This window comes from Prunus avium, chromosome 3 (genome assembly GCF_965620075.1).
Source record: "Prunus avium chromosome 3, drPruAviu1.hap1.1, whole genome shotgun sequence".
Classification (NCBI taxonomy): Eukaryota; Viridiplantae; Streptophyta; class Magnoliopsida; order Rosales; family Rosaceae; genus Prunus; species Prunus avium.
The window spans coordinates 36,480,804-36,532,695 of NC_142286.1; the positions used below are offsets into that span (position 1 = coordinate 36,480,804).

Genomic DNA, 51,892 nt, shown 5'->3' on the forward strand with positions numbered 1-51,892 from the left:
CGTTTTTGGGTTGGCTGTGGACTTGAAGAATTAACAAGTCTTTGGATTACAATTTGTACAAGATAATAAGAGAACAAACTGGGGACTGTAATGTACACGTCGTCTTATTTTCAAGCATGCACCCATCCAAAACGTGCCTAGTTAGTATTCTTGAGGCATGATCTTGTCCAAATTAATCTGTTTGCGAAGTACCAATTAAGCACTTGTATACGACTAAGAAACAGAAAAGCATTTGCATACGGATCCACAAGAGGATGGTATTCCCATATATATACTTGGAAATAAATGCACTCATTCAGACTTTTATTTTTATTGACCTAAAATCGTAAGATATGGTTGATAAGAATAAGTTATCCTACGAAATTGCACATAATGATTGATAATTTGAACTCCAAACTAGTGCACTGCAAAATATAATTAATCATATATTTATTCAAAGGAAAAAAATCAAAATTCTAGTTTAATTAAAATATATATTAATTTTTTTTTAAAGCTGGAATCTAACAACCCAAAGAAAATTTAAGTTCAATTCATATTCAACTATATAACAAATGCTGATTTTGTTCAAATTGATCTATTTGCCAGAAGCAATTAAATCCTTAGCAGCCATCCGCCCCACTGGGGGTGTAAGGCACTTGGCTAACAGAAGAGGAGGGAAGTGCTTCTCTGACTTGGGATGAGGTGTTGGTGTTAGCTTGGAGTAATTCAATGGGGGAGAATTTTGAGTTGATATCTCCAGCCCAATATCGGTTGGCATATATGTTGAATGAGGTTCCAGAAGAGCCACAGTTGATGGTGATGTCTTCTATAGGAGTGTAGATAGGTGCAGAGAGTAGGGTGGCGATTTGCAGAAACAGGGGAAGGAGGTAAAGAGGCAGAGGAGGGAGAAGGAGTTTCTTCATGGTTATTGTTTTGGAATGCTGCTAATTGGGTTCTTGATAATAGCAAGAGATGAGAAAGATCAGATACTAATTGGGTTCTTCATGCATATAAATAAAATTAATCCCATGTGAATAGTAATTGCCCTCGGTTGCTATGGCAATGGGTGGAAAAGCAACAAAAAGATTGCTAGGGCAAATACTATCACTTATCTTTTGTCATTGCAAATGGGTGAAAGTGCTCTAAATGAGACGATCAACGTGTGTTTGGATTCTTACGCGCTCTCGAATCTAGAAAAGCTTTTTGTGTCAATTGACTCTCAGCTCTCTATCGATGAAGACCACAAATCATCCACATCCACATGACAAACATCCAGTGGAGAAGTTGACGGGTGTGGTAGACTGACTATATAGAATAAGTATAGAGATTAACTAGAGATGTGAAAGGAAAATAAAATAGGACCACAAACACTACAATCGATTGAAATAAAATTGATGGGGCAGAGGAATATCTTGGCGAGATATTATTGTGGAACTTGGTTGTGTGTGGGAATTGGTTTCAAACTAACATAACAAATAAAAATCCCCAACAATATTGGGTTTCGATAGGGTAATTACCTTTGCTTTGCATGTAATTTGGCAAGTGTTAAAAACATCTGAGGTTTAGGGATGCCAATAATTTTCCTAGTAACAATTTTGTTTTCAGTAATTTTTCTTGATTTTCCAAGGTTTTTCATTTCCTCTGAACTGAAAAGGATAAAATGTTGTTGATATAAACGCCCTTCTTATTTCATTTGAATTGAACCTTATTTTCTTAATTAAACTGGGCTTGAGATCTTGGAGTTGGAGGGTGAATCTTCTTCTCCTTGCGGTTCTTGTAAGGCAGCCGTCGTGAGAAGATAGAGACTTGAGTTAGTTACTTGACAGCAGAATGGCTGTCTCGTTTAATATTTTCCATGATTTCAGCGAAATGGCACAGAAGGATTTTAGTTTTAAGACTCGTCCAAACAAGCTGCGACACCCCTCGCATTTGCATGCTTGCTTGCTTCTTCATGTTTGAATTTTTAATGATTTCACGTGCAGGATGTAGCTAGGAAAAAAAGTTAAAGAAAGACAAAAAACAAACAGCAAGAACCCTCTCACTAGCTAGGGTGGACATTCCCGAAAAATCCTAGTACTAGGAGCATTTGGCATGAAAATTCTCTTATGTGATGAATATTTCTAGGAGCATGTTACCAGGTGATCTTTCTTCACCCTATAGCAAATGTTTAGAGTGGATACTGTTGGAAAATTGGCTCGCATAAAGGATACAAAGTTTCGGACTAGCGACCGGTCGCCTGCTATTTGCGACCGGTCGTTTCGAAGCAGAGTCGAAGTCTGGAGCGAAACCTTCTTGCGACCGGTCGCAAGCTACCAGCGACCGGTCGCCCAGCACGTGCTGTTTCTGATTCCTCGAGTTTTGGACTCCATTTTTCAAGGGCTATCGCCTCCTACCTACTTGCAAGGACTCTAGGGGTCACTTCTAAGTCAGAAGAACGTTGGCAATCAGTTGGGAGGTTGGAGGTAGCATTGAAGGACATTGGAAGACTTGTTTTCAAGGTGTAGCCACCCTATGGTTCTATATAGGGTGGCTACACAAGTAACCATCAATACATAGCTTGTGGCTGGCCTAACCTGTGGTCTATGTCAGGTACTCAAGGGCAGAACGTAGGAGACAAAGCAAAGGTCTTCTCTCAAGTCTAGAGGCTCATGTATTAAAAGGAAAGAGTGTGCAAGTCTGATATGTGATGTGAGTTAGAGAGAGTTGGAAGAAAAGTAGCTGGGAACTAGTGAGTCAAGAAGAGGAGAGAATTCTCAAGTGTATCAAGGTGTTGAGCAAGGGTGAGAGAGAAACAGATTGAGAGGGTAGTGTTCTAAGGGGGTTTCCATTTGTAAACCAAAGTTGTAACCTATCTTCACTAGTGAAATTTCTCAAGGAGATCACCAAAGAGGATGTAGGCAAATTGCTGAACCTCTATAAACACTTGTGTCTTTTGTGCTTGATTATTTTGTGTGTGTGTGTGTGTAAGATTCATCCATCATTGAGTCTTGTCCAAAGTCCATCAACAACAAGGTCTAAAGGGGAGTGAGTTGTTTCTAATTTAACAACAGATACAACTCACTCCTGATTAGTTCTTTCCACGAGATTTTGGATGTAATATATTCAACTATCCATGACATGTTCCTATTTGCATTGTTCTTGTGTAAGGAATGTAACTTAACTCGAGTATTATCTCAAAAGGTAACGGTGCAATTTAAGGAGAACTACCCCTTATCCTTTTATGCACAACTTATTCTCCAACATAGGACAATTGTTTTTGATTCACAATTCCTAATTAACAAAGTTGCAATTTATTAAAATTTTACAATACGAAATCTTCTAGAATGATCATGGGACAAACAACTACAATAAACGTAACCCGAGCAAACGACTCATTGCCCCTAATTTTTCATTCAATTAATTTGTTGGTACTCAGATACAACTGATATGAAACATGATGCAACATATTTACCATCAGGGACTAACCTGGGCTATAGCCCAAGTGAGTTTATATTTTGCTAATAGAATCTCCAATACTCCTCACTCTGAAAAAAGATAAGTCAAACCAATCAGTCAGCAAAGAATACGAATAGAATTTGAATGAACAAAAACCTAAAATGCAGCCCCTTTGCAACACTTCAACAGCATAGAATATTTTCCAGTTACCCAAAAAGAGATGCATATTTTTGTGAGAAATTGCGTGGTTTGTAAAAGAAATTTGTTTTTGTTTTCTTTTCTGAAAAGCACAACTTGACCAAAACGTCCAATGATTTTAATCAGCTAAGCTAGTCTTCTAACTGTCGTTACATTATTGTTTGCATGCACAACTTGGCTTGCTTTTGGGTATACTGATCCTATACTACAAAAACATATCACATCCTTTTCTTTCCTCTTTTAATCTTAGCCGTCTGATTTTGTTAAAATAAATTCAATGGCTGACAATATAATTTCTTTTTCATCATGTATGGGGTTAATGTTAATGCAAAGCCAAAGAAAATGAGTTTAAACTCACAAATAATAACACAAGTCCTCACAATTTGCCTTTGCCAGCAGCAGCAGCTCCACCTCCACGTCGTTCATAGAAGAACATTTAAAATTCACCAACTTTGGATCTCCTATTTTGCTATTCCCCCAAGTCGTTCATTGCCTTCAAATTCATTGCAGCAGAGTAAAATGTAAGGAATGAAGGAACAAGAAGAACCAACATGTTAAATTTTCATCTGGAAGGTATACGGAATCAGGGCACAATGCAGTCCTGATGGTAGTAATGGCAACAGGGTAAGCTCCTGATCTTATCCTCCGACGCAATGCTGTCTTTACAAACAGCACAGACCACTTCTTCATTCTTCAACTTCTCCTTTGTGAACTTAACAAAGGGAAGATCCTCGACAACACTTGAAGCCGCCGGAGGATACTACCTTTCATGGCATTACGCATCCTCCACGAATTGCCCGAAAATCATGTTGATGTACTCTGCAGTCTCTAAGTCAACATCTCCGGAAATTGTTGACTGTCAATAGAATTTCCCACTCCAGGCTTCTTGTTTAATTAATGCTTTAACAAGATTTGGCATCTCTGGTGCAATGCATGTATGCATTTACTTTATTCTGGGTGGTGCATTTTTTATTAGGACTCACTCACACACCTAATAAATTTTCATAATTACTGCCATTCTTAGTGATAACTATGAATTTCAATATATATATATATATATATATATATATATATATATAAATTCCCATTACTTTCTCATGTTTAAATTAAAGACTTGCATGTAAAAAATTTAGCATTCTGTCACTCCAAGTAATTTATTTGGATTCAATATTATTGGCTTCAAATACAAATACATGGGAACTTCAAAAATGTTGTCCATTATCTCCCATTTGGATCATTAATCTCAGAAAAGATCGTCTCAGATATACATTGGATGGATTCATCTGTAGCGCAACCTGGCTCAGCACTTCTAATTTCCGCGGCGGAACTGTCATTGACGAAGGCACCCTCATTGTTCCTTTCAATGCAGTTGCGGTGGAGCTGCAATGCAAGCTCAAGCGCCCTCACAACATCATTCATTGACGGCCGTTCGATCCCACTATCATTCATGCAACTCATTGCAATCTCAACGAACTGATTCAGACATTGAATTTCAATCTTACCTGATCGGTTCATAATTGTATATCATTTTGTACCCTTCTATCTTATGATTTGGTTATGATATTGAGTTAAACTTGTGCTTTTAATTCATTTTCTGTTTTGATAAAGTCCATAATTTCATACACTTGCATGCCTTCTTTACTTAGTGATTTTGCTTAGTTTCTCTTTATTTTGAGTCACTTACATTTGTTTGTGTGTTTTGTAGGTTAAGATAGCAGGAGATAACATTTGATGCAATCCATGCATGTTAAGGGCTGATTGGCATATGAGGAATATGAGCTTAAAGACAAACACATTTTGGCTACAACCCCTTTCCAGCCCAATTTCGTAGGTCAACTTCTTGGCCTTGGATCAGCATGTTATGGGGCTCGAATGAGGTGAAGATCTTCATGAAACTTGTTCCAATGGGTGTCTACTACAACATATCCAAATTTCAGCCCAATTGGACATTTGTGGAGTGCTCAGCCCGTCCAACACCCAACCTTGCTCAGCAAGATTTCCAGCTGCCAGCTTTTGCCATGTGCCTCTTTTTAGCCATATGCCTCACCCCAGCTGCAACTGATTTTGTACCCAACATAATGAGTGAAGTTGGGAGGCTTTCCAGCTATGATTTCTGAAGGAGCAAGTTGGCACATGATGGAGTTATTAAAGAGAAAGCATGTGCATGCATGCAAAGAAGAGAAAGGAGAGAGATGAAGAATAAGGAATGATGAGAGGCATTTTTGCTCAGCCTTTGAACATGGGAATTGAATTGGCAGATCACTTTGGAGCTGGAGATCAGCTTTTGAGCTACTAAAGAGAAGCATGTGCATGCATGTGAAGCAAAAGAAAGAAATGAAATGAAATGAAGTCAATTCCAGTCCCTGTTTCGGCAGCCAACTTGCAGAGGCCAAAACGCATACGTCTACTGCTCCGATGGGAATACTCTCTTCATAGAAGTTGTTCCAATGGGTGTCTAGTATAACATATCCAAATGTCAGCCACATTGGATAAATGTGGAAACCTCTGGCCTTCCTACACCAAGACTGGTTCAGAAAACTCGTTTTTTCAGCAACCAAAAGGCAACCACATGGGTTGGCAGCAAAAGGCACCACATGGGTTGGCAGCAAATCTGATCACCTTTGAACCCATGTGAAGAAAGCTTGTGCAGCAGCAAATGATGAAGGATGGTGTGGGAATCCATCATGATGTTCCTCCCTCTTAGCCCTATAAATAGAGAAGCCTTCAAGCTTCAAAACACACCCCAAGGGGGGGAGCTCTCAAACACTTCTCTAGAGCTCCCTTCCCTTCTCTCCCTCAAAATTCTCTTAGTTTCCTTTCTAGTTTTCAATTGTTGTAATGAAGTTCTGAAATTCTGATTTAGTTTTTCTTAATTTCATTTTACTTTTCATTGTAATGTACATTCTTTCTTAAGTATTCAAGTTTAATTAGTTTCCAAGTTTCAATTATGGTTTTTGTTCTTATTCATTATGCTTATAAGTTAATAGGCTAGTTTGGATGATTGATCACCATTTAGGCTTGCATGTTAGCTATCTTGGTTTGAATTAAGAGTAGACACCATGCTTTAATTCGAATTGAACTATGAATAGGAAGAGTATGTATGGACATTCGACAACAGGGATTAGATACATACTTGGTTGTTTAAATTGTTCTTCTATGCTTAATGGGTTCCTAATGCTTAGTTTTAGGTTAGACAACAAATGATCAAATTAGGGAATTAGGAACACAAGGTTAGAACCAGACACCATGGCCTAATCATACTTTAGCTAGAATCAATCCGTTAATCTAATTGAACTTGGGAACTTATTTGCTTGAGTTATTTCCTTTTTTCTTGTTTTATTTATTTTCTTTTTTCATTTCTATTTTGTGTAGGGGAAACAAATTGGATCATTCAATCACCAATCCTCGTGGGATCGACCTCGCACTTACATATGCTATACTACCAAACGGCTCGTGCACTTGCGAGTATCACAAGTTGAGGATGCAGCTGAATCCATTTTGGTGCAGCTGAATCGAAGCAACATTACCCCGTATGCTTGGATCAATAATTTGATCAAGTTCCCCGTCGCGATGACAATTCCTGGCCCACTCAGCCAAGTTCATTTGCTTAAGCTCCACCGTATGCATCACAGCCGGCCTTGCACACAGTACCTCACACAATACTACACCAAACGAATACACGTCCGACTTCTCAGTTAGCCGTTGACGTCGGTAGTATTCCGGGTCCAAATATCCGAAACTACCTTTCACCATTGTACTGATGTGAGTCTTGGACGTGCTGGTAGTGCCCATTTTTGACAATCCAAAGTCCGATACTTTGGCCACCCATTTCTCATCCAATAAAATGTTTGTGCTCTTCACGTCACGGTGGATGATGGTGCCCTTGGCCCCGGTATGAAGGTAGCTTAACCCTCGTGCCGCGCCAATACAAATTTGAAGTCGTTGCTCCCAAGAAAGAGGAGGGTTATCATTGTGGTAGAGATGGTCGGCGAGGGTCCCACGTGCCATGTAATCGTACACCAAGATCATCTCATTGTCGTCTGTACAATATCCAATGAGAGACACTAAATGGCGGTGGCGTAGCTGGGAGAGCAGCTCGATTTCCGTCTTGAACTCATTGGCACCCTGTGATGACTCGGGTTTCAGCCGTTTGATAGCTACAAGGGTAGCCCCACCATCGTCGATATTGCCTTTGTACACGTTCCCAAACCCGCCAACTCCAATGATGAAACTATCATTAAAGTTTTGGGTGGCGGCTTTGATCTCAGCCAGTGGAAAGTAACGACATAAATAAGGGGGTAAAGATGACCCGCGACTCTCTGTTGACTTGGTCGGCCCGTGGATGGAGACGAAGGACTTGGCTTTCAGTCGTCGCCTGAAAATCAGGAATCCAAAAAGAACAGAGAGCACAAGTAGGCCGGAAGCTACACCGGCAGCAATGGCAAGTATACGATTGGACTTGGTGTTGTGTTTTACTGAACTTGAAGGAGTCAATTCGGCCGGAGTGTATGGAGGTGGGTCGGGGTTTGGTCCGGCGAGATATCCAGTTGTATCACTGAGCTTGAAGAGTTCAAGGCCGTTCAAGAGTACATCATTGTATTTAGTCATCCAATCACTTGGGTCTGGTTGCAGTGCAAGAAAGAGCTTAACTTTCTTCTGATCAGAGATTCGAGGCATGAACACGACGTAGTCCTTGTAGATTGGGCTCCCGTTTCCACCACTCCACACGATTATGTCGGCTTCTGGCTCAGCAAGTTGGTTGTCCACATGGATTAGAAACGATCGGTCCCCCTTTTTCATAATTTCAGGCTCAAACTCACAGAAATGTAGCCTTAGCAGGTAAAGAAACTCCGGATCTACGGGAAATTCCCAGGTCAGTTTGTAGCTCTTGTTTCTGGTGTGGTTGTTGCCCATGGAACGGCCCGTTTGGTAAACTAGTTGTGGAGCAGAGTACTCTGGTATTTTCGCAAAGTTGAGTTGAATGCTAACGTTTTGTGGAAGAACAGTCCACCTGGAACTCAAATCATCTAAGTACTTTTGCTCCTCTACAGAACTGTCCCAATTGCGGTACATCCCAGTGTCTTGACCGAAAGAGAGTGCACTTCCACCGATGTTTATTCGGTACATCATCTCCATCGCCGTGATGTTTTCGATGCGATAATTGACTTCGTTGCCTACATAATCAACTCCATGGCTTTCGGATGCAGTGTAGTAAAGATTGGTGGGCATGGACACAATCTCAATCCCATTGATAAAGGCATAAGCATCTGGGATTTCTCTGTTCGGAGTGAACGTGATGGTCAAGTTCTGTCCTTCATCAATGTTCAAACAGAACTCTCTTCTTAGCGTCTCGGCCGCAAAAGCATCAGCGGTGACTGAAGCATTGAAATCATGAAGAAGGGTAAAGAAATCCGCTTGGACAGAGAAGAGGGCTTTGGATCGGTCGAAGCCAGGACCATATGAAACTGGGTGGAAGTAGAAGCGAATAAACTTTTGCCCGGTGGAGAGGGAAACTTTGTAAGTAAATTGGGCAAGAGAAAGCCGAGCTGTGGTGTAAGGCACTTGGCTAACAGAGGAGGAGGGAGGTGCTTTTCTGACTTGGGATGAGAGGTCGGTGTTAGCTTGGTTTAATTCAGAGGGGGAGAATTTTGAGTTGATATCTCCAGTCCAATTCCGGTTGTCATCCATGTTCAATAAGGTTCCGGAATAGCCACAGTTGATAGTGATGTCTTCGACCGGAGTGTAGTAGATAGGTGCAGAGAGTAGGGTGGCGATTTGCAGAAAATGGGGAAGGAGGTAAAGAGGCAGAGGAGGGAGAAGGAGTTTCTTCATGGTTATTGTTTTTGGAAAGGTGTTTGCTGCTAATTGGGTTCTTGATAATAGCAAGAGCAGTAAAAGATCAAAGGGTAATTAAGATGATGATTGAGAGGATGGTTATTGGTTTGTAAAGGTGTTTACTACTTTCTTCTTTTGAAAAGTTCTTTTACCTTTTTTTTTATAAAAAAAATATTTAAATTATGTCGTCAACAACATAGAATAATTCAGGCATAAGCTTTCTATTGTTTTTTGTCCAAAAAAAAAAAGCTTTCTATTGTTTCAGTGCTACCATATCTTCGTCATGTGTTGATGCGTCTGGTAAAACGACAGAGCAAGTCTTCTAGTTGTCGTTACATTATTATTTGCATGCACAAATTGAGCACAAATGCTTTCAAAGACTTGCTTTTGGGTATACTGATTATCTGTCTTGTTAAAGTAAATTCAATGGCTGACAACAACAAAAATATAGAAAATGACACCCATTGAAAGGAAGAGGTTAGGAGTTCGATCCTTGCTCTCGTACGGAGTCACCACTTTGGCCAACACTTTATCCCTTACGGGCCGACCCGGTGTGAGTGAGAATTAGTCTGGGCTGTGGTTAAGGCTTAAAGGTGCCACCCATAGTTGGGACCTATCCAGAACCACCTCATGATTCAGACAAAAAAAGAAAGAAAGGAATCTCCTGTCTAAAATATTGGGCTCCCTTTCGTTATGCATGGGGTTAAATGTTAATGCAAAGCCCAAGAGATGAAACTCGCAAATAATAACACAATTGCCAACGGCAGCAGCTCCACCCCTACGTCCACCGACAACAACGCAGGGAATTACACTTTGATTTGTTTTATCAATTCTTTCGTAATTTGCTTCATTATCGTTAATTTATTTATTAATAATTTTTTTTTTTTATAAGTATTTTGATGTAGAGTAATGATGAGTCTAAGAACACCATGCATTGATGGGTGGTGGGGGCCATATTGACTATCATGAGGTCTTTTCTTGTAGCTGGCATATTCTCAATTCATTCTTTCATGAATTGCTGAAAACGAAAAAATGTTTATTAAAATTCAAGATCTAATAAATCAAATAATTCAAATAACGGGTTTTTGACTCCCGAACTCCCGAATATCCAACCCATCACATCTTCTTCTTCTTTAAGATCCCAAAAATATATATCGTAGTTGAACATCAGTAGACACCCTCGGTGCACACCAAGGAGTACAAGTCCGATCTTCCCAAAGACTCTGGATCCAATTCAATGCAACGACATTCATAATGTTGTTCAATCTTCTTGTTGCTGTTGATCATCATGAATGGATCTAACCCAATAAGAAAGTTGCGTGCTAAAATGTTAGCACCAACCCAGAACCATCACTGGAAGCAATTGGAAAAAACCAAAACTCTTCTGGAGATGATACAATTACCTCCATTCACCAGTATCCGAAGCTCTGCAATGTCGTACCACGATTTGTAATGAGGAAAAACTAATCTCACAACCTACTCACCATTAACATGAATATTCCGCTGCTTGCTGCTGGGATTGGGGAGATTCCTACTATTACTACTACTAACACTCCATTAAAATCCAGGTGGGGGAGGAAGAGCAATCCATTGCCTGGTGTATTTATTGCAGATGTAGTAATCACGTTGATGAAAACTCACATACACAAACTCTAACATCGAAAAAGTAAAGTTTAAGGAATGACGGAACAGGACGAACCAACACATTTTATTTTCATCTGGAAGGTGTACGGAATCAGGAAGGCATCAGTTCTTACCAAAAGACAAGTTAAACTTAAAAGAAGACCAAACTATTCGGGCAATCCTAAATCCAAGAAACAAAAAAAAACCCAATATTTACAAGTTTATATCTCTTTTTATTAAATATTTTGGTGCAAAGTTCTAGACTCTAAACATACTTCTTCAAACTTCTAAGACCTCAAGTCTCAATCTCTCGAGTAAACATTTTGCTGCATAAACACTACTAAGACCTCAAGTAACACCAACAACAAGCAATTTATTACACTTAGAAACTCCACCAAATTAACCAAAGCTATAAAATGTTCAAAACCAATACAAGCTTCATTTCATCATTGGATATGAGACTGCACGAAAAACACCTATTTACAATTTTTACACTTAGCAAACCAAGAGTATATATAGCTATATAAACATCTCACACAAATTGCTCAAACCTGACCTCTGAATCCCCTGGCTCGCCACGGGTAGCCCTTTCACACTTGCTCCTTTCATAATCAGGATCATCCGTCGGCAGCTCATACCGGCAAACCGGGCATGTATTTCGAATGCCCAACCAGGGCACAATGCAGTCCTGATGGTAGTAATGGCAACAGGGTAAGCTCCTGACCTTATCCTCCGACGCAATGCTGTCTTTACAAACAGCACAGACCACTTCTTCATTCTTCAACTTCTCCTTTGTGAACTTAACAAAGGGAAGATCCTCGACAACACTTGAAGCCGCCGGAGGGCTACCTTTCATGGCATTCGCATTCTCCACGAATTGCCCAAAAATCGTGTTGATGTACTCTGCAGTCTCTAAGTCAACATCATCATCATCGGCATACCTCCGGAAATTGTTGACTGTCAATAGAATTTCCCACTCCAGGCTTCGTGTGGCTCCTTCCGGAACCTCTTCTTCTTCAGTCGAAAACCCAGAGGCCACTGAGAGCTCTTCAACTCCGCCATCGATCCGATTAGACTCAGAATTTTCAAACATGTTCCTCTGCTCCACCAAGAAAAGGTTGTCCCAGATTGATTGGATACCCGAATCGGTGATCCTATTACTTTCGATATCATCGATGGTACCGGAATCCGAATCAGATTCCGATTCCAACCCAACAATCCGAAGGCCACTAACGCGCGAATCATCCCCTGGTGGAATATTAAACTCGCCCAATTCAGAGACAGAGCCCTGAGAATTTGACTCTAGACCAAACCCTAACCCCAAATTTGACGATATTTCATCTCCACCATCAACACCCCCAATTTCCGATTCAAGCGAAAGCGGGTCCGAACCAGGAACGGTAACGCAGTCGGTATTGGGCCGCTCCGAGGTGCGACGGTCGAAGAGATCGGTGACGAAGCAGCTGACGTCATGGTCCGAATCGGAGGCGGCGTCGGAGAAACAGTCGCAATCGGAGCTTCGGGAATCGGGAGGATCGGCGAAGGGGTTGCAATTGTGGTTGGTGCACCAGTGGGCGAGGGGATCAAGAGTTAGGGTTTGTGGGTCTGGTTCGTTTGGTTGTGGTTCGCGGGGTAGGTGAGTGGTGGCGGAAAGCTCAGACATAGTCTTCAAAATTAATAATGGAAGAAATTGGAGAAATTTTTGTTTGTTGGTGGTGCTTCGGTTTATATAGTGTGGGTTTTCTTCCCTCGTTTTTTATTTTATTTTATTTCACTTTGTCTTGGCCTGCTCTGTGAAGGAATAAAAGTTTAATCAGGAAAAATGAAGGTTACCAAATTTTGCATTCCTCTCATGATAACATGCTATTATTAATGCGTGCATTATTGGAAAAATATACGAAAAACATGTTGCAGGTGTCTTCTTCGAATTATTACACATAATCTGCACCCTCCTTGGTGGTTACATTCTGTACACCCTCCTTGGTGGTTACATTCTGTACTGGATATCACAAGTTTATTGCAAAATTTTAATGTTAATTTCATTCGACATATCTTCCATGAAAGTAATATGACGGTTTCCTCATCTTTATGTTTGGTTTAATCATGTTCCTCATTTTGTAGCTCTTCGGATATTGTATGATAATCGATCTCTTTGAATTCCTAGAGGATCCCTCTTTGAAATTCATTTTGTGTTCCAAAAATAAAGAGGTTATCGTGATAGATTATCTCAAGGAAACTTCAAACTAGTACAATATTATCTTGATAAACTACGGGCGTCCGCGGTCTCCCCATGCTTCTCTTTCAGCTCAAAGAATACGTCCTTGATTGCCTCAAATACCTCTTCAGGAGACCTTTCAGCATCAATCTAGGCCAAAATCAGAGAAGAAGAAGAAAATAAGCTACTTATGGGAAAATCCAATTTTTAGGTCAAATTAGCCAAGCTAAACAACATTTAGTCATCTAATTGTGAAACACTCTTCATGTATATATTTGTCGGTTTTAATAAACTATAGCGTAAAAGGCATGAACAAAGACTAATATTATTTACTGGAAAAAGGGAAAGTAACCATTTCCCATGAAATGTTACAATCAGAAGCTTTGTGGAGAAGATCGTTACCTTTCGAACCTTGCCCTTGGCGCTGTAATAATTGATTACAGGAAGAGTGCATTCAAAGTAGACTTTAAGACGCTTCTGTTCTGTATTGTGTTAATATTATCATCAACTCTTCCCTTTGAATCCACAGACAATATGCATGAAAAAGAGTTACAGAAGTTAGACACATTGAAAAATTTGTAAGTTAAAGAAGAAGAAAAAGGGCAATTTGCTCACCTGGTTTCTATTTAAAAGACGTCTTTTCATCTCCTCTTCTGAGCAGTCAAGAAACAATACAAAATATGGCTCAATTTTCATCTGTAGCACAAGTTTTGATTGTGCACATGGAACAGATAGAACAATGAGATATGAATATGTTAAAATCAGTGAAAGAAAAACTTATGCTATTCGCAAATAGTTTTTACATTAAGCAATGTAATCAAACTATCAAAGAATTTGATAGCTTAAACAAACAAAACAGAAAACTGCAAACCTACAATGCTTTCAGCGGCAGCACGATTTTCTTCATTCCGTGGGAAGCCATCGATGACAAATTTCTTGTTTTGGCTCCTCTGCATTGCCTGTTGCAGAAGCTTGACAACCAGATCGGAAGGAACAAGCCTTCCTTCTTTCTTACAGTCCTCAATCATTTTACTATAAAGAAATTTGTAACAATAAAAGATGTGTACAACAAGATGCATAATAGAAGTTTCATCCAAAACATATGTTTCCTAGATTTCCATCATATGCCAAAATTATAATATTTACGTCTGAGTATTAGGAAGCTGAAAGCAAAATTATTGGTTTAGTATTGCACAAACGAAAGAAAGAAACTTTTGAATTGAATACCCGTATTCAGATCCAGTCTCAACTTCTGCTTCAAGAAGATCACCAACACTCAGATGACAAAACCCAAAGTATGGAGCAATTTTGGCGCATTGTGTACTCTTTCCGCTACCTGGACCACCTGCAAAGCATAGTTTAGGAGTAACTACATCAGCAGGCACAACAATTAGAAGGTTAGCAAGTCATCTTAGATTACATGGGCAGGATTCTTTGTAAACATTCTAACACATCTAACGTCATCATTTCGTTTTGGATACAAAAATGAGGTGAAGGTGCTCAAGCTCAAGAGAAGACTTCCAATCCATAAACTTGTATAAATTTGAGTGCAGAACTTGGACACTGCCACAGCAGCTGAGCACCTCCCACTGTTATTATAAGAATTTCTTAGTTCCTTTGGTCCAAAAACTTCTTACACACCCACTCTGATCACCTAAGCTAATTGTTTAACAGGGAGACAAATTACCATGAATGTTGGTACAATTTCATGGAGAGCCACAAACCAAAGTTCAAATGAAATTTGTTACATGTCACTTGGATATTTTACTGTCAAGACTCGAGATCAGTCCTCGATCCCTCCACGACAAATACAAAGGTGCTAAAACATAGAGAATATTGAGAGTAGAGAGTGGAAAGTGTAGAGAGAATGAGAGTTGTAGAATATTTTCTGATTTTTCACTTATGTTTCATTCCTTACAATCAACACATATATATACAAGTTCCTAAGACATTAGTCAAGCCCCCCAAGTTAGGCAACCAAACTAATTAGGCAACCAAACTAGTTAGGCAACCAACCTAGTCAAGCCCCCCAAATATTGTAGGTGCCAAACATAGTAGGTGCCAAACATTAATTGACTACATAATTAACACATTAATTGACTACATAATTAATACATTAATTGACTAAACATTGTAGGCTACCAACCATTGTAGGTGCCAAACTAATCCTCATTAATTGACTATTGCTAACACTCCCCCTCAAGTTGGTGCATAGATATCATCAATGACCAACTTGCCAAAAGAGAGACTGTCGTTATTAATATTTCCGCATCAAGCTTCTTCTTAATAGAATGTCGATCCACTTCAACATGCCCCCTCACGTGGGACCACTACATGGTGGGCCACACGTGGAGCAAAGGCCACATCGAAGTTAATCATTTCGGTCTGTCGGTGGCAACACCAAATCCAAGTGCAGCCGGTTGGTCGGTAGATCACATAAACCATGCGAACAAGGCAAAGGCAAAGCAAAGAACATAGAAACCCTGTGAACACGGTAAGAACACAGAAACCCTGTGAACACGGCAAAGGTAAGGTAAAGGACACAGAAACCCTGTGAACACGGCAATGATAAGGTAAAGGACACAGAAACCCTGTGAACACGGCAAAGGTAAGGTAAAGGACACAGAAACCCTGTGAACACGGCAAGGACACAGAAACCCTGTGAACACGGCAAAGGTAAGGTAAAGAACACAGAAACCCTGTGAACACGGTAAGGACACAACCAAACCCTAAAATAGGGAAAGGCACGTCAAGGTAAAACCAAACCCTAAAAAGAAAGGGCAAGGCAAGGTAAGACAAATAAAGGCCAAGCAAAGGCAAAGGCAACCAAACCCTAAAAAATAGGATAAGGCAAGGTAAGGCAAAGCATGGTAAAGTGTGGCAAGGTAAAGCCAAACCCTAAAAAATAGGATAAGGCAAGGGTACGGAAAGTCAAGAGCAAAGGCAGGGTCAACGAGCATGACCACATCGGAAACACACCGGTAAAGGCAAGAACACGGTAGAAGCAACAACAACACTGTCCTCAACAAGAGACAACAACACTGGTACCAGCAAGAGCAATATAAGGCACTGGCACCAGCAAGACAAGGCAGGGCAGACAACTGTGGCAGTAGCAACAGCAGAGGCAACTTCTCTTCACTCCCCCTCTCCCCCTGAAGAGAAGGGGTCGATGGAGCCATATGATCAGTGGCACTGGCACAAGTGAGAGAAATCTAAGACACTGGCACCAGCAAGAGCAATATAACTATCCCCAGCAACATTGTCCCCAACAAGAGTCATAACAGGTAGGAGCAACAACACTGTTAACAACAAAGGGACACAAAAGGCAGGAGCTGGCACCAGCAAAGGATATAGTAAGCAGCAACAACAATACTAGCAGCGTCACAAATACTTCCATTATTGCAGACACAACTTCTCTTCACTCCTCCTCTCCCCCTGAAGAGAAGGGGTTGTCAGAACCATAAAAGCAGTGGCACTTGAGAAACAGAAGCTGACTGAAGCTCAGATGTAGAAGAATCAGTCATGGCAGATAGGTAACTGAATTGCAGGCAGCGGAATAGATGAGCAGCAGTGTCACTCCCCCTCAAATCCGACGACGTATGAGAGTCGAGATTTGGAGAAAGCAACACCGGTAATGACAATAAAGTTGCAGCACCCAAATAAAGTTGCATCTATCTCCCCCTCAAATCTGACACTGGTAGAGGGTCGAGATTTGGAAGAAGAGAAAATGAAATAATAGTAAAGAGACTCAAACATGCCAGTCTCGTGGTAGAAACAAATGCAAGGAAAGGTGGAATGGAGATGGGCATCCGACAACTGGAGAAAAGGAATAAAAGATGGAAAAGAGTCAAAACATTAGGCACAAATGTGGTGTGCATGAGAACGAAGAGATGAGGAGAAAACACCTTCACTTGGGTAACACAGAGAAAAGTGTAAGTCAACAAGGGAGAAGAAATATACCAGACAAAAATGGGATGGAAATAGAGTGGAAGAAATAATTTAAGGAAATAAAAGGGAATAAAGTAAGAAGTATGTGATAGGTGGTGAGAAAAGAAACCATAAATAAGAAAACACAAGATGTTGGCGTGAGAGAGAGAAATAGTCAAATTGGAAAGGAAAAAGAGGTAGACAAGGTAGAAATAAGACAAGAAAATAAAACACTCTTGGGCCAACAAGTTGGCAAAAGCAAATAAAATCAATAAAGAAAAGAAGAGCAAATTGGAAGAAGAAAGGATAAGAACGGGAGCTAAACAAAGAGAGGGGTTGGAAAGAGAGATAGTTGAAAGGAGAGCTCGTTAGAGAGCAAAGAGAGAAACAGATAGGTTGCTCAAAAAAGGAGAAGGAGAAAGGCAGCTCAAGAGAGCAGCAAAGAAGACAGAGACCAGCAGAAAAGTCAAAGAAAAACATAAGGGAGCTCGTTAGAGCTTGAGAGATGATGCAAACACTAGAGTGGCTGTGCAAAGGGAACATCGTCAGTAGTGTAGCTCGGTATGACAGAGACAAGGCCGAGTAGGAAAAGGCTCAGCGAGCGGTGACGAGGCTCGCGGAGGAAAGGAAATGGCTCGGTGAGCGATGACGAGGCTCACGGAGGAAAGAGATCATGGTGATCAAGGAACGTACTGCCCATAGGAAACAAATTAGGCCATCGTGGCCAAGGGACTTATTGCCCATACAGATAAAAGAGAGGAAATTTAATAGAAACAAGAGAATTTACAGCAACATGAAAAAATGCCAACGACTCTCAATTTGATAGAGGATCTTAAGGATTAGCCATTAGGCTCTGATACCATGCTAAAACATAGAGAATATTGAGAGTAGAGAGTGGAAAGTGTAGAGAGAATGAGAGTTGTAGAATATTTTCTGATTTTTCACTTATGTTTCATTCCTTACAATCAACACATATATATACAAGTTCCTAAGACATTAGTCAAGCCCCCCAAGTTAGGCAACCAAACTAATTAGGCAACCAAACTAGTTAGGCAACCAACCTAGTCAAGCCCCCCAAATATTGTAGGTGCCAAACATAGTAGGTGCCGAACATTAATTGACTACATAATTAACACATTAATTGACTACATAATTAACACATTAATTGACTAAACATTGTAGGCTACCAACCATTGTAGGTGCCAAACTAATCCTCATTAATTGACTATTGCTAACAAAAGGTGGACAGGAAGGAAAAAACAAAATTGAAAGAGTTCATGATCAAATTCAAATTGCACCAACAAAAGTTTCACACCAGCAAAATGTAGAAGTTGCAAAAATATTGTAAACTGCTTAATTACCTGAAACATAGATAACTGTGTACCCTTTAGGGTTATGTTCACTTACATCCTGCCAATCAAAGATAAATTTCATTCAGAAAACAGGATGAATACAAATTTTCCCAGAAAAGTATGAGTGAAAATTAATAATGCACTGAATAATAGATAATAATATCTAAGAATCAAACCAAGGAAAAAAACAAGAGTTGACAGTTTGACACCAACCTTGTTTGGAGTCACAGTTGCCTCTTGTGCTGCACCATCTTTTGCCATGGTCTCCATGAAATCCTATTCATCATGGGCTTCTTTAGATACAACAAGCCATAATTTTAAGACCCTTCACCAGGTAGGTAAAGGCTTCATCTTTACTTCCTCCACAAAATTATTTTCTTTTATATGAACAAGCAAACTTTTTAACCTTAACTTCAAGTTTTAAATAAATAAATAAATAATCCTAAAGAGAATAGCTTTATACGCAGATGAGATGAGAGAAGAGAAATAAAAAAATAAATGAAAAAGAAGTTTAAAAAAAAATAATAATCACCTGACAGGGATTATACTGGGGGGGAAGACAGAAGAGTGCAATGTTTGCTCACAGATTCATAGCTCCTTTCTGTGTGTAAACGGTGGCATGGGTCAGCTACACCGACTAGAGACTTCGAGACAGTTTGCAAACGCTGCGTTTTAAACAAGCAAATGAAAAAGAAGGTCGAAGTTTTAATTTTTGTGAATTAATATACAAATGTAAATAAAAAGAACAATTCAATAAATAAAGAAAAATGCTTTCATGTATATGAACTTTACCCGCCAAAATTTTGATACACATGAAGTTCTCTTTTATTTTAGGGGAAATATGGTTGGGGTTCTCCTTAAAGCATTTTTTTTATTAAGGTTAGGGGATTCTAAATGCATTACAAGAATTTGATCAGTATACATAAAGATGAGGGAAAAGTCACTTTTGATCCTTATAGGTTGTCCCTTTTTTTTTAATTTGATCCTTGTAATTTAAATTTTGTCAATTTAACCATGTACACATCCAAATTTCCATCCAATTTCATATAAAATTCTGTCCAAAATACCCCTCCACATGAGAGACGTGTTTATTATATCAAGAAATTGGACGGATATTTGGACATGTCTTTAAATTGTAATAAAATAAACTACGTGGGTTAAATTATCAGAATTTAAAGTACAGGGATGAAAGTCGAAATTTCGTCAAACTAGAACTAAAAAGTGACTTTTTGCCTAAAGATAAATGAGAAATTGGAAGTAGTTACTGAATTTGTGTGTGTATTATTAGCAAAGGTAGTTGTAAGAACCTAATTGTCTTTGGACACTTGACCCAAAAATTGTCTCTAACAAAGAGTCTGTAACTCAATTCATTAAGAGCAGTTATCTTCCCCAAAGGTTATGTGTACATGTGTTCAAATATCCCCTCCCCAACATTTTTTTTGTTCATGAAATTGTCTTTGAAGCTGGGTATCCAGAGACAATTCAAGGGTGTCCAGAGAATCACCCTACACCATAAACTTTTAGAAAGATTCGACCCAATAATAAGTTGTTGGTATTAAAGCCCAAGTATTAGCCCATGAACTCAAAAAGGAAAGTTTCGACTAGAAAAACTCAAAAAGGAAAGTCTGCAAATGAAACAAGGAAAAACAGTCTGTTATTGGAAAAGGCCAAAAAATAAAAATTATGCTTGTTCTTGTTGTAGCTTAGCTACATTCAACAACGATCTCATTCCTGAATCCTTAAGCTCCAAAATTTTGCTACCAAAATCCACAATTTCACTACGAATTTCACAAATTCTTCTACTTTAGGGTTTGAATTGGGCGCGAAGCGAATGCGAGCAAAAGGGGTCGAAGCTAGCTGGTAGCGTAGAGACAAACAATGAAGGCAGGAAGCGCCGCGAAGCTTATCGTGGACGCCCTGCTCCAGCGGTTCCTTCCACTCGCACGGCGTCGTATTGAGACTGCTCAAGCTCAGGTCCGTTGTGTGATTCAAATCCATTTGAATTCCTGCAATTTTCACCTATTTGGTTGTATTTGGATTTTCAGTTCTCTGTCTGTGTATCTATGTAGCTCTACCTCTGGCTTTCCTTAGTGGAGAAATGAACAATCTAATTTCATCGTTGATAAAGATCTTTGTTCTACTTGTTTTGATACTTCTTCATCTTTAGTTCCATTGTTTCCAGCATGCCTTGTTATAGTTCTTAGTTGGCACAAGGAACTTGGTAGAGTTACTTAGAGTGGTCATTGATTCTTTGTAATCTTCGTATGACCGCAGCAAGATATGATTTCATAACATTAGTCGAGGAAAGAGTAATAGCCATAATGAAAAAGTTGAAAATAGTTGTAAGTGGTCGTCCTAGACTCCTAATTCCTTTTGAGGTCCCCTTATTTGTGTAGAACTGGTACCAACATTGTCATTGTTACTGTGCATAGTCGATATATTTCATCCAATGAGTCAATGCCTTTTGCCGTTAGTGAATGTATTGCTATGGTGGGTTTGGAATTAATCTAACATGTGATGTTTGTCTTCATTTTGTTATGTGGGAAACTTGCAGGATGGGCAATATCTCCGACCTTCTGACCCTGCTTATGAGCAAGTACTGGATTCCTTGGCTATGGTAGCTCGGCATACGCCCATACCTCTTTTAGAAGCTCTTCTAAGATGGAGAGAAAGGTGGGTTTCTCCCTTTTCCACAGATATGTTTTTCTGCGTTCCTCCTAGTTATTTTAGACCTGATGCCTTCCAGGTTTATTGTAACCTCTTTTTTATAATGACTTTGGTATAGCTATAATATGTCAACTCATTGTGTTGATCTGAGTTATTATTTGTTTTCTGTCTTACCATATGATTTTGTAACATGGGAATCTTTTTGTTGCAGTGAATCCCCGAAAGGTGCAAATGATGCATCTACATTCCAAAGAAAGGTTTGTCAAAAGCTTGTTTCTTTGACCGGATGCGTTTGTTCTTTATTGTATATGGTGGAAGTCAAAAAAGTTCGACCTATAACATCAATGCAGTTCATAGCTCTTTATTGCATAGTACAGCAACTAAGAATATCAAATTTTATGAGATTTTCATTTTTTCAATGTATGTCAATTAATACTTATATTATATAGTTGTATCTGTGATTGGGGAGTCTGCTTCATTAATTATAACTTCCATACTATGTCTGCTGATGCTCAGCTTGCGGTGGAGTGCATTTTTTGTTCAGCATGTATTCGCTTTGTTGAGTGCTGTCCACAAGAAGGACTTACAGGTTAGTTCATTGCATCAGTATTTGATTTTACCTTGAGGCTTGTGAAGTTGTGCTATTCAGCGAAATAAAACAAGCTTTGTTCTTACTGCAGAGAAACTTTGGTCTGGGCTTGAAAATTTTGTGTTTGACTGGCTGATTAATGCTGACAGGTAAAGCTATAGTTGGTTGTAGGAACTTCTTGGATATATGTTGTGTGATTGTCTGATTGGTTAAACTCAGAGCTTCGTACACCAACATTGCTAGTTTTTCCATATGGAGTCAACTAAGTTCTACCTCTTTGATGTTAATCTTGAGCAACTACTGTCCTATATCCTTCATCGCATTGATGCTTTCTCATTTATCTTCCTTGTATCTGTCATACTTTTCCATGAATCTGCTATATGCATGGAGTATTTTTTGTTTACCTTTTCTCTTTTAATCAGGAAAGAAAAAAAGACGTGGGTCTTGCTGAAGTTTGCATTTTGTCTCGCTATTCACTTCTGTGTTTGTTCTGATACTTTGTTACACATATTGATAATAAAATTTAAGTACCAGGATGTTGTTTGGATCTAAGAATTTATACTTTCATGCCTGGGTGTAAAAGAAAACAAAGAGGAATGATTAACTGGGTAATACTGGTTGTTCTGTGTATTAGTTGGAAGAGTTTTAGCATAACATTGAATCAAGAATAATGCCTTAGGGACGATAGGATTGTAGAACACTGCTAGAGCTATTTACTAGTGATCTAAGTCTGAAAGCTGAACTTCCCCATCAACAGCCCTATTCCCTGCGGTTGTATGCAATGTAGAAGAGCCAGAGATGCAAGGACTAGAACACATATCTCAAAACTTGATAAAACACATTAAAAGCTTTCTTTTTTCATTTGCTCATATAATTCATCTTGATTGCAACTCACTATACTCTCATTGCAGGGTTGTTAGCCAGGTTGAATATCCCTCATTGGTTGATCTGCGAGGACTCCTTCTGGACTTAGTCGCTCAGCTCTTAGGGGCCTTATCTCGCATCAGGTGACTGAATATCAAGTTATCATATTTGGAATTGATGGAAATTGCTATCATTATCCTCAAACTCCCTTGCGCCCTCAAACCCCCCCTTCTCTCCTGCAAGAAGAAGAAAAGAATTGCAAAACATTAAAAACTATTTGGTCATTATCAAAGTGGATTTGAAATCTATTATTTGTTGATTTTATATCTTTTAATAATTTGTGATATGTGTGATTTAGGCTTTGTAGTTGATAATAACACTAGGTTTTGATAGTTGGTTTTCATCTTTGTCATCTATCATTGGTGAAGTTGGGTGTAAGTTAACTCATTGATGCATGTCATTTTAAAGAATCTGGCATCATTATTACATTTACCTGTCGAATATGATTAACTGTCCAAGTTTAGTTAATGTATTATATACGGTGTGCAGGTTTAGTTCTGTCACTGAGCGCTTTTTCATGGAGCTCAGTATTCGTCGAATCGACACTAGTGTTGCCAGAAGTGAAACCCTTAGTATCATTAATGGAATGCGCTACTTGAAACTTGGGGTATGTGGAAAATAACATTCATATAGGAAAATTGACATTTGGACAACTCTATAACTATTAAGTAATTGTCAGGTAAAAACTGAGGGTGGACTGAATGCATCTGCTTCCTTTGTGGCAAAAGCAAACCCCCTCAATCGTGCACCACATAAACGCAAAAGTGAGCTTCATCATGCACTATGCAATATGCTTTCAAATATCCTAGCACCTTTGGCAGATGGTGGAAAAAGCCAGTGGCCACCTGCAGGTGTAGAGCCTGCACTTACACTCTGGTATGAAGCTGTTGGGCGGATAAAAGGACAACTCATGCATTGGATGGAAAAACAGAGCAAACATATTTCTGTGAGTTGACCCCAACTCTTTTATGTCTTGGTTTTTCCGATATCTAAATTGTGCAAAATAATATTCATAATACTTTGACATAACATTCAGAAAGTTCCCCCTTTGTACTTTTCTGTTGCCTCCAATTTAATTATGGTATACAATTCAAAAGAGGGGGAAAAAGAATTTGATACCTTTTACAGAGATAAATAGTTTGTTTACCTGTACAAATCCTCATGGTGGTCCTGGAATTGTCTTGTTTATCGTGTGAATTTTCTCATTTTCAAATTGCTCTTGCCACTAACCGGGCAGTTGGTGCGTGATAAATTCATGTGTCACAGTTACAGAGGCATCTTTTGGTATTTGGATTTTCGCTCTGATTATATGTTAGAATTACAAGTATTTCTCCGAAAAGGGTTCTTTTCATGTTGTGTGGTTGTAATGTTTCTCTTGAATTTGGATTTTAAATGTTTGCTTTTGGATGGTATGGTTGGTGTTTGGTGTTTTTATTTCCTTTTACATTGTCAGGTCAACTGTTATTCTTTTTCCCCCTTTGTCATTATTGTTAAATATGAGTTCTCTATCAAGCTAGTGCTGTTTATTACATCCCTCCCTTGCATATTTGTATTTTTCATTTTAATTTCATGTAGACAATGTCTGTGTCAGGTTGGTTACCCTTTGGTAACTCTTCTTCTCTGTCTTGGCGATGGTACAACTTTTGTCAACTACTTGAGCTCTCACATGGATCAACTCTACAAGCTTCTTAGAGTAAGTCCAAGAAACAAATTTGTGTAGGGCACAATAAAGCAGGCATTTGGTTAATTTGTTGTTGTGTACCAGGTCCAGTCATGTTGTTTAATCATGTTTTTTTTTTTTTTTTTTGGGGCGGGGAGCCTATGTCTTCCATTTCAGATGTAAGTTGTATGACATTATGTGGTTTATTCATTTAGGATAAGACCCATCGTTTCATGGCCTTGGACTGTCTTCACCGAGTTTTGAGGTTTTACTTGAGCGTCCACACTGAAAAACAGCCACCTAATCGTACATGGGACTACTTAGACAGTGTAACCTCACAACTCTTGACAGTTCTAAAGAAAGGGATGCTTACTCAGGACGTCCAACATGATAAACTTGTGGAGTTCTGTGTGACTATAGCGGAACATAACCTTGATTTTGCCATGAACCATATGATACTGGAATTGCTGAAGCAAGATAGTCCTAGTGAGGCAAAGGTTATTGGTCTCCGTTCTTTGCTTGCCATTGTCATGTCACCTTCAAGTCAGCATGTCGGCTTGGACATATTTACAGGTTCAGTCATATGCCAGAAATATATTATTATAATTGTATTGAAGCTGAAGTTTTCAACTGATCTTCATTTGAGTCTTCTTGCATCAACAGGTCATGATATTGGCCACTATATTCCAAAAGTGAAGGCTGCAATTGAGTCAATTTTGAGGTCTTGTCATAGAACCTATAGTCAGGCTCTTCTAACATCTTCGAGGACCACCATAGGTACTTTCTTTACTAATATATGTCAAGTATTCTTCTATATAGTTTAGTAGGTTTTCTTTTCATTTTCCATTTATATGCTAATTAATTATCAACATTTTCAGTTTTAGTTTGCTATTTATAATCTACACTGTGATGGGAATGTACCTTTTGAAGATGCAAAAGGTTGCATATGTAGTGATTGGTCAACAAATCTGTCTTGATCTCCTAATTAACTCTCTCCCTACACTGCAGCCTACACCATTGAACTTTTATCTCCTTTACTAAGACAACCAGTATTTATTGCAGCTATGGAATATTGAAGTTTTACAGTGTCTGTGTGTAACTTAACTTTATGCTTATGTTGCTGCAATGACAACACTCAATAAATCTTATGCTTTCCAGATTCTGTAACCAAGGAAAAGTCTCAAGGATATCTCTTCCGGTCTGTGCTGAAATGCATACCATATCTAATAGAAGAAGTTGGACGAAGTGATAAAATCACTGAAATAATACCTCAACATGGGATAAGCATTGATCCTGGTGTTCGTGAGGAAGCAGTGCAGGTACTGAACCGGATTGTGAGATACCTTCCCCACCGTCGCTTTGCAGTGATGAGAGGGATGGCCAACTTCATCCTACGACTTCCTGATGAGTTCCCTCTTCTCATTCAAACATCATTAGGCCGTCTGTTGGAACTCATGCGTTTTTGGAGAGCTTGTCTAATTGATGATAGGCTGGAATGTGATGCTCAAGATGTAAAACGTGTGGAGCGAAATGAAGGATTTAAGAAACCTTCTTTCCATATAGCAGGAGACTTGATTGAGTTTCGTGCGTCAGAGATAGATGCAGTCGGTCTTATCTTCCTTAGTTCTGTTGATAGCCAGATTAGACATACTGCACTAGAGTTATTGCGGTGTGTACGTGCTTTAAGGAATGATATACGGCAACCTGATCATAGTCTGAAATATGAACCTGAACCAATATTTATAATCGATGTCTTGGAAGAACATGGGGTGTGTTATCTTCCTATCTTTAACTGTTCCGTATTCCATTCCCCCTATCCTGCTTTTCATTTGAGTTTCAATGTTGCAAATGTGCATATTATTTTGTTTCATTCATGAATCTTTTTCTAATGTTTCAGGATGACATCGTCCAGAGCTGCTATTGGGATTCTGGGCGTCCATTTGATTTGAGACGAGAATCTGATGCAATCCCTCCTGACGTGACACTTCAATCTATAATATTTGAGAGCCCTGATAAGAACAGGTGGGCTCGTTGTCTTAGTGAGCTTGTCAAATACGCTGCTGAACTTTGCCCAAGATCTGTCCATGAAGCAAAGTAAGTATATTTTTGTTTACGTGTAGTTATGTTTACACAAGTTTCTTTTGATTTCCAAAAAAGATGTATGTTCCTTTCTAGCATTGATGTGCTCTTCTCTCAGTACTGAGTTTGAACTTGTGGTATTTAAGAGTGGCTCAACTTTTTTTTTTTTTTTAATAGAAACATTGTATTGATAATCAAGAGGAAAAATCCTCGAACAAACAACAAAACCTATAATAAAGAGTGTCTGATCTACTAAGACTGAAAGTAATTCTGTACTTAAAAAACACAAAAAACACAAGAGTGGCTCAACTAAAAAGGGAATTACTGCCTGTATGTAGAGTTTGAGCAAAAATAAACTTCTTTGGTTGCACATACACGTTAAATGTTTTTGTTAGGTTACTATCATCTGGTGATAACGAGAAGCAAACTAGTAGCATGTAAGCTGATTTCTTGTTGAACAATATATTATGTAGTAAAGCATGATTTGGTTGTATTTGTGCTGGGAACATGATTTTGCTTGTATGGCTATATTGCTCTTATCTTTTACATGCTTTATAAGGATAAATATTTCCAGTTCAACCCAAATTTCAAGATTGGAATCCCATGATCTTATCGCAACACCATCTTTATTTGCAGGGCAGAGGTTATGCAACGTCTGGCTCATATCACACCTGTTGAGTTGGGTGGGAAGGCTCATCAATCACAAGATGCAGACAACAAACTGGATCAGTGGCTTATGTATGCGATGTTCGTGTGTTCATGTCCGCCAAATAATAGAGAAGCTGGTAGTATAGTTGCAACCAAAGATCTTTACCATCTAATTTTTCCATCTCTAAAATCTGGATCTGAGGCACATATAGTAAGTACTGTCAGAGGTTTGTTTAATTTCAGTGTAACGTTTCTTTATTTTCTTTTTCTTGTTTCTGTGAATACGATAAATTTGTCATGGGGTGTCAGAATGCGGGGTCAGTTCTAAATCCAATACCTAGGATGCTATTATGTCACTACTAGTTTGAGGTCTGTTGCATCTGTAAGGGTTTGCTCTAATTAGAAACTTAGAATCTTTTTCTTTAATAACTATTCCGTGCATCTTGATTCTTTTCAACTGGTTAGACTAAATTTCGTCTCTAAATTTAGCATGCAGCCACAATGACTCTTGGCCACTCGCATCTGGAAGCATGTGAAATCATGTTTACAGAGCTTGCATCTTTCATTGATGAGGTTTCTTCAGAGACAGAGGGAAAACCAAAGTGGAAGGTGCTGTATGGTTAAACTCCTCAAATTTCTTTTATTTGATGGCTGACATTTGAAGACACCGAGCATTATGGCATTATCTATGTTCTGAATATGTTTAGTACTAGAGAGTGCGTCGATTTGCAGTGCTTTAACTTAAGGGAGGAAAATTCATGTTGCCAACCTCAAAGCATATAATTTGTTACTTGATTTTGAACTCTAGCGTGCCAATCATACGCATGGTCTGTTCCTGTTTTGGTAAATTAGACATGCATTGTTGGAACACATAGTTATATCCATTCATAAAAATTTATGTAATGTCCGTTTGACCGGTCAAATCAAAATATGTAGTATTGCATTTTCTCCTTACAAAGTCGTTATACTTTGGTCAGCAATTAATGACAAAGGAAAAAGTAATAGTAATTACAATAACAACAGTAGAACATTGTATCCCTTTCCAATTGATTTCTCGTATGTACAGCTTTCAGTCAAGTAGTTTTTATGTCGGCAGAAACTTTTGTTAACCTGATTCTTTGAAAACTTAACTAACTATATGAATATCCCTTTTTTTGCTTCATCAGTTACTTAAGGTGCTTCATTAGTTAGATATTGGTTCTCAATGAATATGACTAAACATAATATTCAAATCACATGAATACAGAGTCAAAAATCTCGCCGTGAGGAGCTTCGTATCCATATTGCAAATATATTTCGTACTGTTGCTGAAAATGTATGGCCTGGCATGCTGGCCCGTAAACCAGTTTTCCGTCTCCACTATCTGAAGTTCATTGATGAGACAACCAGACAGATCTTAACAGCACCTGCTGAAAACTTCCAAGATATGCAGCCTCTCCGCTTTGCACTTGCTTCTGTTCTAAGATCACTAGCCCCGGAATTTGTTGAGTCAAAATCGGAGAAATTTGATATTAGAACTAGAAAGCGACTGTTTGATCTGCTTCTCTCCTGGTGTGATGACACAGGCAGTACATGGGGTCAAGAAGGTGTTAGTGATTACCGACGTGAAGTAGAACGTTATAAGTCTTCTCAGAATGCACGGTCAAAAGATTCTGTGGACAAAATATCATTTGATAAAGAACTTAGCGAACAGGTTGAGGCAATCCAGTGGGCCTCCATGAATGCTATGGCTTCACTCTTATACGGGCCTTGCTTTGATGATAATGCGAGGAAGATGAGTGGTCGGGTTATATCTTGGATCAACAGTTTGTTCATTGAGCCAGCGCCTAGGGCTCCATTTGGGTACTCTCCAGCGGACCCAAGAACTCCCTCTTATTCAAAGTACACAGGAGAAGGTGGTCGTGGGACTGCTGGTCGTGATAGGCATAGGGGTGGTCATCATCGTGTTTCTTTAGCAAAACTGGCTTTGAAGAATCTATTACAAACAAATTTGGACCTGTTTCCTGCTTGTATTGATCAGGTACTCATGTTTCCTTTGCTCTATTCAATTATCGTTTTCTTTCCAAGTAAGAAAATCCAGTTATGGAGTGCACCGCTGAAGGCTGATTAGCCTGTGCTAGACAGAGTCTGTTGGCCTATAGCTCCTTTTATCCTTCCCACTTAAGAATTTTATAATTTGATTCACTTTTTTTGTACTACACAAGATAATTGATGAATTGTTAATTCATTAGTAAATATATCGTATTTTCAGATGATACCTTGACAATCAACAAGGTAATTCTGACTTCCTAAAAAGTAAACTGGTGATTCAAGAACTGAGAATCCACTGAATGCTTTGCAAGTCAGTTGGTTTCAATAAAATGTCAAATTTCAGCTTTCTTCTTTTTTGCTGAAAAAGTTCACATACACGCTCTCTGGTCTTCACTTGCATGTTCACTGCTTTTTAAATTGATAGCTCATAAGGATTTCATTCTTATAAATACATAAAAAATTGATACTTTGTTGCAGTGCTATTACTCGGATGCTGCTATAGCTGATGGTTACTTCAGTGTGCTAGCTGAGGTCTACATGCGCCAAGAGATACCAAAATGTGAAATCCAGAGACTTTTGAGCCTGATTCTCTACAAGGTGGTAGATCCATCAAGACAAATCCGTGATGATGCTCTTCAGATGCTTGAGACACTTTCTGTTCGCGAGTGGGCTGAGGATGGCATTGAGAGCTCAGGGAATTATCGGGCTGCTGTTGTGGGTAACCTTCCTGATTCTTACCAACAATTCCAATACAAGCTCTCGTGCAAGCTTGCCAAAGACCATCCTGAGTTGAGTCAGCTCCTGTGTGAGGAGATTATGCAGAGGCAACTTGATGCGGTTGATATCATTGCACAGCATCAGGTCTTAACATGCATGGCTCCTTGGATTGAGAACCTAAATTTCTGGAAACTTAAGGACTCAGGTTGGAGTGAAAGATTACTAAAAAGCCTTTACTATGTGACGTGGCGGCATGGTGACCACTTCCCTGATGAAATTGAGAAACTTTGGAGCACAATTGCTAGCAAACCCAGGAACATTAGTCCTGTTTTAGATTTCTTGATCACGAAAGGGATAGAGGACTGTGATTCAAATGCATCTGCAGAAATAAGTGGTGCATTTGCTACATATTTCTCTGTTGCAAAGCGAGTAAGTTTATACTTAGCACGGGTATGTCCTCAGCGCACAATTGACCACCTGGTTTACCAGTTAGCTCAGCGGATGCTGGAGGATAGCATGGATCCAATTGTGCCAACTGCAAATAAGGTTGATGCTAATGGAAATTTTGTGCTAGAATTCTCTCAAGGGCCTGCAGTGCCCCAAATTGCATCACTTGTGGACATCCAGCCACACATGTCACCATTACTTGTCCGGGGTTCCTTTGATGGTCCATTAAGAAATGCAAGTGGGAGCCTCAGCTGGCGAACAGCAGGTGTGACAGGCCGAAGTGTCTCAGGCCCAATAGGCCCAATGCCTCCTGAGTTGAACATTGTTCCTGGAAACACAGGCCGATCAGGTCAGCTCCTTCCAGCACTGGTAAATATGTCGGGGCCTTTAATGGGGGTCAGAAGTTCAACAGGAAGCTTGCGGAGTCGCCATGTTTCCCGGGACAGTGGAGACTACCTTATTGATACTCCAAACTCGGGTGAAGATGGGTTACACTCTGGGGTTTCCATGCATGGGATTAGTGCTAAAGAACTTCAATCAGCCTTGCAGGGTCATCAGCAACATTCGCTGACTCATGCAGATATAGCATTGATTCTACTTGCAGAAATTGCATACGAAAATGATGAAGATTTTCGCGAGCACTTGCCTCTTCTATTTCATGTTACATTTGTTTCGATGGATAGTTCGGAAGACATTGTGCTGGAACACTGCCAGCATCTGCTCGTTAATCTACTATACTCTCTTGCAGGACGGCACTTGGAACTGTATGAGGTTGAAAATAGTGATGGAGAGAACAAGCAGCAGGTTGTCAGCCTGATCAAGTATGTCCAGTCAAAGCGAGGAAGTATGATGTGGGAAAATGAGGACCCCACGGTTGTGAGATCTGAGCTTCCAAGTGCAGCATTGTTGTCTGCACTAGTTCAGAGCATGGTGGATGCTATCTTCTTCCAAGGAGATCTTCGTGAGACTTGGGGAGCAGAGGCACTCAAATGGGCAATGGAGTGCACATCGAGACACCTAGCCTGCCGCTCACATCAGATTTACCGTGCATTGCGGCCTAGTGTCACAAGCGATACATGTGTGCTGCTTCTCCGGTGCCTTCATAGATGCCTAGGAAATCCAGTACCTCCAGTTTTAGGATTCATTATGGAAATTTTGCTGACATTGCAAGTGATGGTGGAGAACATGGAACCAGAAAAAGTGATACTGTACCCACAACTCTTTTGGGGGTGTGTAGCTATGATGCACACAGATTTTGTTCATGTCTACTGTCAAGTACTTGAACTCTTCTCACGTGTGATTGACCGGTTATCATTCCGGGACAGAACAACAGAAAATGTGCTTCTTTCAAGCATGCCTCGGGATGAGTTTGATGCTAATAATGACATTGGGGACTTCCAACGAATGGAAACCAGGAGTGGCTATGAACAGCCTCCATCTGGAGGAAATCTGCCAACATTTGAAGGGGTGCAGCCTCTTGTTCTTAAAGGACTCATGTCAACCGTTAGTCATGGTGTTTCTATTGAAGTTCTCTCGCGGATCACAGTGCACTCATGTGACTCTATATTTGGAGATGCAGAGACAAGACTCTTGATGCACATCACAGGCTTACTTCCCTGGCTCTGCTTGCAGCTTAGCAAGGATCCGGTGATGGGGCCTGCTTCTCCACTCCAACAGCAGTTCCAGAAAGCTTGCTCTGTTGCGGCCAACATCTCAATTTGGTGTAGAGCAAAGTCATTAGATGAATTGGCTACTGTATTTATGATTTACTCTCGTGGTGATATCAAGAGTATCAACAACCTCCTTGCTTGTGTCTCACCACTCTTATGCAATGAGTGGTTCCCAAAGCACTCAGCTTTGGCTTTTGGGCACTTATTACGACTACTGGAGAAAGGGCCAGTTGGGTATCAGCGTGTGATACTGCTCATGCTTAAGGCATTGCTCCAGCACACTCCCATGGATGCTGCCCAAAGTCCACACATGTATGCGATTGTGTCCCAGTTGGTAGAGAGCACTTTGTGCTGGGAGGCACTGAGTGTGTTAGAAGCTCTTCTGCAGAGCTGTAGCTCAGTGCCAGGTTCTCACCCTCATGAACCTGGTTCGTTTGAGAACGGGATAGGCGGTGGTGATGAGAAGATGCTAGCTCCTCAGACCTCATTTAAGGCTCGCAGTGGGCCGCTACAGTATGGTATGGCATCCCCATTTGCAGCAGGTTCAACACCTGCACACGGGAGCTCAACTGAATCTGGAACTTCACCTAGAGAAGTGGCTTTGCAAAACACACGGCTTATCCTTGGGCGGGTTCTTCACAGCTGTGCACTAGGGAAGAGAAGGGATTACAAAAGGCTGGTGCCTTTCGTGACCAGTATTGGGAACCCATAACCTATACACACATGCAGGCTGTATCTTTTCTTTCTAAGATATTTAATGTATATTAGTGGATGGATGATGATGCGCATAGAAGAAAGTTTTACTGGATTTGTATATAGTAGTGCTTTGTGAAGCAATTGGTGGTGTAATATACTTTGTACAGTCAAAGCATTTAGGGGTCTTTCTATGAAGAATAATCTTAAATCCATATTTTTGCCAATCTTATAATTGTTTGCTGCTCTCGATTTCAAATCCCTTGAATTTAATGTTGGCCACCTGTTGTCAAATTCCCAATGTAACCAGTTCTAAGAGTTTAACTGACTGAATCAGTTGCAATCTGTCAGTGTAATATTGTCTTAGCAAGTGTGTCAAATGTCAGTCATATTCATTGGTGATAAAGTGTCCACAAGCAAGTGAACACCTTCTAGCTTCCTATTTTTCATCATAAACAAACAAGCAAACAAATAACCAAATTAGACAATAGAGGGGGGAAACGAATTGTGCAAAGAAAATTGCATGACAAATTTATAATACATATTTGTATTTCTCAAAGCTCACTTCATTCTGGTACAAAAAAAGAGTTCAATGTGAAGAACAATGTAATACAACAACACACGTGCGGAGGGCAATGAATTCCATTGCCCACTTCTTGCACTAAGCAAACTAACATTTCATACATTGTGCAGAGTGTTCCTTTATTTTTTATTGAACGCTCTCAGAAAACCCTGGTTTTCTAATACAGTTTGGATCCAGCCAGTTGATCTTCACTAAAAACATGAGCACCTTCCAGCATGTCCTCACATCGGATATCATTCACGCCGTGATGAATTCTTGAACAAGGCATAGGCATCACTATATATGGCCACCGCGTTTGAGAACACAGCAAGTACAATCATAAAAACACTCAAGATCTTGTCCTTCTTAGTTGCTATGTTGTGTCGATCCCTGAAATACCAAGGAAAAATAGATGAATAGTAATTCCAAGTATATTCACAAAACTGACCTAGCTATGGGAAGAACCCAGTAAATAATATCCCTATCCTTTCATGTTTATGAGATAAAAAGGCAGCATACGCATAAAATCTGTGAGATCTGATGACCTTAAGTCCTAGGCTATTCTCTGCAATCTACTATTCTCCAAATTGGAAAAAGAAAACAATTGGTTATCAAAGTAAATAAAAACCTGAACTAATAGATAGTTCTTGTGATCAAGTCAAAAACTCACTTGAGGGTAATTGCAGCAGGAAAAATGAACCCAAGGCAAACTGCAGCAGTTGCTCCAGTGAACTGGAAAGCATCCCAGATGCTGGGGATAAAGTTTGCACCCAAGAAGATAACACTTATGAGCCCAATGGTGACCAGTGCAAATCTCATATTATCCAGAACCAACGGCCTTGCAGAGGGAAAGAGAAGGCCATCTAAGTTGAGCCGCAATGGGAAGAAGACAATGGGAAACACAAGCATAAGGTGAGCAGCATAGCTGACACGAACAGCATCATTGAGCACGGAACTGTAAGGTATGCCAAGGTTGGTGTCAAAGTTGGCAAGCACATCGTCAAGAGTTCCGTCCCCAAATAGGAGGAACCCAAAAAGGCTTGTCATTATGTAAACAGATGAGCATAAAGCAAGTGAGGTTTGCACAACCCCTCTTATCTGCGTCGAGTCTTCAAGTTCGTTGTGGATACTGTGGACTGCAGATGAATTGATCAGGAAGATTATTACTCAACACATAAGTGTTTGCAATTAAAAGGTGAAAAACATTTCAAACATGAGATCTCCCACATTCAACCAACAGTCCCATTTCTATAGTTTCAAGTGTGTACATTATGCCAAAATGTTAATTTTAAATCACTTTTAAGTATCACTGGGTGATGGTATGGAAAAGTACAAGGCCAGGATGATAAAAGGATCAAGATGTGTCAAAATACCAAATTTTGTATGACTAAAGATGCCACGGTTTTAATTTTAAACAAAAAATAGAGAACATATTTTAACATGATTTAGTTAAAAAAATTAAGTAAACATTGTCAATAATAAGAACACAGGAATTGGGTGGATAAAGGGTGCGTAAACCCATTCAATTCAATTCTGACATCGAAATCTGACATGCTACTGCTCAAAGTTTGCTTCAAATTTATGTTTTGCTAAATAGTGATTCATTTAACAGGGGAAAAGGGAAGAAAGGAACTGAAGCGCAAACATACAAATCCACCTAAAATTTCTCATTCTTATATTGCAGAAACATGGACCAAGTTCTAGGCTAATGAACTCTATGTAAGTGAACAAACAAACAGTTTCCATACCATTGTAGTGACAAATGTATGCAGTGACAAGAACAGGGACTACAGTGAAGAGTTTGAAGAATGATGAAACGTCGGTAACATCAGGTAACAATCTGGGCATCGCAATGCTTCCATTGAACAACTTAACGACCGTAATTCCAACAGTAATAACAAGAAATACAACTGCTAGTGCAACTGATAAGGCAGACGTGAAGCTCAATGAATCTGCAACCATAATAGGCCTATTAAGATCACCGAAACATTATATTCCAAATGGAAAAAGAAAGAATAAGGTCTTAACAAATAATAGGCTCAAATTCAATAAAGCTAGAAAATTTAATAATAAATCACCACTCCACCAACAACTTGAGTCAAAAGCTACACAATGATTCTTGACCAAATCACTGTATGCAAGTGAAAGTGATAGAGTGAAAACTGAATAGGGGAAGGGCACATGTTTAAAGCAAGAGGGTTCTCATATAAATATGCTAAACATATGTTACCTTAACCAAATCACTCTATGTAAGTGAAAGTGATAGCAATTCACCAAACAATGCCTTCAAACATAAAAAATAAATAAAGACTAACCGATTCGCTTAAAGCATGACAATGGAGCAAATATGCCAAGCGTTGTGACAAGAAGAATAATGGCACGCCCAGTCCACCAGTGTTCTCCAAACCATCCTTCAAGTACACCAGCATGGTGAACACCACTTGAAGATGTTCCAGAAAGCACATCACCTTCATTTAAGTAATACAAAGATTGTTACACAAATTCAGACCTTTCCCTATGACAAGCATGGGCAGATTTCTAGGCCAACAAAAATCTGAACCAGAGATATCAAAATGACAAAATTGTAACAGAGTAAATACAGTACAATATTATAGAGTGAAAGACATACCAATAATAATAATGTAGACAATGAGCACGCCAAGGTTGTTGACCAGAACAGATATCTGCAACAAAATTTTCCCATATTTTCCAAAGGCCTCCCCCATAAGACCTCCATAAGAAGCAGACTTCCCAGCTCGGCTGAACCTAAGTATCAGTTCAATTGAAGCTTCGGTCAAGAAGGCCATAAAGATGATCATGGAAATTCCAAGGACAAGGCCCAACACTTTCATGGTTGCAGGCAAAGCCATGATCCCAGCACCAACAATTGTGGTTGATAAATTGAACACTGCTCCAGTAAAGGAAGCTCCATTAAACTCATCAAACACAACATCCTCTTGCCCTTTGGGCAACAAGGGGGCATTCTCATCAATAACTCCTTTGTTCTTTCGTGACTTCCTTTCCTTCTTTGGTGCAAGATTTCCAATCGTCATCTTGTGATATCTTAAAAATCTTCAAAACAAAGGTTTAAAGCTAATGGAAAATCTATAAAGCAGCTCAACCACCTACAAATATTTGCTTCAATAAAAATTTTGTCCAACGGTCAAATTATATACTCTCTTTTTTTTTTCAGATTGAGGATAAGGGGAAGAGCAAACACAAGCTAGATGAAGAGGATTTCAGACACAATGACCCAAACAGCCAAAAATTCACAAATATTGAATTCTTGCCGAGAATACAAAGGTTGGTCCTTTGCAAATGCTACCAAATTGACTGTGAAATGAATATGCACAATTCGTTTTGGGGCAGATATTTTGAAAATCCAAAGGAAAATAAAATCCCAGGAGCAAAAGTATCCAAATTTACCTTTAGCAAAAACAAACAAAGTATCAGAATTGAAGTGAATTGAAAACACAAGTAATTCTTCAATATATCACAGTTGAAGGTGGATCTTTACAATCATTAGCTGGGCTTTCAATATCAACAAGGGGAGGAAACCCAAACCCAATTTCCCAGATAGCAAACTTGAGAAAACCCAGTTCTCCCCCTTCAAAGAAAAGCACCCAAGACCAAACCAATCAAACCCCAGAATTCAAGGTCAATGATTCAGCAGACCCAAAGCAAGAAACGTGACTGAATTCTTCAGTTAAAGTTTTGATTTTTATAGCCAAAAAAAAATTCAAGGAAAGAGAGACACACGCAAATAAAGCTTGATATTGAATAACAATAATGGAGGTGGAGACAAAGACTGGAATTTAATAATGTTAAGTTTTTTTTCTTTTTCTTTTGGTGTCTGTGGAATTATTGTGGATTGGTGAAATGAAATTGACAATGAAAACCCTAATCCACAAAATTCCACAAACTGTAAAATTTGTCGCTTTTGGTGTGAAAGTTACGGACTTTATAAGAGTAGAAGGAAAGACGTCCGCAGATGTCTACGTCAAAAGAGGAAGCTTCGCAATTGGATAATAATATGCAAACCGTAAATCGGCTATTAATTAACAATTTACTGCCATTGCTCTGTTCATCGGCTTTCTAATATTTTTTTTCCCATATAAGTTTTTCCAGGCATACTCTTTCAAGTAACAAATCTATTTTTCTTTATAAAAAATATATATTTAAAAATACAACAATAATTTTATTATGACGGGTTAAACTTTGATGAGTGAGAAAATTAGATGGAAAAGTTGAAGAAAATGAACAAAAATAGAAGCCTGAAAATGATTTGATGAGTGAGAAAATTAGATGGATAAGATGAACAAAAATAGAAGCCAATAAATGATTTGGGAGTAATTAATTTTCCGGAAATGTCATGTGGGAAAAAATAAATATCTTAGAAGGTTCAGATATTTGAAACAAAAAAAACAAAAAGGTTCACCTCATATTATTAGGGTTGGTTACACCATTTTGGGGATTTCCAAAGTAAGAATTTGTGTTTTCTTATTGGTATGTTTTTATGGTTTTAGTGTAATGGTTCTACTACCTAACCTAGGATATTAACATATAGGCGTAGGAGAAATTTACTATTATGCTAATAGTGTTTTCTTTGTAAATATTGGAGCAAGTGTGAGCCACAAATTATAAAATGTTAGAGTTTATGTCATCCAAGGTGTAAAGATGAAATTGATTAAGCTTTGCATGATTCTAATCTAATCTATAGAAACCTTAAGCCACTTCCAACAAAATATGACATCAAAATTATGCGCTTATATAAAAGGAGTTACACAAGTATGTGAGATAAATTATTCGATGTTATGGTAACACATTATGCTATACTGATAAAGCATTTTAGAAGTGTAAAATTAAACTCGAAACTTATTGTAATTTAAGTAAATCTGTAAGATCACATAACTATCGTCATATCAAATAATTTCGTGTGATGCAAGTGATTAATATGAATCATTATTGTCATTAAGAAGTAGTCATGAGATCATTATTTTCTTTTAGTCAAGTCAATGGTTCATTTCATCACTAAAATTAAAAACCACACATCATCAATTACAAAGATCAGGGAACCTAGAAATTGTCAGGCAGTGTTCCCAACAAGAAGTGTCATTTCAATTTTGGAAATCTCATGTATGCGGCCTGCCAGTGTCAGTGTTGGTGAAACCATGTTTTAGGCTCCCAAAATAACCCACTTTTACTCAAATTTTACCCACTTAACCACAGTAATTAGACAATGATGACAATGTAACCCACCAACCAAACACTACCTTTAAAAATAAAATAAAAAGACCAATAGGTTAATAAAGCTAATATAATATAATTATGCGGTGGTGGTTGCAACAGGTGTAAAATTTGCTGATGCAGCAAGTAAAAGGAATCTTTAGGCACTTCCTCCTCTCTTCTTTCTCACATCAGCTAATCTGTGATTAGTGAGCAAGATTAACAAAAAAAAAAGAAAAAAAAGAAATTGTGGACAGAATTAGATTGCAAATCTATTCGTTTGATTCAAGTCAATATTAAAAAAAATCCATTAACAATTTAAATCTAATTTAGCATTATATGGGTTGGATTTTAGGAAGTGGGCCCATGAGCCCGATATTCCACCAACTGGTTGGCCCACCATTTTCATCATGGGACGCGGTGACTCAAAGATTAGAAGTGTGACTCGGAAAGGTTGGTTGATATTAATATCAATAGATTAAATAAAAGGAGTGGTGCAGAATTTTTCACTCACATTTTTTAATCTGTCAGACTCTCACTCTCTGTTAAATTTTAGTGAATATTTTATATTGATCTTGGGCATGTCGATGTACATACACGTCAGCATGGCCACTAAATTGAACCAAACCGTTTTAAATTGATTTGGTTTAGTTTGGTTTCTTTAATGATTTTTGTCAAAATCGAACTAAACTAAACTTTTATATTGTAATTGATTTGGCCGTGATTTTGCAGTGAAACTGATGCAATCCGAAACATGCCCACCCCTACACGTTAGCTTGACCACCATAGTGTATAAAAAAATATGCAATTGCAACGGACTAGTAGCTCAAGTGATTAAAAGCAATAATCTCTGTACCAGAAGTCAGATGTTCGAATCCCCACTCACCCAATATTCTTGTATCAGAAAGAGAAAAATAAAACAGCAATTAGTTTTTCTGATAAAAAGGTCAAATATATATACCAATAAAAAAATAGTTTTGGGCTGATCAACGTTGTTTTGTTAGGTAGAAATTTTGGGCTTTGGAGGGCCCAATATCATAGTTTCAATATCCACCGACCCAAATTGAGACCAAAATAACAAGCGCGCAACACGTATCATGCAAAATGCAAAGTCCATCACCATCTTTTTTTTTTCTTCCTTAAACGGTTTGTTTTTTATATTGTATTTGTCTTTCTGCCTTTGGGAGCTCTAACAGAAGCCGAGAAAATTGTTCTAAAGGTACGAGCTTGCTTTCCGCTTTCTTACTGTTTTTTGTTTGTATGGGTTTGCTGAGACTGGAAAGCAGATGGTGTTGTTATATCTGCCATTTCCTAGATTTCGTTTGTATTGTGGAATGTAGGAGATGGGTGTGCTAGAATATGTGCGTCTGAATATGGTTGGGCTCTTTTTGATATATTTGAATACTTTACGATGAGCCTTATAAAATCTGATGCTCTTCAATCATCAAGAGTTTTAGAAAGAATGTAAATCATGGAACTTTAATTGTTTTTATTTTCAATCAAAATCACGACTGAACATATGATGTGCAGTCAGTATTGAATATCACTGAGCATACCTTTTGTGCGGTTTAGATTTTTTGTTAATGGGTATTTGGGTTCTTGATTTTGGATTTTGGAAGATGTCCTTCGAGCTCATAAAAATTTTCCTCTTTTTATTTGTGGGAAGTTTTCTACATTTTCGTGTGTATTGTTTGTAACAAACTTAAGTTATGTTGATATTCAGGTTTCAGAACCATTTTAACAAGTGCACCGTTAAAATGGATTATGATGGTGTTCCTGAAGCAAGTGTATCTGTCAATGATGTTAATATTGATGACCCAGAAGTGGATTCGAGTAAAGTTGGCAATCTCGAAAGTGTCTCATCTGATGGTGTGATTGTTGGAGAATTAAGAAGTGTTGGCGAGGTTTTTACCAGAGTGGAATTGGATCTAGCATGTGCTTCTGAGAAGTTAGTTAACTTAAATGTTCTTATGATGCATGTGGCAACCAAGGAGAGTGACTTTGAAGCCCTTGCTTCCAAGGAAGAGAAGACATCAGTAGATTCTGTTGAGAAGGCTATGGAATTCATTCTCTTGTCTGGAATTTTGGACTCTGAGGTGAGTGAATTGGATAAACTCATGGCTATACTTCAAGCAGAGATCACCAATGCCCAGGGACTACTATCTTTATACACATGTTTGGGAGAAACTTTCACGGTAGTAGAAGACAAGCTGTGTGACTCTGAACAATCTTTGAAGCAGTTGCAAGATCAGATCTCAGAAATAAGGATGCAATCCTTGAAGTTCCAGAGGACGTTTTCATGTTTTGATGGAGAAGAAAATTGTAAGTTACAAGCGTGATTCAGTATTTTGTTGTTGATTTTCTTGTCAATATCATATTTTTCTCATTCTTATTGTGCTTATGGATGATGGGGTTGCCAGTAAATTTTTAGGGTGTAGGGCAGACAGGTTTTATAACCACCTTTGTGCAGGCATAAGTCATGAAATATTATAGCTTAGAACTTTTTTTTTTTGTTTTTTTTGTTTTTCGCATTCTAATCCATGCATATTGACAGGGAATACTAACGAAGGAGTGGTCCATTTAGAGGATGACAAGTTCTCGAGCATGAATGTAAAGATAAATTTGCAAACTGTTGAACAGCAAAGACATATACTGAGGATGCTGGAGAAATCTTTAGCAAGAGAGATGGATCTTGAAAAGAAACTGACTGAATCAAAACAAATCGAAGAAGATATGAAACTGAGGCTGCTCTCTTCAGAGCAAGAAGCATATTGCATGGAGGAGGAGGCAGCAGATGCTTGGGAGAGGTGGTTACAGGCAGATAATGCATCTGAGGTCCTTATGGGTATTTCAAAAGAATTACTGGGTAAACTCCATATTCTCCAGTTTAACTTAAACGGTTCAGTTCAGCGGGAAGCTGAACTAAGATTGAAGCTTGATGGTCAGGTTGAATCCAGAGAAAGCTCTTTGCGGAAACTTGAAAGCAGCAATGCAAAACTAAATAGCTTCCTTTTAGATCAGACAGCCGGCTTAAAAGACAGCTTGAAGGAAGCTGAAGATAAGTTAATTCTTGCTGATTCTGAGGCCTTTACTTTGAGAGAGAAGGTGAGTTCACTTGAGGAACAGCATACTGTTCTATGCTCAGACATTAGTGAATTGGAAATTGTTATCACAGATCTGAAAGAGAAAGTATCAAAAGCTGAAACTAGGGCTGAGAATGCAGAAGCCAAAAGCAAATTATTAACAGAGACTAATATGGAACTTAATGAAGAGATCGGACTTCTTAAAAGCACTGGCATTACCTCAGAGACAGTGGATTCACTTGAGAGGAAGTTAAGGGAATCTGATACCCAATTACAGCATGCAGTGGCATCTGCTGAAGCTAGCCTGGAGAAACAACACATGTTGTATTCTACAATCAATGACATGGAAAGTGTGATTAAGGGTCTAAAGCAGAGGGTTTTAAAAGCTGAAAGTCGGACTGACAGTGCAGAGGACAACTGTATAAGATTATCAGAATCTAATGCACTGCTCACTGAGGAACTAAGCTTTCTGAAGGGTAGATTGGCATGCGTGGAGGCATCTTTGCATCAAGCCGAGGAATTAAAAATAGCTACTGCAACTGATATTGGTATTCGGTCCAAAGTTCTTACAAGTTTAGTGGTGCAACTTGCTTTTGAAAGAGAGCGCCTTCATAAGCAGGTATTCACTTATCATGTATTTGATTAATTTTTCAATTTCTGGTTGAATTTTTTATTGTGAGGTGGAAATGTCTTTTTTGCTGTCTCTGTCACATTGCTCAGTGCCGGATTTCTTTTTCCTTTTGGTCATTTACCATTTAGCATGTATATGAGAAATGTAAACCTCAGCTATATAATCCTCAATAAGTGATAATGTACTATGCTAAACTAGGAAATTACTTAAATATGGAGGCTTATATGTCAGAATATCATCGTATGACAATCCAACACTGGAAAGCCTTCATCGAGCATATGGATCACTAAACAAATCTTATGATCTCCATGCATAGAAATGTCCACACACATAACTGTGTAATACACAGAGTATGTGTGCATGTCCACGCCCACGTCCATGTTCATATGTAAGTTTGTGTTGCCTTGGGAGCTTGGCTTAGATGACAAGAGTTGAGGTGGAGGTTTGGCAGGACAGGTATTAGGTCTAAATCTTGCCAAGCTAGAAATTAGAAGGTGTGCAGTTATGTCTTTATGTCTTTATGACTTTAAAGAGAATTTGAAACCCAGTTAGCAGATATGATTTCTCTTCACTTTGGATTTAATGTTTCATCAAATTTTCTTTCGCAACTTGCGACGTTTGAAGGTAATTGTCTCTTTATATGTAATAGAATTCCTCACCATATTTTTAGTGTGTTGAACCGTTAAGTCATTAGAAGGGTCATGTTGTCTTACTAAACATTGAAAGTTCTACTTTGTCTTGTTTATTTTTTTTTTAAAGAAAACATGAAAATTTAACTTTTCTATCATTGCATTGAGCACTTAGACATCTTGTTTCCTGCCAATAAAGAAAGATTGAAAATTTTGTTTTAGCATATTGAAATCTAAGTGATGGCACATCAGCCGGCCTTGCTTTAGTAAAATGTGTTTTTCCAAACTCTAAATTTTCATCTTAGCTGCTGGTGATTGAATGTGCAGATTTCTTCATTAGCAGTGGAGAATAAAACTTTGGTACTGAAGTTGCAAACAAACAAGAGTCCATCTGTGGTAATGGGAAATGATGATAGAGGAACTGGTAAAGACTTCATGCCCTCGAAGCATGGTTTGGCCACTGGCACAAGAGAAAGTAAGGAAGAAGCTGATGAGTTGTCGGATAGTAATTGTAAGGTCTGTGCCGTCATCAAGCCTATTTGACTTCTTATACTGTTTGACTTGATATCCTTTTTATATATATTATAAATAATTGTTCTTTTCTTAAATTTTTGCTTCTCTTCTGTTTTATATTTCTCATGCTTAAGGATGCGTTTTGTTGTCATTCAATATAATTTCATATTCAGCATTCAGATTTCTTTGCACATTTTCTGCATGTACTGTGTTATACTGAGTGTTTTTTTTAAAATTGTAACACTACTTTAAATACGACATTATTGACTCTAAAGTAGCGCCCTTGTTTATATATTTTCAGCTGGATGAGACTCAGAATAATGTTTCTGTTGGTGAGACTGAAGTGGGACCTACTGATTCTACATCAGAGTTTGAGACCGCAAGGAGAATAGATGCAGGAGTTCTGAGCTTTAAGCATTTCCTCATGGCGATGCTTATTTTACTGATTTCAGTTGCAGCTTATTTTTTACTCCAACAAGACTGCCCATTTTGATGTTGCTGCAGGAGTTTCCTCATGAGCTTGTCTCCACAGTAGCTTTCTCGTAACAACCAATGTAGAGCAACGAAGATCTGGAAAACGAAAAAACGAAGAACAACAAAGTTATACTCTGAAATTGTTTAGGGATAGGCAATCTATTGTGCCTAAGGTACAAATTGCATCAAAGTGATATGCTGAATGCCCTTCAGCATTGAGAAATAGCAAGATATCATTTGATAGCGAGTTTCCCTTCTTAGCTTTCTCCTCAAGTACTCAAACGGATGTAAACACGGAATGATTGGAGATTGTTGTAACCAGTTCAGAAACAACTTCAGTGATAGTTTTTATCATCATTTATGATTTGTTAGTGCTTACAATTATAAATTTATGTCCAGGAAAGATCGATGGATGTTTGTGAATTTGTTCTTTTTGTGATTGCCCAGGCTCCATACCCAGTCTTTGGATGATATGATTTACTAACCCTGCAGGAATCATGCTGAGGTTCCAATCCAGTATCAAGTCTTTGGATTATATGATTTACTAACCCAACAAAATTCATGCTGAGGTTCCAATCCAGTATCAAGGCCACATTTTGTAGCAAAATTCCTACGACTGATTCTTTGTTGCACTTGAACCATTTGTCTGAGAGAGGTTCAAAATATTTGATATTAGTTTGGAGCTCACAAGCGTTAGAATATGACTTCGTCAAAACATAACAAATAAAACTCTTGATGAGAGAGTTCCTTTGTTATCAAGGACTCAAAAATTAAACCCAAGTTAACCAAGGTTGGTTGGTGTGAGTGGTTCGGCACTCTCATTCCTTAAGAGAGGTCAGGGGTTCGATCCTTGCTCTCGTACGGAGTCACCACTTTGGCCAATACTTTACCCCTTACGGGCCGACCCGGTGTGAGTGGGGATTAGTCTGGGTTGTGGTTAAAGCTTAAAGGTGCCACCCATAGTTGGGGCCCATCCAGGACCACCTCATGATTTAGACCCAAAAAAAAAAAAAATTAAAACCAAGTTAAGAACAAAGAATGCCTAGATTCAGTTAACTTATAACTAACTTATTAAATTCCTCCAACTTAAGATAAATAGCCCCTCATTTTGCAACAACCTTGGTCAACCTTTCTGTTAATGTCCGATTTACCCCGACTGCGATCATAGACACGAGCTTGTCCAAGCACATCAACAAAAAGCTTGTGGAATACCTTCTTGGTTTATGAACCTTCTTGGGGATTGAGGGATTGAAATATAATGTTACAATTCAGATCAACAAGAAGTCAGATTATGTTACAATTCCAATCCAATGCAACAATGAAATAAAATGATTAGAGGAATTGAATAATCCGTTTCGCCTTTATGAACAAAATGGTAAGATTACAAGTAGTTATACTTGTATTTCATCATTTAATCATAAACAATTCTAAAAATTCCAATCCAATGCACTCGAGCTTTGATTTCTAGTGAAATCTGTATGTTTATCTCTGAGGCTATTGTTGAGGATAAATGTGAACCTCCCAACACAATTTCACCACCACTAATTAAATAATGGGGTTTTATTATTTTAGGTTCGACCCATTCGAGACGCTAGTCTCTTAATTACAATCCCTTGCTTCAAGGGAAAACCCTTTGATTCCATCATAAAGAAACAGAACGTGTGTGTTTGGTTTTGCGGCTGCTCCCAAGTCCAACCTCAAGGTGCCTACGTATCCCTTGCGGGAATCAAGCCACTCGTAGTTCAAGGAATTGCAATGAATGAATGACCCATTGCAAAAGGAAAGATTCGTATGAATTTGATTGAAAAAGCATTTGAGTGAATTTAGCTGAATAAACCAGGGATTCGATTTTGATGTGTGTTTGGGGTGAATTTGGTTAATAATAACTAGGGATTCTGTTTGGCTTTGAGATTTGGACGGTTGCACCTAGATTGAATCTCTAGATTGCCTACGTACCCTTCTGAAGGGATCAAACCAACGTAGTTCGGAAAAGATTGTTTAATTTGCGTGGTTTTGTACCACTTGGGATTTGGCATGGTTTTGTACCACTTGGGATTTGGTGTGGATGCGGTTGCGTCTAGTGGTATGCTAGACTGCCTACGTACCCTTGATGGGATCAAACCGGCGTAGTTCCAAAAAGATTTGTATGGAGATTTGATTGGTGGGAATTTGATTGCGGTTGCGTCTATTGGTATGCTAGACTGCCTACGTACCCTCGATGGGATCAAACCGGCGTAGTTCCAAAAAGATTTGTAAATTAATGGGTAAGTGTGGCCCACTAATTAAGAATTTGTGTCTTTGAGACAATATGAAGATTTTCATAAATAGATGACCTATGAAGAAAATTGGAAATTAATGGGTAAGTATGGCCCACTAATTGAGAGTTTGTGTTTTAGAGATTTAAATTTGAAGTTTGCATGGGTAGATGACCCATGAGAAGACTTGGAAATTAATGGGTAAGTGTGGCCCACTAATTGAGAATTTGTGTTTGAGAGATTTGGGATTAATCTCACCGAAATTTGCATGGGTAGATGACCCATGGGGAAAATTGGATGGTTTTGTACCGTATTTCTTTTTGTCAATGTCCAAGAAAAATAATGAGCATTTTTGATTAACCCACTAATTTTCTAAAATTGACATTTTGCATTTGGGATTTGGTGTGGTTTTGTACCACCTAGGTCTTCACTTGGCAATTTGGGAATTAATGGGACCCCTTTTTATTTGAGCCCATTAATCCATAATTTGTGAATTTGAGACTTTGTACCAATTATTCACCAATTGGAATTTTTTTAATGACCAAGCCCATTGTATTTGAGACCGTCGAGTCTTGGAAGCCACTTAGTTCGTGGCTGATTGATGAGGGGGATGCGGAGGTGGCAACCCCCGGGGATTGAAGACGCTTGAAGGCATAATAGAGAGACCCAACTGCCTTGCTTGCTGTTTGGGATTCTTGAGGGCACAGTGACGAGACCCAAAAGACTTTGGATGATGAAACCGTGAAGGAAAAATTATGGCCTTGCTTTGTTCAAGCTAGTCCCCCACAGCCTGGTGCCTTTAACAAATGTCTTTTAATTTTATCAAGACACCCAAGGATAAAAGTCCTTGTCCAAATAGAGTCAGAATTAACCCCTGGATCATCCAAGAAAGTTAACCCCTTGTCCATATAGGATTGGGCTATACATGTTTCTTTTATTTATAAAAGAAAACATGTGCACCACCACTTTAAATCATCAGCAAACGAACTTGATATTCTTCCTTTGTTTGCCTTTCTAGACCAGTTCGTACAGCCACCTGTTGTATCATCAAAAGAAAAGATGAGCTCTGGGATTTCACGGGGTAACCTATGCCCACAAACTTCCCTTTCTCTTTTTTTTTTCTTTTGTCTGTTCCCATGCCTCTGACCTCTTGTCTTCTCTTTTGTATGTAGAGACTGTGCTGCCAGACTGAAGGCTTTGGAGATTTCTTTATTTGGTGGAGAAAACCATCTGCCCTTGTGCTTCAGAAACCAAAGAGAAAATTTGTGGTACTTGCTTTGCCAACTCCTTTTTTGTGTGCTATTGCTGTACTTTTATCATTGCTCGTTTCCTTTTCTTTTACTCAATTTCCAGTCAGAATAACACCAAAGAACCATTCGAGAGAGGGAGGAGGGGCTGTGCGACACAGCCCATCTATTTTTTCATTACTTTTTTGTTTGTGCTGTCCCTTGTTTTGTCTTTTGCAACAAACAACAAACAGCCCCTCTATTTTTTCTTCCGTATTTCATTACTTTTTTCTTTTGTGTTGTCCCTTGTTTTGTCTTTTGCAAACAAACAGAACAAACAGATCCACTATTTTTTTTTTTTTTGCTCCATTCTTCCTCCGCTGGCTATCTTCTTCTTCTTCTTTTTATTTTCTTTTTGTTGACTTGCTGGCAGCAAACACTCATGAGGAGGCAATTCAATTGCCATGCGCCCCTTTTGGTTTTAGATGCTTCAAACCAGTTTTACACAGAGACTTGTGATTACAAGCTTTCGTTCTTTGATTTTGATTCCATGGTGGGTTCATCTCTGCCTCCATGATTTCCTCAACTCCCCATGATTTGAGACATCCCCCGCATTTGGAAACATATTCGGAGTTGCCTGCTGGAAATATGATAATTGAAATCATCATGGGAGATGATCTTCCCTGTTGGTGGTGGACTGAAAACATCGATGGAATTATTTGAACGGTGCCAAGCCATGGAGAGATTCTTGACTTGGTTTATGATGATAGAAATCATCATAGCCAAGAATCTTTCTTTGGACTGATCAAAAGATGGGTGCAGATTGTATACTTAGAAATACTTGAGCGGAGCTGCCTGTTGGAATAGATTATCCCCTGATATATGATGATTGAAATCGTCATAGAGGACAATATTTCCTGTCGGTTGTGGACTGGACGCTTGGAAAACATCGTTGGAATCGTTTGAGCCGAGTCGAGCCTTGGAGAGATTCTTGACTTGGTTTATGATGATAGAAATCATCATAGCCAAAAATCTCTATGGACTGATCAAAAGCTAGGTGCAGATTGCATACTTGGAAATGCTTGAGTGGAGACATGCCTTAGAGATCCCTGACTGTTTTTATGATGATAAAATCATCATAGTCAGGAACCTTTGGGTTGAACGAAACCTGGAACCTTCAGCAAACAAGAAAACAACGCCACAAAACTAAGATTTTACCTTGAGATGGCTCTTGCTTTCTTTGGTATGCTTGCTGTCTTCCTTTTCTTCCTGCGGCTATTCTCCTTTCTGCTCCTTCCGTTCTCTGTTTTCTTTTCTTTCTCCTCCTTTCTCTGTCCCCTTTTTTTATCGTAGGCATGACTCTTTTATAGAGCATGAGATTTGAGGAGTTTGAGTTGAAGTGAATAGCCACTTCTCAGCTAGGATGCTTATCCTTCAGTGTTTGATGCTTGGCAAACACTTGTATATTTTTTGATAAACTTGCAGGGAGGAAAAATTCAGTCCCGTTCAAATACAAGCTGGCATTTTATTTTATTTTATTTTAAATGGGTTGCCACCCCTTTTTTTGTTGTGAAAAATTCAGGCCCAACAGATGCAAAAATTATCGTTTCAACAGTTGCCTTCTCAAGCGTTGTGCATAAAACGACTTTTTATGTGCGACGCTTGACAACTTTCCCTTTGAACTGCTACTTCCCTGACTTTTCTTGTATTTTCAGTCTCAGGAAATGGACGAGCGAGGTCAATTCGGGATTGAGCGAGCCTTTGATTTACATGGAAGGGAATTTGTATCTGGCCCCCAATATGTGAGATCCCTGCCTTTGCATTCCATGCAGCTTAATGTACCTCTTGAGAGCCGTGCAACCTGGTATATCACTGCCTCTGTAAATTCAGGGTATCTTGAATTCAAACCCCATGCAGAAGACAAGGTGATTTCAGTGTGCCAAACACATCGTGCTGTGTTTACAGCACATTGTTTGGAGGATGTGAGTAATGAAGTGGATGGAGATATGAAATTCCAAGTCAAAGATCTTCCAACACGTGATGATTTTTACCCTGCTTTGCATAGAATGATCAAGCATAAACTGGAGTGGGGGCCCCAGTATCAGTTCAATGGCCGAGCCACTTTTGAAACTGGCGTTGCGGAGTGGACAAAACTCGTTATGAGTGACTTTGGAGACATATTGCATAAGGCAAAAATATATGGTGCCGTAGCAATTTCCCGATATCCTTACGAATGCTGCCCAAATATATGGAGAGCCTTTTGTGAATTATGGGGACCCTTGTGCAACACCTTTCATCATGGCAATGGCGAGATGGGAATTTCTCTCTATGACATGAAAGTTATTTGTGGGCTGCCAATCCTAGGAGACGTCCAGTATGAGGAATTTATTCCCCAAAATAAAGACTTGCATCAAAACAGAGTATATCCTCCGACTATCACTGAACTTCTGAAGATTCACTCCCAATTATGTATTTATCATAATCAGTCTTCCATTAGCTGGGCCCAATGGATCGGGCATTTTTATCGAGAGAAGGTTGTTTATAAGGCCTTTGGAGATGGCAAGAGAAAACCTCAAGATCAAACTTTAAGGGCTCCAGAAATCACTTTGCGTATTTCAGATGAAGGAAGGTTGGCTGCATTCTTGGCATTTTGGTTGAGCAGATTTGTGTTACCTTCCGTGAATCGCCATCTCAGACCTGAAACTTTTTACATGGCATGTTTGATGGCACAAGGGGTCAGAGTTTCACTTGCACCAACTGTTTTGGGATATATTTACCATGGTCTTGGGAAAATTGCCACTCATTCAGAAGGTCCTGGCTCGTCAAGTGCCTCTCTCCCAATTCATTATGTTATCGGTTGGTTAGGCGAACATATTCCAGGCTTGTACCTACCGCAAACTGATAAGGGATTTGTAAAGGACTACCCTTTTTTGGTGAGGTACGCGGGTGTCAAACCAAAAGATTTTAGACTTAATCATGCCAGAATTATGTTCCGTACCGACAAGGAGTTGATTTATCGCCCAACCACATTTATTGAAGACGAAGGTCGCTCCTTTGCTGACACAAAAGATCTATCAGACAGAAAATTTGAATTTCTAGTTTGCATACGTTCTGTGCTTTTGCCTGTGAGAGTGAACAACAATCTTTGGTTGGAGCCGTACTATCCGAATAGATTTGCTCGCCAATTTGGTTTTGATCAAGGTGTCCCTTCGAACAAGCTTTCGTTTAGTGTTCGTGACAGGCACAAGTGTGGCATGGAGGATTTAGCCAGAACACAAATCACTTTACTTAGAAGGGACACCACAACTGGATTTTATATCCCACGCTCTACTCGCGTTGGTGTTTGTACTTGGTGGTATTGCAAATGGTGGATGGGATCATCAGCACCATATATGGGATTATCAGTAGCTAGAATTTTCTTGCCTTCTAGCAAACGCCTTGAAAGACATGATAATGTTTTTGTCGTTAGGCCAGAGAATCAAGACCCTATAAGTTGTCAAAAAGAGGCCTCCAACAAACGTTCATCCTCATGTAGTGACAACAAAAAGAGTCCAAAGCGAATTCGAAGCCAGAATCTTGACAATCCGATTGACGATGGAGTCAATTCTTCCCATGCAGGTGCTGCTACTCTTATCGGAGACTTGGTGTTCCCCATGAATGAAGAGCCATCAGAACAGGGAAGTACCATGAACTCCCCAAGTGAGGCAGGTGATGCTCAAGAAGTGAGCAATGAGCCAACTGATGCAATTAGCGGTCATGATGTGAACAATAAACCAAATGAGACAGATGATATTGTTGCAGATGATTGTCCCCTGCCATTGGTAGCATACTTGCCCTCTTCACCTTATGTGAAAGACTTCATTCATCGCATTCTTGGTCCGAGTGTGGCTCCACGTAGGCGAAGGTTCATTGCCGAGGAGATGCAAGACATATTTGATAGAATCTCTTCTTCCAAGTCACCCATAGACCTACTAGCCCACCGTGATCATATTTTGGGGGCACTTGGTCTGTTGTGGCCTATGATCAATACCCTCGAATCAGGCCAGAATGAGTTTCAAGAATTTGCAACAACCATCCAACACATTTTTGAGTTGGCTACTTCATTTTCCAAGAACGTTGCCTTCGTGGGAGAATATGCCCATGTAGATGTTGATCGCATTAATACCTTGATCACCCAGTATGAGCAGTGCTTCGCTACCATAAAAACCATGAGTTTGCATCTAACAGAACTTAACAGTGAGCTTGCTGACGCGAACGCTACAGAGGTTGATGTTGAAAGGGCAGAGAAGGAAGCTGAAGAAGCGACAAAGAAAGCCCATGAGATGCGGCAACAGTTTGAATCGAAGACAAATGCCCTTAAAGAACGTGCAAAAGATTTGCAACAATCTTTAGACCAACAATTCGACATGGAAATTGGGCTTCGACATGCTAGAATTGATGCCAATGAAGCGATGCTCCCAAAGCTCATAGAGGCCCGGAACTTAGGCTTTTCGCAAGAGAAAGAAATTCGCCAGTTAGTTAGCTCATTGATTTCCCTTTGCTGCAAAGTGGAGTAGACCGATTTTCCCATTTTCCTTTCATTTCCCCTTTTTTATTATCTTTTC

The 51,892-nt window shown here is 39.1% G+C and overlaps 5 protein-coding genes and 1 pseudogene across 6 annotated transcripts; 2 read left to right on the forward strand and 4 right to left on the reverse strand.

Annotated features, from left to right (window-relative positions):
- Nucleotides 1-4,813: 4,813 nt before the first annotated feature.
- LOC110759062 (receptor-like protein kinase FERONIA) lies at nucleotides 4,814-9,651 on the reverse strand. Its single transcript, XM_088250873.1, has 2 exons — nucleotides 7,140-9,651; nucleotides 4,814-5,114 (listed from the first exon to the last, which is right to left on the reverse strand). The coding sequence occupies exons 1-2, from the start codon at nucleotides 9,442-9,444 to the stop codon at nucleotides 4,831-4,833; spliced, it is 2,589 nt and encodes an 862-aa protein (XP_088106999.1). The 5' UTR covers nucleotides 9,445-9,651; the 3' UTR covers nucleotides 4,814-4,830.
- Nucleotides 9,652-11,423: 1,772 nt separating this feature from the next.
- On the reverse strand, nucleotides 11,424-12,846 carry LOC110759072 (RING/U-box superfamily protein). Its single transcript, XM_021961098.2, has one exon. It carries the CDS (start codon nucleotides 12,731-12,733, stop codon nucleotides 11,603-11,605), a length of 1,131 nt encoding a protein of 376 aa, XP_021816790.1. The 5' UTR covers nucleotides 12,734-12,846; the 3' UTR covers nucleotides 11,424-11,602.
- Nucleotides 12,847-12,920: 74 nt separating this feature from the next.
- On the reverse strand, nucleotides 12,921-19,206 carry LOC110759052 (UMP-CMP kinase 3-like; annotated as a pseudogene). Its single transcript, XR_015834509.1, has 8 exons — nucleotides 19,097-19,206; nucleotides 18,778-18,840; nucleotides 18,574-18,622; nucleotides 14,513-14,630; nucleotides 14,161-14,317; nucleotides 13,901-13,981; nucleotides 13,688-13,800; nucleotides 12,921-13,435 (listed from the first exon to the last, which is right to left on the reverse strand). The product of XR_015834509.1 is annotated as a UMP-CMP kinase 3-like (transcript).
- A 983-nt stretch (nucleotides 19,207-20,189) lies between these two features.
- Nucleotides 20,190-32,916, forward strand: LOC110759055 (ARM repeat superfamily protein). The gene is made up of 17 exons (XM_021961075.2): nucleotides 20,190-20,538; nucleotides 21,119-21,237; nucleotides 21,443-21,488; nucleotides 21,748-21,820; nucleotides 21,912-21,969; nucleotides 22,732-22,827; nucleotides 23,234-23,351; nucleotides 23,424-23,690; nucleotides 24,336-24,437; nucleotides 24,620-24,977; nucleotides 25,068-25,181; nucleotides 25,563-26,173; nucleotides 26,302-26,498; nucleotides 27,120-27,342; nucleotides 27,621-27,740; nucleotides 28,378-29,151; nucleotides 29,640-32,916. The coding sequence occupies exons 1-17, from the start codon at nucleotides 20,443-20,445 to the stop codon at nucleotides 32,706-32,708; spliced, it is 6,441 nt and encodes a 2,146-aa protein (XP_021816767.1). The 5' UTR covers nucleotides 20,190-20,442; the 3' UTR covers nucleotides 32,709-32,916.
- Nucleotides 32,917-33,208: 292 nt separating this feature from the next.
- LOC110759057 (amino acid transporter AVT6A) lies at nucleotides 33,209-37,074 on the reverse strand. Its single transcript, XM_088250739.1, has 5 exons — nucleotides 35,881-37,074; nucleotides 35,567-35,719; nucleotides 35,000-35,203; nucleotides 33,922-34,387; nucleotides 33,209-33,641 (listed from the first exon to the last, which is right to left on the reverse strand). The coding sequence occupies exons 1-5, from the start codon at nucleotides 36,302-36,304 to the stop codon at nucleotides 33,506-33,508; spliced, it is 1,383 nt and encodes a 460-aa protein (XP_088106865.1). The 5' UTR covers nucleotides 36,305-37,074; the 3' UTR covers nucleotides 33,209-33,505.
- Nucleotides 37,075-39,572: 2,498 nt separating this feature from the next.
- WIT1 (WPP domain-interacting protein 1) lies at nucleotides 39,573-44,199 on the forward strand. Its single transcript, XM_021961102.2, has 5 exons — nucleotides 39,573-39,696; nucleotides 40,201-40,799; nucleotides 41,032-42,179; nucleotides 43,148-43,336; nucleotides 43,635-44,199. The coding sequence occupies exons 2-5, from the start codon at nucleotides 40,235-40,237 to the stop codon at nucleotides 43,824-43,826; spliced, it is 2,094 nt and encodes a 697-aa protein (XP_021816794.1). The 5' UTR covers nucleotides 39,573-39,696; nucleotides 40,201-40,234; the 3' UTR covers nucleotides 43,827-44,199.
- The last annotated feature ends 7,693 nt before the right edge of the window (nucleotides 44,200-51,892 follow it).

Bases quoted from the DNA above. Each gene is read 5' to 3' on its own strand.
- LOC110759062 (XM_088250873.1), bottom strand. From the start codon at position 9,444: ATGAAGAAACTCCTTCTCCCTCCTCTGCCTCTTTACCTCCTTCCCCAT. The intron at 5,115-7,139 runs GTAATGTTGCTT...TGAACCGATCAG, and splicing joins TATTGATCCAAGCATACGGG to GTAAGATTGAAATTCAATGT.
- LOC110759055 (XM_021961075.2), top strand. From the start codon at position 20,443: ATGAAGGCAGGAAGCGCCGCGAAGCTTATCGTGGACGCCCTGCTCCAG. The intron at 21,821-21,911 runs GTTAGTTCATTG...TTCTTACTGCAG, and splicing joins TCCACAAGAAGGACTTACAG to AGAAACTTTGGTCTGGGCTT. The intron at 27,741-28,377 runs GTGCTGTATGGT...ACATGAATACAG, and splicing joins AGGGAAAACCAAAGTGGAAG to AGTCAAAAATCTCGCCGTGA.
- WIT1 (XM_021961102.2), top strand. From the start codon at position 40,235: ATGGATTATGATGGTGTTCCTGAAGCAAGTGTATCTGTCAATGATGTT. The intron at 40,800-41,031 runs GTAAGTTACAAG...GCATATTGACAG, and splicing joins TTTTGATGGAGAAGAAAATT to GGAATACTAACGAAGGAGTG. The intron at 42,180-43,147 runs GTATTCACTTAT...TTGAATGTGCAG, and splicing joins GAGAGCGCCTTCATAAGCAG to ATTTCTTCATTAGCAGTGGA.
- LOC110759072 (XM_021961098.2), bottom strand. From the start codon at position 12,733: ATGTCTGAGCTTTCCGCCACCACTCACCTACCCCGCGAACCACAACCA.
- LOC110759057 (XM_088250739.1), bottom strand. From the start codon at position 36,304: ATGACGATTGGAAATCTTGCACCAAAGAAGGAAAGGAAGTCACGAAAG. The intron at 35,204-35,566 runs GTTAGTCTTTAT...TTATGGTTGCAG, and splicing joins GTCATGCTTTAAGCGAATCG to ATTCATTGAGCTTCACGTCT. The intron at 34,388-34,999 runs GTATGGAAACTG...ATTCATCTGCAG, and splicing joins ATACATTTGTCACTACAATG to TCCACAGTATCCACAACGAA.